This window comes from Cupressus sempervirens, chromosome 8, assembly GCF_028749045.1.
Source record: "Cupressus sempervirens isolate cs-2001-9-10 chromosome 8, ASM2874904v1, whole genome shotgun sequence".
Lineage (NCBI taxonomy): Eukaryota > Viridiplantae > Streptophyta > Pinopsida > Cupressales > Cupressaceae > Cupressus > Cupressus sempervirens.
The window spans coordinates 85,539,776-85,611,864 of record NC_143125.1 but is presented as its reverse complement, the minus strand read 5'-3'; the positions used below and the strand labels follow the sequence as shown (position 1 = coordinate 85,611,864).

Below are 72,089 nucleotides of genomic sequence, written 5' to 3'. Positions count from 1 at the left end.
ATTGGTTCCGAAGTTGATGACATAGAGACCAATTGATAAGCTTTTAAGGACTATCTCTAGAACAAAGCTTAATCTCAAGGAATCCAAGTAGAGCACCTAGATACCTAAGATTGGTAGCATTTAAAAGACTATCTCCAGAACAGAGCGTAATCTTTAAGGATCCAAATAGAACGTCTAGATACCTAAAATTGATAAGCATTTAAAAGGTTTCTTCAGAACAAAGTTTAACCTTTAAGGATCCAGATAGAACATCTAGATACCCAAGATTGAAAGCATTTAGAAGACTACCTCTAGAATAGAGCTTAACCTTCAAGAATCCAGATAGAACACCTAGATACCTAAGATTGAAAGCATTTAGAAGACTATCTCCAAAACGGAGCTTAACCTTCAAGGATCCAAATAGAACACCTAGATACCCAAGATATTGAAAAAAAAGATAACAAGGTCCAATCATGAGTCATAGAATCATCCCCAGAATGAAGCTTGATCCTCAGGAGTCAGGGTTTAGACTATCCCAATACCCGTCTATCGAACTCTAAGAAGAGTTGTTATAAGGTTGATTAATTGATGAAAAGATAAGATAGATTGCAAAGATGCCAGATAGAAGGGAACAAAATGCCCCAAGTGATGAGATGCCCCAAGTGATAAGGACATAAGATGGGAACTAGATGCCCCAAGCAAGAGGTATTCAATGATGTAATCATCCTACCCCCTCGGGAGTGAATTTGAAAGATGACACACCAGAAATATGATTTGAAGCAGTATATCATGAGATGTAGAAGAAATTTGAGATTCAGTAGAATCTAGAAGAGATCATAGTGATCTAAAGAAGATTTAGTGTTGATTTGAAATGATAGCGAAGTCGCAAAGACCAAGTTTGACCATAAGTTGACCAGATTTAGCCACAGTTGACTTAAGTTGACTATTTTCAAAATGAATTTTTAAAATATGGAGAATGTAAAGTTGAAAGGATTCCAAGAATCACAAAGTATCAGACAGATTTGGGCTACACAAGCGTTTGATTGCGTCGGTCCCTAAAATTTTAAAATGCATTTTTGAAGCTCTTAAGTGTGTCAAATTTTGAATTTGATCCCGAAAATGGATCCAGAATGGTCCAATTAGTGAGGGGTGTGATTTTTGTGCAAATCTGAGCACTTTGAAAAATTTGGTCAACACCTATATAAGGGCTCAAAGGATCATTTTCAATTCATTTGTGCTTTTGTCTTATAGTGATTTTGAGCTCTGATAGAGACATGGCAATGAACGCGAGACATCATCATTTTGAGCTCTCCAGACGACACAGGGGGCCAGCAGACTGCGGACCACCAGTGAGTCGTCAATTTTTTAGCTTCGTATTTTTATTTTCACGCATTTTGAGGTCATTTATTGCATGTTTTAGGATTTTTTTTAGGGGTCAAATCTTTCTTCGCACGAGAAAGATCTCTTCTCGTGTGAAGATCTTCTTTCTTCGCACGAATAAACAAGATACGTTGTTTCTTCGTGCGCGGTCAGAGGATCTTCGCACGGGACAATTTTGGTTTCACACGAAGATGGAGTTTCTTTGCGCGAGACAATTCGTGTTTCGCGCGAGAATCTCTTTTCTCACGCGGGCAACTCTATCTTTGCGCAAGAAGCTCTTTTTTCGCATGAAGGCGAGATTCTTCGCGCGAAGAAATAATTATTTTGCACGAAACTAAATGTCTTTGCATGAGATTTCACGAATCTCGCGCAAAATTTCGTGATAGTTTTGTGATTTTTGCACTTAGAAATTGCATTTTATTTCATTTTGATGCTTTGATTTGACTTGATACTGATCATTTGTTTGTCATTTTTTGTTGTGCATGCAGGAGGTCTTTGGAGATGTTTCATTAAGATCACACTATCTGCCATATGGAGAGTTATTGCGGAGTCTGGATGACACAGATCGGGCACACATTGCCTGATTGGGTTTGTCTTCTCTTTGCCGAATTCTAGCCGTGATGGTGAATCATGGCTTACTCACAGCTTTGGTAGAGCATTTCCATTCGAAGACGAACACCTTTCACTTGCTGATGGGTGAGATGACTATCATACCAGAGGACATCTGGAGGATCTTGCGAATTCCTTTCCACGGTGCTCGGGTGGTTTATGATATAGTGCCTCGATTAGGGATAGAGGCACTATCCATTGTATTTGGGAGAGAGCTACCGAGAGGCAGGGCCATCATCTAGGATGAGTTGATGCATACTTATGGACCCACTCACAGGTTGGCATCCATGTTGGGTATATTCTTGAGCTACTTCCTATGTCCCGATAGGGGACAACATGGGTTGGAGTGTGGATGGGGTGTCATGCTGCGCAGGATGCTGGAGGCACCAGAGATCTTTGGGTGGGGTCAGTTCATGTTGACCCACATTTTCCATGAGATGCATGAGGTCGTCTTCCATGAGAAGAAGACCATGGTAGCGGATGTATATGTATTACAGATTTGGGCTTGGGAGCATCTCCCTTTATGTAGGCCAATTTTTGAGGATGCCCGGGAGCCTATGGAGCCCTACATATGCAGATATTGAGGGCATATTACCCAAGCCCACCTAGGTAAGACTGAGCACTAGCGGACTCATCTTGATGACCTAGTGTCCATTGTATGGTGACTGTGGAGAGAGACAAAGGACTGGGATGATGCCCCCATAGAGCTACCATGGATGTTTAGTTCTCGACCTCTGGCAGGTAGGACGACATCAGTGATTGAGAGATTTTTTATCTCATGAGTGTGGCAGCAGTATGGCCGACCACAAGATATTTCACCTGAGTACTATGTCTATGCTAGGGTACAGAAGGATATTGAGTGGGGATGGCCCCCATGGATGGATCCAGGGCGATCCATGATAGATATCCGCAGTTTAGCTACTATTTAGTGGGACTACCTGCCAGAGGTAGTAGATGCAGGGATGACGCCTGCATATCAGGCATTTTTGATCAGCCATCCATTCCCACATTTTACAGATCCAATGGAGATAGTAGGGCAGGTAGAGAGACAGGCACCTCAGCAGCAACAGGCATAACCACAGCCACAATAGCAGTCACAAGTTCGGCATTAGGTTCAACAGATGCAGATTCCCCCATGTCAGATGGGATCAGACCCAGGTGTCGGGGGTAGTGGGAGTGGACAGGGCTGACGCCGTAGGTAGAGGACAGAGGAGGAGGCCCCTCAGCAACAAGTGCCACCATAGCCATAGGTACCAACACAATAGCAAGCACCTGAGATGCTTGATGAGGATATACTAGATCAGCCAGCAAGTGGCATTTAGGATGTGATATGACGGTACCAAGAGCAGGTTTGTGTGGCCTCCCAATAGTTGTGAGAGTTGTAGATTGCAGTAGCAGTCCGGGATGCGTAGCTAGTGGAGAGACAGCGAGAGATTGATCATCAGAAAGAGCACACGAAGACTACAGAGTGAAGGCTAGAGCTAGTGCAGGATGAGATCCGCTTCCAGTCTACTTGGGCTGCATATTACTATGCTGCATACACCAGCGCCGTGCCAGGTGAGACATTGTAGGTGCAGCGATTTTCTCAGTACGGATGAGAGTCAGGAGGTAGACGACCTCCTGTCAGGCTAGATATGCCACCACCGCCTCCGCCACTTGCTGCCCCTACTCCTCCTGCTCCTCCTGAAGGTGAGGGTTCGGGACAAAGTTAGATGTTCTATGCTTGATTTTTGTTTTTGATCCCTAGCTATATATCGATTGGTGTGCCAACACCACATGTATCATTTTTGATCGATTGCACTCGAGTAGCGCCCATTTTTGTACTGACCCATTCTTTGATATATATATACGAGATTTTGAGCTGAGTATTCCTGTGTACATGTCATTGTCTATTTTGTTTTGCTTTGATGTACATGAGATGTATGTTGTACTTAGATAGAACGCATATGTATGAACTGACATCTTACGTAGTGTTGCATGTTTTTGTTTGAGAATCACAGATATTCCATTGAGGAGTGTGAATCGATGAACCAAACACTTGTGCAGTCATGGAGGAATCTGATGCATGTGGAGTATGGATAGAATTACCATCAAATTGCGTGCTAATGCAAATGAAGTATGTAATGAAAGACTATGTTAAATGCAACCCTAGGTCTGGTTACCAAGCCTCGACGATTTATCATCATTGGATATTAAATAAAGCTCATATGTTATACAATTCCCACTAACATTGAAATCATGAAAATATGAATATAACATATGTTGTTGGGATGTCGGGATTAAATGTAAGCATTCGAGGCACAAGAAGCCAGAATGATCAGAACATTTGTCCCTTTCAATGTAGCAAGTTAACATAAGCATCAGAGCATAAACACTAGGATCACTTGAATGTTGCTTGCATGACAGGCACACCAAACACACGGGAGATTCCTCTTATGCTAAGTATTCAGTATTCATTCTATCCGCAACGACCCTTGCATTCGTAACCTGAGACAAAAGTGTACTAGATATACTCGCAGTGACCTGTACATTCACTTAACAGGATGAGTATCAGTATGTACTATAGCATGAAGAGTTCACTCCAACAAACAAGGAGAAGAACCAATGTCATTGATGTATATGTATAAAAGGAGTTGAGGTACACACGACCATCCAATACGAGATGGAGGCTCTTATAGTGGACACCCCTCTTATAGGAATAGATCAACTTATTGGAACTAAACCGCAAATAGAAAGCAAAGAAAAAGATCATGCCCTGAGTCATTACTTCTCTAGTCGAAGATGACATCATTGAGTTGCTCAAGGAGATATGATAAAGCAAAACAAAGCAAACAAAGAAAATGCTCAACATATCCAAACAAGTATATCATTTTTGAGTTCAATGCTTTCGGGATTGATGTCAAGTGCTAATGTCCAGAACATGTAAGAAAGAAATCTCTTCAGTAGGGTGACAACAGTAGGCAGACACAGTCAGAATGATTGGTGACTGAGGTCAAAGAGAAATCTTCACGATGAAGAACCTAAGAAGGACTAAGCGATAGTAGATAGACACAGCCAGGACGACTGGTGACTGACGCAAAAGAGATCTTCCATAAAGGAATCTTGAGACATGACCCGAGCAACGGTAGGCAGACACAGCTGAAACAACTGGTGACCATTGCGAAAGAGATTCTATGAGGAGAATCTCGAAAAGAGTGACACTAGCAATAGTAGGCAGACGCAGTCAGAATGACTAGTGACTATTGCGGAGGAGATTCTATGAGGAGAATCTCAAAAAGAGTGACACTAGCGACAGTGGGCAGACGCAGTCAGAACGACTAGTGACTATAGTGATGGAGATTCTATGAGAATCTCGAAAAGAGTGACACTAGGGACAGTAGGCAGACGTAGTTAGAATGACTAGTGACTGTCGCGATGGAGATTCTATGAGGAGAATCTTGAAAAGAGTGACACTAGTGATAGTAGGCAGACACAGTTAGAATGACTGGTGACTGTCACGATGGAGATTCTATGAGAATCTCAAAAAATAGTGACACTAAGGGGGAATGCCCCCAAGTTGTGACAAGACTTAATCCATGGATACATGAGCAGGAAGCAGGGAAGCGAAAGCGACTGTACATAATAGCTAGAAGATGCATTGCAAGATGGAGCATTAGGATCAAAAGGCGCCTGTTTACTAGGTTTTCACCTTCTTGGCAAGATTCTCTTTTTTTTTTTGCTACCATGATGCCTATTTGTAGGTTTTCACCAATGGAACTTTTCTATTTTTCAATTTTATTTTAATTTTTTTTCTTTTTTCTTTTTTTTTTCTTTTTTTTTTATTGTTCAGGACTTTTTCTGAGTTTTAGATTTTTTTTTCCAGGACATTTAGATATGTACAGAGAGCTTGTTGAGATTAAATCAACTGTAAAATCACTTCAGGTGGAGAGTGTTCATAGGCTCTTTAAGCACTTCTCCTTCGGTTGTGGAAAGTTGATAGGTGCCAGATCTATATACTGCAGTAATGATGTAAGGACCTAGCCAGTTTGGTTCAAACTTTCCCTTTTGCATTCATTATTGTAAATTCTTAAGATTCTTTCTCAGGACGAGATCACCCAATTGGAAGTCACGTGGCCTAATTCTCCTATTGTAGCTTCGTGCCATTCTTTGTTGATATGCTCGTAGATGATCACAGGCCTCTTGTCATCGTTCATCCAGTAACACAAGCTCTTGAAGCTGAGCTATTCTGTAGTCATCATCAGTGATAAGGCCTTTCATGAAGATTCTAAAGGTAGGAATCTCAACCTCTATTGGAAGCACAACATCCGCCCCATACACCAATGCAAAAGGAGTCATGCCCGTTGGAGTTCTAATGCTTGTCCTATATGCCCACAGGGCTGGATTGATCCGGAGATGCCAATCTCTCCCTGACTTACTGACTGTGTGATGAAGAATTTTGAGGATCGCCTTATTGGATGCCTCAGCTTGGCCATTACCTGGGGGATAATAAATGGAAGACCAATGTTGTGTGACCTTGAATTTCTTGCACAGTTCCTTAAGGTCTTTATTTTTGAACTTTCCTCAATTGTTAGTAATGATTGAGGACAGTATACCATATCTATAGATGATGTAGTTTGTGATAAAAAGCGCTACAGTTTTGCCATCAGCAATTGTGAGAGGGACTACCTCTATCCATTTCGTGAAATAATCTGTAGCAATGATAATGAACTTATGTCCATTGGAAGAGGTTGGGTGAATCTGCCCCACCAAGTCAAAGGCCCATTGTTGAAATGGCCATGTTGTAGTAGAGGGAATCAGCTCTCTGGTTGGAGCATGAATGAGATTCCCGTGTAGCTGACACTGCTTGCAGGACCTAGCATATTTAACAGCTTCTTGCTCCATTTTAGGCCAATAGTAACCAGCACGAAGGAGTTTGCGAGCTAGTGTCAGGCCATTGGAATGAGATCCGCAAATGCCTTCGTGAACATAAATTAGTATGCGTTTGGACTCATCAGGTTCTAAACACCTAAGGAGTGTTCTGTCGAGACCTCTCCTATACAGATCATTAGCAATAATGAGATAATGTGAAGCGTTAAGAATTAGGTAACGTTTCTCATTTTGGGTTAGACCTTCTGGAATGGTTTGATTACGAAGGTAGGAATAGATGTGATGGTAGCAAGATGATTCTTGTCCTATAATAGAATAGATCATCCTGGAATCAGGTGTATCATAGGCTGGGTAGTGTAACGCTTCCACCAAGAACTCATGTCGGAGATCATTTTCTAGCATTTGTAGCAGGGAGGCCAGAGTGGCCATAGCATCAGCCGATTTATTATCGACATGTGGAACTTGTTGGAAGGTGATGTGTGCAAAATATTTCATCAAGTCATCAACCATGCATTTGTAAGGAATTAGTTTTTCATCCTTTGTTTGATACACATCATTTACTTGGTTGATGACAAGCTGAGAGTCACCGAAGACATCCAACTAATCTACTCTCCATTTAGCTGAAATTTTCATACCATTGATCAAAGCTTCATATTCAGCAATGTTATTTGTACAAGGAAATAGAATCTTGTATGCTTTAGGCAATGAGTATCTCTATGGTGTAATGAAAAGTAATCTAGCACCTGATCCTTGTTGTGAAGGACCCATCGAAGAACGTAACCCATGTATGGTGAGTGAGTGTTAGAATTAACTCATCTGGAAAATCAATGTTTATTGGTAGAAGACTCTGTATGGGTGCCTCGGCCAGCTGGTCTGCAATTGCCTGTCCCTTTATAGCTTTGCGTTCAACATATTGGATGTCAAACTCACTTTGTATCATGACCCATTTAGCCAATCTTCCTGTGAGAGTTGCCTTACTGAGAAAGCACTTTAATGGATTTATTTTAGCCACAAGCTGTGTAGTGTGGACAAGCATGTAGTGTCTCAACTTTTGAGAAGCAAAGACAACTGCCAAGCAAGCTTTCTCAATAATGCTATAGTTTTTCTCATAAGAGACTAATGTTCGGCTCAAGTAATAAATAGCTCTTTCTTTGTTATCATTGTCTTCCTGAGCCAATAGGATTCTCAAAGATGTTTCAGTGGCTGAAATGTATAAAAGCAAAGGCTTACCATGCATAGGAGGCATCAGGATTGGTGGATTGACAAGATATTGTTTGATCTGTGTTAAGCTTTGCTCACAGTCCTGGCTCCAATTGAATTTCACACCCTTATGTAAGGTCTTTGTGAAGGGTTGTGATTTATCAATCAATTGTGAAATAAACCTATGAATAGATTGAAGCCTTCCCTATAGTTCTCTCATCTAACTAATGTTTCAAGGTGGTGGCATGTCCATTATTGCTTGTACTTTCTTTGGATCTACTTCAATTACCTTTGCAGAAACAATATATCCTAACAGTTTTCTTGATGTAACACCAAATGCACATTTCTTAGGATTGAGCCGAAGACTAAATTTTTCCATGCGATCTAGGATGGGTCCCAAATCATGCAAATGAGTATTGCATTTAGCACTTTTGGCCAAGGTATCATCAACATAGTCCTCCATGGTTCTATGCATTATGTCATGGAAAATTGTAGTAACAACCTGCTGATATGTAGCTCCAGCATTCTTTAAACCAAATGGCATCACATTCCAACAAAAGGTTCCCCATGCACATGTGAAAGCTATTTTCTCTTGATCTTCTGGCACAATTTTTATCTGATTGTATCTAGAAAAATCATCCATAAGTGAGTACATCTCATAGCTAGATGTCATGTCCACGATCATATCTATATTAGGGAGCGGAAAGTCATCTTTAGGACATGCCAAGTTAAGATCACGGAAGTCTATACAAACTCTGATAGACTTATTGTGCTTGGACATAGGGACAATATTGGATATCCATTCAGCATAATCAATTGCACGAATGAAACCAGCTTTTAGAAGTTTCTCCAATTCGGCTTTGACTAGCAATGCAACATGAGGATGCATTTTTCGAAGCTTCTATTTAACTGGTTTGATGCCTGATGCTATGGACAAGTGATGCATGATAAGATCAAGATCCAATCCTAGCATGTTAGAATATGTCTAGGCAAAATTTATTTTCTTCTCCTTGAAAAAGGCAATGAATTGTTCCTTTTCTTCAGTTCACAATGACTGAGCTAGATGTATCACATGAGGATGTTCTTCTATGCCCAGGTTAATTGGTTGTGTCGGCTCTATTAACACTGATGATCTCTCTTGAAAGTGACTAGGAAGGACATCAAATATCTCATTTGTGGGTGCCTCAGAGAGGTTTTCACCCTTGGATACGTGTTTTGTTTTTACTTTTTTGGGATCTGATACTGCCACAATGTGGTTTTCACCATCGAACCTTTTGCATTTTTTCTTTTTAATTATGTGACTAAGATATTTGATGTCGGCCTCAGTCATGTTGATGCTCTACTCATTGGTGGAAGATGTTACAAGTTTGATAGCATTTAGGTAATAGGCAAGAGCATAGTCATTCTGGAACATGGGGACTTCTTTAGATGCATTGGGGTTCCAGTCTATAAGCTCGGGATGTGCGAGTGAGAGAGTAGTGACTGGTTCAATTGCGTTTATAGTATAGTCATTAAATGCGTGGACTAGCAATTTGAGACTTACGACAACCTCATCCATAGGTGTATTCAAATGCCTCAGAGTATGAATGTTAGTAATTGACAACTCTAGGACACTAGTTGGATCAGACCCCCGTGACCTAACCCTACACGTTTCACTCACTTCGATTTGATTTCCATAGACATGCATTTGGTCAATGTCTTTATTAGTAGTCGCTTCTGAAAGATTGTCAAATTCATATTCATGAGAATCGGTGCTACATGATGAAAGACTATAGAACTCCCCAACAATGATAGGGACATACTCTCCTTCAGCCTCTGGATTCTTACACAAATACTCAATATTGCATGACTAACTAGATTCTCCCTTTTCTGAATGATATTTGAGTTGCTCAGCATTGTCCTCAGAAGAATCACTAATATCATCCACAGTGCTAACATGTGGCACAAAGTCATCTGGCTCAGCAAATAATTTAGCAAGATCATAAGGAATAGGATGAGGGTAACAATCCTCATCATTAGATTCTTCCTCTTGAGTACCTGACTCAAATTGTGACTCATTTTCAGATGAACTTACAAGTACGAGTATGAATTTATTGGATCCCAAATGGAAAGGGACCTTCTTAAACCCTAGGCTAGTTGTGTCACTGTTGCTTCAAGCTGTTGCTTTGATAGGATCTATTAAACCATTGTTATTGCACCCAATAGGGCCAATTTCCTTGTAACCAAAATGCTTCATAAGCTTAAGACCAGGTCCATATTTCTTAGGAGTGATTTCTCAAGCTTGTTCTGTTAGGTCTACTAGAGCCTCTTCTTTGTAAAGCCATGCAGTAATGGCTCTATTTTCACTTTCATCTTCTAAGGGAGCTGTAGCTTTGACAAAAGAGCCATTAAACTTGGTCTGAGGTGTTAACACGAATGGCTTCTTTGCGTTTGAGGGTCTCCCAAAATGTCGAGGGGACTCTGGAATAGATGTTAATGATAGCACTGGTTCCATGTGGTACTCTCCCATACCAGTTTCTTTCAATTTAAATGATTGCTCAATTTGTTTTAGCTTATTGTTGTGACAATCAGAAGACTCATGGTTAGCAGGGATGAAAGAATCAGCAGCTTTGAGCATATTGCAAGTGTAGCTAGTAGTGGCAGGAATAGTAACTTTGGAGCCATGAAATAGGAATTTAATGCATTGGTGGTATGTGGATGGCACAGCATGCATCTTATGTATCCATGGCCATCCCAACATAATGTTGTAGGCTAAGGGAATGTCAAGCACCTGACAGGTGACATCACTTTCGACAGGACCAATGTGAATTGGTAAAGTCACAAGACCTAGTGACTTTTGTTCTACTTCATCATATGCTTTAATAGTGATCTTTCATCAAGGAACAACAGAGTCCTCAGAATAATCCAATTGTCTAAGCAGAGCAATAGAAACAATATTTAGGCCAGCACCATTATCAATGAGTACCCAATGAACATGTGCCTGGTGGATCATAACCTCAATGTGTAGAGGCTGATTGTGTGGGTGATTCAGTGAGTTGTCATCCTCCTCAGAGAAGGTCATATGATGAGGTGAGGTCAAGTGACCTACCATGGATTGAAATCACTCAAGATCAAGATCTTGAGGAACGTTTGCCTTAGTGAGCACTTTGTCCAAAATTTTCCTATGAGCAGGTGAGATTTTAAGCAACTCAAATATGGAAATGTGAGCATTAGTTTGTTTCAATTGATCTAGAACACTATAACTGGTTGCAGTCAAGTTCGTTGTGTGTTTTGCACCTTTACCAGATGGACCAGCAAGGTTTTTGTCCTTGTGTTGTTCAAGATTTGAAATAGGAGGTGTAGGGCCTTTGAGCACCAACTTCACATGAGAGCGAGTAACAACGTTAGCACAATGTTTCGAAGATGCATTATCCATGTTATTGGAAGTAGGGCCTCTTAAGAAAAATGGTGTCTTGGGTTTGTCGTTATCTTGCTTCCCCTTTATGGTAATAATGTCACAGTATTCAGAATCTATAGGTTCAACCATGTGAATGACATTGTCATCATTGGAATACGTATAGTTGACCTTATTGTAGGGTTCTGGTTTCGAAGTCTCTCCTTTTTCATAAGCTGGGAAAGGTTCTTTGAATGCCTTGTGGTTTGAGTTTTTGTTATGTCAGTCTACCACAAGTTCACCAGCATCAATCATGTCCTAGACTTTATGATGCAAGTTTATACAGTTGCTGGTTTTGTGTCCCTTGTTTTGGTGATACTCACAAAATGAGGTCTCATTCCACCATGGTGGACGTGGTTGTGGATCATAGGGACAAGGGTTATCCATTGGTGAGATAAGCTTGTGTTGTAGCAATGTTTTTTAAACCACATCCAAAGGTTCTCCCAAAGGTGTATACTCTCACTTGGGTCATGTTGCCCATGAGTTGTTTAGTTTTTTCCCAGACGTCTTATTGTTAGGGGGAGGCTTCTCAGCATTTTTCGACGCTTTGAGGCAGTCTATGAGATTAAATGCTGCTTTAGTAGGTTTTGGTGTGACATTATCAACAACCCCATCATGTACAATTTCTCAGTTCTTGTTGACATGTTTGGTTTTATTCCTGTTGGAAGTGGAACCTTGTTTTGAGTCTCTCTAAAGAGTGAGCTCAGCTTTCTTGACCATAAGTTCTTCGATACGGATAGCCTATGTAATCATATCTTCAAAGGTACATGGACCTTGTAGTTGGACTCTATACCTAAAATTAGGTAAGAGGTTATCAGTGAAAATGTCAAGCTTCTCCATTTTTGGGATTTTACAGGAATACTTAGTGTAAAGTTGTCTCTGCCGTTGGAAGAAAGTGAGAAAAGGCTCACCAACCTTCTGTTTAAGGTTGCATAGATCTTGAATATTTACAGGATGTTGAATGTTATGAGAATATTGTTGAACAAATGAATTAGCAAATTTTTCAAATGTCTTGATACCAGGAGGTAAATGTGAGAACCACTCCAAAGCCTGACCACCTAGGCTTCTAGGGAATAAACAAATGAGGTATGTTTGATTGTGTATAAACTCCATAGACAAAGCACCAAATTTGTGCAAGTGATCTTGGGGATCAGTAGTACCAAAGTACTTGTCATATCTGGGTAGTTCTATGCCTCATGGGAAAGGTGGCATGTTTATAATTTTGTCAAATGGGAATGAACAAAGAGCATCCAATGTGTATGTCTTTGTGGGTTTCTATTTCTCATGCATCATCTGAGCCAATTGGTCTTGCATAATTTTCAGTTGTTTTTGGAGTGTAGCAGTCTCAGTTTCTTCTTCACGTGTGATAATGGTCTCCACATTGAAATGTGTGGGCAGTTTAGCTCCCTCTTGGGCAAGTTTGAGAAAGTACTTTTCTTTCTCTTTGTTGAGTAGGATTCCCATGACCTTCTGAAAGTTTTTGTCTCTTCGACATTTTTCTATGTGTTCAGGAAGGATTTCCACCTTTTCCTATTCCTCATCAGTGTCATATTCTTTCTCTTTCTCCTTATCATCCTTAGGTTGTTCTTGATATTGACTATGACTACCCTATTTAGGTTCATGATTAGTCATTATAGGAACGTGTTCAGTTTCTGTACGTTGTGTTTCAAAAGGGTCTGTGGAGAAAGGATCATACATTGTATTTGGGAATGTAGGACCTCTACCTATTTCAGTATCCTCTTGGTAAAAAGGATTCCTAATTTGTTGCAAATTAGAAAATGTTCGTTGAACTTGAGATGACCTGGCAGGTGAGGAAGACTATGAAGATGCCTCACTAGCCAAACTGGATACAGATTGCGTAGTGAAAGGTAAGCTACCTTTGCCGTGATTACGACCCCTAACATGACCACGTCTAAGGTTATAAGGATAAAACATGTTTCTGCTTCTGGTTGTGATAGTCATAGGCAAGGACAAGAAGCTAGAACCTGGACAAGGACTACAGTAAGACTGAGTCTCAAAAAGGACAAGATAATAGCAAGAATGTTGTTCACTAAGGCACAAATGGTCTAATTTAAAGGCTAGAAGAGCCAAAGATTATGACCACTATGACACAAAGTATGACAAGCATTAAGACGAGGACCAAAATTACTTATGAGACGAGACTAGTCAAGGTATAAGACACAAGTCTTCAGCTAAGCGAAGTGTCGCTATTTTAGGGCTATTTGAAAATAGAGAGCGATAAATGGACACAGAAAAGGATAGCGTGTAGGCCACAAATAGCTAGAATAGACCCAAATTGGTAATGCTAATACAAAGTCTTGCACGAAAAACCTTTACGGGTCGCGCGAAGAAGTTTTATAGGCCGTGCGAAAATGTTTTTGTCTTGCACAAAGGTCAATAATAGTGGTTTAATTTTGTGCAAAAGTGTTCATGGATTGCGCGAAGATACACAACAGGAATTTAATTTTGTGCGAGGACAAAATGGCTTTGCACGAGTTCCAGATGATTTCGCGCGAGACCCAAATGATTTCGCGTGAAAGGGCAGAACAGTTTCACAACAATGACTGATTTTAACAAAAAAAATTATTGTTCCAATAACCAGGCAGAGAAACAGGCACATAGAATAGCAAGCAAGTGATTTCAAGCACGTCTAAAAATAACGAGCAAGGTTAAAAGCAACCTTGCACATGAACAATCAAGTGAATTAGTTTGTGCTAACCCCTAAGAGAGCTATTTGTGTACATTTTCAAAGAGTTTTGCAATCATGCATATATCCCTAGAAAATAAAAGTTGGCCTCTCTAAGGTATTTAGTAATGGTTTGACTCTGCAACTTTTATGACTCATAGGGGTGACCTCCAATCCCAGCGCATCGAGGTTTTGACACAGTCCGAGAACTTAATCTTCAAGAGCTGCTAGGGAGATCTGATAACCCACAATGAACCACACTAGTGGAGATTTCTTCCACAAGGACATTTATATAGCAGTTGTCACTACCATGGCGAAAATGGCTATTACCGCTTGAGGTTCTGTCAATGCAGTTTTCCCTGTAGAGGGATTGTCTGCTACGGTTAACCCTCTCTAAAGGTGACCGACTCACAACAGTGTACCACAAGGGGACTTAGCTTCCAGATTCAAGGTTTTGACACCTTTTCACCTTTAGCCCAATCAAAGCAGACAGATTAATCCGACATGCTAAACCAAGATTATCTCTTAAAGATCTATGATATCATCCCCTAGTAATCTATCAACCTCTCCAGAGAAAAGGATGCCTCAATCAACAAGTTGAAGATTCATCTATCTACAAGATGCTCAAAGTATCCTCCCCACCTACAAGGAATCTATCTTAGAGAGGAGCTTCACTAGGAACCCACTCCCTCAAGATCCAGGAATAGTGTTCATGGGGGCTTAATTACTATGTGTGTACAGATGTTAATTTTTGAAAGAAAATCTATCCAAAAGCAATCAAAGAGCACAAGGTGGTACACTTAATGCTTCAACTAATGTGAGGTGAGTCCAAATATGTGGAACATTTAACCCCTCACACAAGCTAACATGAGTCCACAACTCAGAAACCAATGAGTTCTAGAAAGCACAAAAGGTTTTCCTAGTGGAGCCTTTAACGCTTTTGTCCTATAGACCCCTCCCCTTTAACATTGTGCTAATCTTGCAACCACAGGGTGGAACGAGGGGCTGACAGATTAGCGAGTCCAATAACCCAAAATCGCTATCTAAATCTATCACTAGTACCTAAGCCTGCTAAATGAATACTAATGGAGATCACACCCTAGTATCAAATTATGCATGTGTTGTAAAATGAAAATACGGAAGGAAACACACATAAGCTCAACACGAGGGATGTTTGTTTTAGATCCAAATGAAGTGTTATCAACTGAGGAAGGTTACCTGATGATCCTCGCAATGCGCTTAGTAGATTTTACCTGTTTTTAGTGACTTTATCATGCTTTTCCCATCGTCTCGCAAACTGTTGTTATGCTATTCCAAAAAAAATCAAAAAACACAAAAACACTAGAAACCGCGAAGAGTCAATAGAAAAATTAGAAAACACAAAAATCAATGTAAAAAAAGCCTCTGTCAGCAGAGTTTCGTGCGAAATTCTTGATAGCCTGCGCAAAGAAGTTTTACGGCTTGCGCGAAATTATATTCAGCTCGCGCGAAGAAACAGGTTTCATGCGAAGTTTCACGCACCAAAGAACTTTCTCGCACGATGCGAAAAGAATCTTTGCGCGAAGATTCTGGATCCTCACGCGAAAATGAACAGTCTCGCGTGAAGATTATCAAATCTGTATGGAATAATATGGACAAAGAACAAAAAATGATTTAAAAAATACAGAAAGAGGCCAAAAAAATTGATTTTTGGGCCCCACGGTGGGCGCCAGAAATGTATGCATGAATATGTGGCCTCTACTAACACACACACTTCAACACGATCATTGTATGCAGATTCATCTTGGAATGAACATTGGATTGTTCATCCAAAAATTAGCCTGCAAAGCGACCTATTGCCTTCTATCTAAAGGGAGTTTGCTTGTCAGATATCCTCAGATTCGAGCTGTTTAAGCAACCAGACCCTGTAAGAATGAAGGATTTGAAAGAAAATTAATCTATATTAATGTGCAAGTAATCTAGATGAAGTGCAAGCAATTAATCTAAGAAATAAAAGACATTAAACTAAAAATGTATGCATTATTACGCTAGATGAATTTAAACTAAGAATGCAAGATGTATGTAAAAATATGACCAAATGTGAGTATGAATTCCAACAACGATTCAATGCAAATTCTCCAAATTCATCCTCTCAAAATGAAGAGATGAGGGTCTCTTAAATAGACTTTCTTGGAATCCATCAATGGTTGAGATCGATTTCAATCAATAGTCAAGATTAAAGGTGAAGTTCAGTCATAAAGGGAGATTCCCAAATTAAAGGGAGTTAACAGATTTAATTTGCGTAAAATAAGGAGTTAACTGATTCAATTTGAGTAAAAAAAGGAGTTAATTGGTTTAACTCATTTTTGATCAATAGTGAACTGGAAATTTCCCTTTTTTGAACTGAAGAGAGATTTTGGTGAAATATTTAATTTAATAAAATGAGATATGCTCTCATAATTACCTTTTATATTTAATTAAATAATCTATTAATTAATTAGAGATGCTTTTCTTATTTAATTAAATAACTTCATTTAATTAATTAGGAATAGCTTCCCATTTAATTAAATAACTTTGTTTAATTAATTAGAAGTACTCCATTTAATTAAATAATTTTGTTTAATTAACTAGAAATACCTTTCCCATTTAATTAATCAAGATAGGCGTATTTATTAAATTAAATAAATTTAATTCCATAGTACATTAGCCTTTAGGATATAATATAATTTAATTAAAGTATAAATACTTAGTAATTAAATTAAATTTTAATCAATAGGTTTAATGCGACTAACATGAGTACGTACTATAGGAATTAAATAAGAAATATGATGAATGCAGATTAGGGTCTTCTGCATCTAACAATTAAGCCAAGTAGTGAATAGCAAAATGAGAATTCCCTATTAGAATAGGACTTAGAAATTATCAAAAATAGACCAGAATTGGTATAATGGCAATGAGCCAATTTTGGGGTATTACACCTGCTTCCCAACAAATTATGGGATCTTTTTCAATCATGGCCAGAGCTATACTCCTCTTCCCTGTTTTCTAGATTATGGAAATGTATTCCAGCACATGTGGTATGGGCAATCTAGTGGGAACATAACAAGAGGATATTTCATCACAATCCATCAAATATTGACATGGTTCTTCAAAATCTAGAAAGATATATTTTTAAGGTTGTTAATGCTAGTCATTAGAAGGTTCAATGTAATCTAGTAATAGCTAATTGGGATAGCATAGTCATTCGTGAATGAAAAGGCTTACATATTCATATCAGCCAGTCTCATAGCTCTTCAAATCAAGGTGGTCATGATAGTGCTTTAGTACATTGGTATCCACCTAGCCCAGGTTTTGTAAAATTAAATTTTGATGGTTGCTCGCATCATAATCCTGATATATTTGGAATTGGGGTTTGTATTAGGGACAATCGGGTGATATACTAGCAGCTAAATCTTCTCCATTACAACATGATATTAATAATATGGAATAAGTGCATACATTATTTGTAGGATTAGTTGTTGCTAGAAAAGGTGGATTTCAACACATACAAGTGGAAGGTAACTCAATGGTTATTATCAATGCATGTACTAAGCAGGAATCACATAATTGGAGACTTGCATATATATTACAAAAAAATTGGCTACTATTAGATACTTTTCAAGAAATATGTATGTCACACACTCTTTGTGAAGGGAATATGGTAGTAGACTACATGGCCAACCGGGAGTGTGAAGGTTTGGATGTTGAAATAAATAAATCAATGGGCTTGTTTCAGCATGATAATGATCAGAAAAAACTCATCGCAATCAACAACCAATTTATTCAACATATGTAAAGAGTTGTGTTAGCATTGTAATGATTAGGGCAGTTCAGCCTTTAATGTTAAAGCATTCTATCTGATTTGTTCCTAGGAGTGAGCATGTTGATTAGATGGTTGAGATCATAGTGTCTGATAGAGTGATGTAGATATAGATGATGTGCAGATTGGTTTTCTTGTCCCTAATTGAACTAGAAGTCATTAGTGAAGACGAAGATGGTGCATTCTAGATGCCACAATATTTAGTTGATTTTGTTGGTTGTTGATGAGTTACAACAATTGTCGAGTGCCAATAATTTTTACAGTTTAAGCCAAGTTGAAGTTATCCCATGTCCTGTTAACACTCGAGTTAGCATGTTATCCCACCTCACTCTATAGTGTGTGTCAAGTTTCATAGTGTGTGCCGAGCTACTCTTTATGTGCCGAGTGATTCTTTAGGTGCTGATTATTCCTTCATGTGCCAAGTTTTCCTATTGATGTCAAGTGTCAAAATTTTGGATGCATTCTTTGGAACTTTCGTGGGTCTCTCAAGATGGTAGCTACACTATCTTTTTGACCTCATTATCTAGATTATATATCATTTTTATTAAACAATGATGTCAGGTTTTATTTATGGTTCTTTCTTGATTCATTTTTTGAACCATTTTATTATATAATAATATATATAGTGGCATGCCCACTTTTCTTTAAAAAAACCATTGGCATTAGAAATGATATTGAATATTATCCAAGAAGGGGGACTCAAACCTTTTTAAAACATCTCACAATGTTGTAGGAATCACCATCAAGACAAATTTTAGTGAAATGAAGGTTCATAGCTAATGTAAGGACCTAAAGTTCTATCATTTCCTTTGTAAAGTGGTTGGTCTAGGACCCCGAGAGGAGTACCACCATAGTAATGCAATGACCCATATAATTTCTTAATACTCCCTCACACCCAATCAACCTAGGATTACATTTGGTTTCCTCATCAAAGTTATCATTTATCCCATCCTTAGGAGGAAACTTTCATTTGTAATCCACTTTGACATTAGCTTTAGGAAAAGGTGAATTAAATATTTTCCAAAAAGAGTCTAGATGTTGAAGGCGAGAGGACCTAGTAACCACGAAATTATAAAAAATGGGTCTGTCAATTTTATTGAAAACCACCTTTAGGCTAACAATTTTATTTCTAAAATTATGTTATTGTGCTCTTTCTAGATACCTTAGAGGAAATGAGGAAGAGAGAATGACAATAATCTATTAGCTTCCTTCCCCAAAGAGGGAGATGTCCACTAAGAGAAGCACAATTGAATAGAGCTAGGGAAGATCCAAATAATCTTGTATATAGATATAATGTTGTGTCATCTTGTATTTCGTTCTTTGTTAAGAATAAGATTCTTTTGTGAATTTTTGAATGAGTTTTAACCCATATGATTGTGGTATATGGTGTGATTATTTTCATTGAGCCCTATAGCCCTATATTAATGATTGCATAACTAATAAACATTTGAAATTATTAAAACTAAATTATTCCTTGGGATATTTTTTTTTTTTAGGGAGTAATTCATGGTTGAAATATATCTAATTTTTAAAGGAATTATCTTTGCATGTATGTCCAGTTAAATTTGGTGAAAGGAGATACATTCTCACAACTTGAATAGTTTGAGTTTAGAAATTGTGGGTAACACTTTCATAATTGTTCAATTATATTTAGATTAGTTTTGATTCAATATATAGTTGGCATAGCATTAAATATTAGTTTATTAAAAGATTTTGCCAATTTCTACTTCGATTTCAGTTGTTCAATTTTTCAATGGAATTATTCTCGTAGATAGGGATCTCATGAGGGAGGTTTAAGCTCTAATTCTAAAGTAGGAGATCCATGAAAATTATTTTTCGAGCTACATGATTATTTAGAATCTTTTACAAGAAAATAAGAGCTCCTTTTTAAATTTAGAAATTTAGGTAAAATGGGTCGGAGTTGGAAGTTATCCTACTAGCCTAAGAGTAATTTAGGTCATGTGTCAATCAATTTTTTTTTAACAAAACTAAATTACTTCCATCAATCTTTTTACAAAGAAACACAAGAAAACAAAAATTATAGAGAAATGAATCTTATTATTCTATTTTCACATCTTGTATCATAAAAAAAACTTGAACTATCTTTTAAGCTGAAATGCAACCAAAAAAATCACAAATATGATAATCTTCAAATACTCTTAAAAAATTCTCAACAAAAAGCCCTAAAAAATCTCAACTATACTCTTTCAAATATCAACATAACACAACACGTGACCTCCCTCTCTCACATGGTATTACAGCACTGATAAAGGCTTCTATCTATGCATCTGTAGACGTAGTTAAATGGCGATTCTTATATGTTGGTCCCAGGTGAAAGTTAGAGTCTCGTATAGGATCACAATTACAGTGGCATACGATGATACCCAGCGTAGGCTCTCTCCATCAAATGCCACTATGTTCTCCCATATCCTCTTGGCTTATGTGCCTATAATGGGAACAATCATTCCTTTATAATTAGATAAATAAATTTGAAAGAGATGTCCAAAGATTTAAAATTTGTGATAAAATCTGTTAGAAGGTGCCTTTTAATAGAATTTGTAAAAGGAGTACAATTTGTCAATATCTTAGAATTGTAAGGCAGTAATGCTACTGCAATCAGAGTGATCGTTGTTTATAAAGTGAAGTGTGCACAAAGAATAGGTGAGTTTGTTAAAAGATAAAAAATAAAATGGTATTGTAATTTTTCTCTTTTCCTACTCCATTGAATATTTCCAGAGCTTTTATACCAGCAATGAGGTGTCACATTTTCAATCATATAGAGAAGACACGGCACTACAATCTTTTTAGAGGTGTTTCCTAGGTTCCTATGAACAATGATATACAAAGTAGTATATACAAAGAGATACACTGACACTCTGTGAAATTCTTTGCTCCAAGAATGATAGGTGAAAGCATAAGTTATTTGCAAGTGGTGGCACGTCCCTACCAAATTAGAGTACAAAAGTAATTAAGGATGGGGGGTACTATTTGAAAGGTGGGTGTGGATTTTGTCTCTCTCATGTGTTGAAATCAAAATACTTAGTAAAAAGATTATGGTGGCGATAATACAGATCTTTTTAATGAAAAGATTAGAAAATGCAATTCAGAATGATTATTGAAGGAATATATCTTCTTACTAAGAGTATTCAAGAAAGTGAATTAATGAGATTTGAATTAGATTTACACATAGTTTTAGCTTATGTGGTTGAAGGTTTGTGTCCATCAACATCTTATGTGTTCATAATTTCACATCCACTGCTAAGAATGTGCACTAATGGTGATAGAAGAAAACTATTATGTTAAAAATTTAAATTAATTATGTTATGAAAATATAAAGTTTAAAATATATTTTCTCTAGAATTGAAGTTAGTACCATTATTATGGGGATTCGATTTAATGTTGATATTGTCTATTGTTATTGTGATAAAGAAGTTGATTAGAAGTGTGTAATAGTTATTTTTTATTGTGCTTCTAAAACCATCTTTTCTAAATCTAATATGACTTTCAAAACACATTTAAGATATCAAAAAAATAAATTTAATAATATCATTTTGTAGGCTAGTAGCATTAAATGATAGAAGAATCTCCATTATCTCGAACAATTTCTCACTTTGAAATGGTAGTTTTTCTAAGAAGGGTATTTTGGGTTAAGTTGTTTGTTTTCCATTAGATGCAATTTTAAATGTTGATACAATATAAAGAATGTCCATATTGTGAATATTGATTCTATAGACAAGTTCAAGAGTTTTGTTGAGATCAATATGGAGTAATGTCCAATAAGCTTCAAAGTATATGATGGGAAATTACAGTCTTTTGTGTTCATCAAACAATAATAGAGCTTTATTATATTTCTTGGGGATAATTGTAGAATAAGTTAAAATTGTGTGATTTGAGTTTGATTCTTAGAGATTAAGAACACAACTTGAAGCTACACCTCACCAAGGGTCATGAGATAGCTTGATGGAGCATTGATTGGTTCGAGATTTGCTTCTTTTAGAGAAATCATCTAAAAGCATATATTCATATTATGTAATGGAAAAAAATATTATGTAAGACTTAAGGTGGGTCCTTTCCATACTTTTGCAAGAAAAATGTAATAAGGGGTGGAATGTTGGCACAAATGTCATTATTGATTATATTACCTTGTTCTCGCTTACCAATTTTTGCTTCAGCTTTGGTTGGGCGATTTCTCAATGGTTCTTTCCTTATATATTCTTGTAATCTCTCAAATATCAATATAAACAAGAGTTGTGTACAATTTGAGTCCCGCCTAATGTAAAAAAGAGAAAAATGAAATGTGCTTATAACTTTGAGAAATTGTGGTATAACTTTAAGAAAATATATAGTTTATACAATTTTTATCAATAATTTAATAGATATACAATAGTCATATAACTTGGTTTACCAATGGTTGTTTAGGGCAGCTATTTAATGTAAAAATAAATGAAGTATATAAGATTTTTTTTCATTTTTTCAATCTTAGTTCTTTATTATTGACTTTAGATACAAATAATATGGTAGTGTTTCTAGGTTTATGGAGTTATATTAATGTTTAAAAACTAAAATATGTATAAGATATTTTTTAGAATTGTAGAAATATTTATTTTGGAAATTTTTAAAGAAATGTAAAAAATATTTCATTTCCTTATTTTTTTTATTGGTGGCATAAGAAACATTTTGGATTTTTTAAATGAAAAATTTAAAAATACTAAAAAAAATGAGGAACCAATTAGAAAAAAGAAATAGATCTTAAAAAATAAAAATAAAAATAGGATAATTGTGAAACATTACAAATGTAATCAACATTTAAATTAGAGGCAAATCAATAGTAGAAAATGAGTAGCACAAGAAATCTTTTCAATTTTTGAAATGAAAAATTAAAAAACCACTAGCAAAAATAGGAACCAATGAGAAAAAAGAATAATCTATAAAAAATATATATATAAATACGAGAAATGTAAAATATTACAAATGTAATTTAATATTTTACAATAGAGGCAAATTAATAGTACAAAATGAGCCAAAAACATAAATCTCTACCTATATGACTAAAAATATCATAGTTACTTTAGTGGCTTAAAAATCAAATTATTTTAAAAGTGGACTACTTAAAATAGTGATTGAAACACTTCTTTGACTAGATCATCATTAAGATTCAACATCTTACATCTATATTATATCATTGAACTCTTGCATTTAAAATAGTAATATTTGATACTTCAAAATTACCATTTATCAATTTAAAAAACAATATTATAACAATATTATAACAGTAAATAATTATATATTATATTACAAACACTACTAAGAGTCAAGTTCAAACCTATATCAATTCTAAATTATAAAAAGTAATATTTAATAAAAGTCTAATAATACTTCAAATAGATCCAACAGTAAACAGTAGCTTCTTACAACTATGGTCCTTGAATGCTCCCAACATAGAAATTGATACATTCTTTTTAGGTGCAAAGGATGTCTTGGATGGGTCCAACACTGGAAATGGAATCTTACATAATAGGTTCTTATATAGAGCCAGCACATAAATTGGTAAAGAATGCTAAGATTGCCATTCAACAAGAATATAGGAAGAAATAGAAGATGGCATTCAAAAGCCTAAGAAACACTTAAATTTCAAATTGCTTAAAAGCTTGGAGGGGAAGTGAGGAGAAATGACAAAGATGTGAAAGGACAAAAGAGGGCCTTAATGAAAAGGTGATGTTACAGTAGTAGAAAAGTACTAATGATATCCGAAAATAGTCATATAAACTAACTAGAATAAAATCTTAGACACTTTTGTGTGTGCAGTGAATATCTTGACAGACAGCAGTTAAGTACATATCTTCAACCTTTACCAACAATGTAGCCTTGCATCGATTACTTAGAGATGAGACACATGAGTATTTTATAGAAAGGACATCCTTGGTAAAGACCCCCTACCTAGCTGCCTCTTCTGACCCTAAAATAATGGACCACTGATAAATTGGCACACTTTCTAAATTGGGACCTCTTAAATAATTGCAATGTGAGTGGTCCCTAAGAGCATCCCATTTGCTTCTTTTCAAGAGTGTAAATGTTCTTTTTGCCTTTTTATAGAAATCTACTTGAGCTTTAGCCCCACTAAATGTTTTGAGTATTACTTACGGTAAGCTTTGCTAATCAAAACATTTTGGGCCCCATGTCTGTGAGTAGCCTTTCTTCCATGGTCCTTGTCACAATTTTGGAAAATTATAGAGAAAGATACTCTCTCATAACACTCTTACTTATTGGTAAAGAAATCTAATGGTAATTAAATGTAACAAGACACAGCTTTATATATTTCACATGGGTCCAAGTAGTCTTCTGAAGAAACAAAATGAGAGGAAGAGTGGAGCACAATTGCTGCAGAAAGCAGGCAATCAAGAGAGGGTTTTGGTCACCTGAGGAAGATAGAAAACTCATGAGATATATCAGTGTTCATGGCCATGGCTGCTGGTCATCTCTTCCTGATAGAGCTGGTAATTTACTCATCATTTTCCTCTTTCATTGTTTAGTCTACAAAAATGATAATTACTTAGGTGGTGGATTGAAAAATTGCAGGGCTTCAGCGTTGTGGCAAGAGTTGTAGGCTAAGATGGATGAATTATTTAAGGCCAGGGATTAAAAGAGGCAATTTTAGTATGGGAGAAGAAAGCACCATCATTTTTCTTCACAAAATCATGAACAATAGGTACTTAATTTAACTTCATTCTCACCTTGCTAAGAAAAATGGTGGATCTGGAGAATTTAATTGCGAATGTATGAATAGAATGTTTTTTGAGCATTAGTTTTTCTTTTTCAGTTCATCTTTAATTTTAAAGATATATTTCCATTGTACATGTACATTTTTATTCAATTCAATGTAATGTTTCAGCTGTCACTCAATGATTCATGGTGTATTTATTGGTGGAACATTTTAATTCAAAGTGTTTGAATGTATCTAAGATTTCTATATAATAAGTCAAATATAATTCAATCATTGTCAATTATCTTTGATCATTTCATTAGAAACACCCAGTAAACCGTTGAATGAATAAAATAATTTATTTATATACATTTTTAGTTCATCTTTTACTTAAAAAGATAGATTTTATGTATGAACTGCCCATGCTTTTATTCATTATTTCAAATGACATTCAGTGATTCCTATTGTATTCAAATGACAGTTTCTGATATCAACTTTGTATACTTTTAAATTGTTTAAGGAGAAATTCCATGATATTAACTATAACTTATTACTTTTCAGATTAATTGTATATTTTTGAATTGTTTAAATCTGTGATTTAAAGTAAATACAGATCATCACTATGAAAAACTATCCTTTGGTAGGTTTTTAAAAAAAAATTAATTAAAGAATCTCAATTTTATATAACTTCTTGATTGAATACGATTCATCTTAGAAAGCAACATAGACAAATTATCATTCAATTTTTTTTAGATTCAAAATAGTTCTTATAATACTTCTCTTTCATATTTTTTTCTCAATTGATTAAGTAGCAAATTTTCATCAATATTTAAGATCACACTCCATAATCTATGATCACTTTCTCTTCAGTAATATCATTTAGTGATATCATTATTTTGGGTTGTTTCGTGTATACAGATGGGCACAGATAGCTAAATATTTACCAGGAAGAACAGACAGTGAAATAAAGAACTACTGGAACACTTGTCTGAAGAAGAAAGTTGCCAATAACCATGATAATCAGAGTTTAAGCGAGCTCTCTACTAATTTCGATAATCTCCAAAGGGAAATTATTTCAGAGGAGGTGATAATCAACGATAATCTTCCCAAAGATATGGATTTCAGTAATGCATTTCTTCAATGCCCAGCTTCTCTAGAATACAGCTATAACTCACTTGTGCATGAAAGGGTCATTCCATATCCACCAATCGAACTCAACTTCACTGATTCAGCAGTTGAAAGTAGCAAGACAGATAGTAGTCAAGATCCAAGTCAATCATCAATACAAAACAATCAAGTTCAGAATACAGAGATATCTCTTCAGGAAGATATCATTTTCATGAAATCTTATCCAGATGAACATAACGGCTATAATGTGGCACCATGCATATTATCAAGTGATGGATCAGATTCAAGTAGCAACATTAATGCAATGTGGGCATCATCATTCAATATGTTTTCAGCAGATTTACCAGGACCAAATCTTCTACAGTAGCATGTGCAGACTATGCAACGATAAAAGGTAATTGTATTATTGTTAGGCGTCTGTTTCTTACCAATGTTTTAGTAAAATGTTGATGTTCATAGCAAGAAAATGTATGTTTATAGTTAGGGGCACAAGTTAGCACATTTTATTCTTTTATGGTTGCTGTGATAATACAGCTGTATTGTCTACAACAACTTACCTAAAAGTCTAAAGTTGTATTCACATTTTATCTACTTTTTATGAGGCAAGTGCAAATTGGTTTTGCTTAGTCCTTATATGGAATGTAAGAATACGGTGTTTATTTGGGTGAGAAATAACTTTAGACAAGATTCTCTATCGGTGGACTCATAAGACAATGATATTAACCAAATGTTCTTCTCCTGCTGGACTGTTAGGGTTAACGTCATAAGCTTTCAGTCATGGAAGATGTCTTAACAACACATGTTTGTGCAGTTTAAATGGTCCATTCAAATTGGCCCAGTGTTTCATTTTCTCTTACTCGTTTATGCAGTGCCTTATCAATAAGATGTAAACCGCATTTCTTCATGGCAATGGTTTTTCTTAACTGTATTACACAACTTAGCTATTACTAAATATTACAATATAACAATATCAGAAGGAAGGAAAGACATATATGTCCATTATAATAAGTTACCCTCAATTAAGTCTGGACATTATATTTAAGCTAGTCTTTTTGTGAGATAGTTTTCTCTGATAGTATTATTTGCCAAAACATTTCAGTTATTTTCTCTGAATTTTTAACAAAGAAATATTTTCTCTGATTTTGATTTTTTTAAAAAGAAATTAGCAAATAATTCTAAAACTCAAATAGTAAATTAATGTCTTTTTGAAAAAAAATTGTTTTTAAATATATTATGATTTTGTTATTAATTGTAGTTCAATTGATTTAATTTTTAGTTTTTAAAATTATTTTAGTTTTTTTTAAGGTGAAAGGGTAGAGTGGGATGGGGTGATTGTGTTAATTTGACTTTTATCTTTCTACATCAGAATTTAAAATTTGAAGTATAAATATAAGTTAATTTTAAAAATCATTTAATAAACATTAGTTTTTATAATTATTTTATTTTATTCTTTTTCTTTTTTAATGACAATTTCATTCATATATGATAAATTGAATATAAATAAATAACATTTCTTAGACTATTTAATTTTTATCATTTTATTTATTAAAATATTTAAAATCGAATATATTTTAATTTTAAAATATATATCGACTAATCACTGCAAACACAAAAACATATATAATTTTACATTTAACTATGATTAAAATAAAGAATGTTAAAAAAAATTAAAATACATATTTTAATTATATTTAATTGTTCTAATCATAATAAGAGTTACTAAGTGTCTACAAATGATAAACTTTTTTTAATAAGTTTATTTTTGAATCTTTAAGATAAGGAAGTTTACTAGCTCTATGCCTACTTAGTGGAAGGGAATTTCAGCCTTCAAACTAATATTTTTTACATAAATTTTGAAGTTTCTAAAATTAAAAAAATGCAATTAAACCATATTACTCTCATATCAAGGTCTCTTAATAAATGATTTGGAAAAATGCAATTCACCATATTACTCTTGTATCAAGGTCTCTTAATAAATGATTTGGAAAAATGTAATTCACCATATTACTCTTGTATCAAGCTCTCTTAATAAATTATCTTCCAAATCATTTGTAAATTAGTTTACATTGGTGAATTTTCTACATTGGCCTTTCTAATATTGTCAAGTCTTATTTGTCTACAATACATAATATTTCAAACCCTTTGTAATATGTAGAGACACTAATCCTATGAGTACTTAATTAGTTCTAATTCTTAGATAATAAAAACAATGATGGTCATACAATGTTAATGTAGTTTTAATGTAGTTGTACAAAAGTTTCTTAAAACTATGGAGAAAAAATGTTAAATTGTGTTTAATATATCAAAATCTAAATATTTAAGTAAAAAAATTAAAATTTAACACCAAAAAAATGTCTAACATATTTAAAAAAAATCTATAGATAAAAAATCAATTTATTTATATTGAGTCATTTCATAGAATTATTTTCAAGATGCATCACTTGTTAATATAATTTTTCAGTCTATTTAATTAGATATATAAGATGAAAAGCCTAAATAAATTCTAACATACTTATATGGTTATGAAATTTTAGAGATCTTAATTTTGATAAGTTTCTTACTAGGGGAAAACTAGGTTTTTAAGGAACCTTAAACACTTTTATAAACAAATTTTGAGGAGGATCTAGAACACAATATCAATAAACAACTATATGAGATACAATTTAGAATAGTAGCAAACCATTAGCCAAGAAACACTAGTTGAGAAATATAACATTATATAAAGAAAAGGTAAAAGAAAAAATAAACTAATGTCTCAAGCATCAAGGAGTGGGGTTTTTACAGGGTCCCTAAATCTTAAAATAGAAAACTTTGGTTTTTTCTAGACCTTACCCAAAACATGGAACTACACTAGTTTTATTAAGACTCTCATAACCTTTTAACAACAAACAAGGGTTTTTTGTAGGTGCCAAAACCTTGAAGTGTGGGGTTATATCAAGGCCTTTAAAAACTTTAAAATTCATAGACAAAAAGATTGACCCTAAAAATATGTTTGAAAATAGCTAAACCTCCCATGAAAGTAAAGCTACAAAAAGGATCAAGAGTGTTTTGAAAATTCCCCAAACCTCAAACTTGGCTTTGGAACTCAACCCCAAAACCAACTTGTGATTATAAATACCTCCTAATACTATTCAACAACATTATGAGAAAATATCTCAACTAGAAATCAGCACCTCAAATATAGCACTCATTTTCCCCTTAAAAGAAAAGGATCCCATCTCATTAGGGTTAGTAAAGGAAAAGTGATCTAGCTAGAGCTTCAACACTTGATCCATTCTCGCTTCCTTACAACCTATAGTTGGGATCATCCACATATGAAAACACTCACCCTCTTCCTTCTAGAGAATATTCTCCTCCTTCATAGGAGACACCATCACATCAATAGAAAAGAAGAGAGAGGAGGAAGGAAACAATAAGAGCCAAATTGATAGACTAGCTAAATAAGAAAGCCCCACCTCTTTAAGGGTAATCTCCACCTATATATGGGGAATCTCCTTCTCTAAATCAGCTTCATGGGAACAAAATCAAATAAGAAAATTAAGATCCCAAACTAGAAAAGAAGACAAGAAGAGGAAGAACTCCAACAATGGACAACATAGTCTTAAGAAATCTAGGATCCCCCAACCAAAACACACAGAGATTAAAATGGGACCCTAAAAACTAATAGCACTAAAATGACCACAACCTATAACAAAGCTACCAATAAAATGGAAGAAAAGGTCATCTTCAAACAACACAAGCCAACTCAAAATCATATAAAAATACCACCCACCAGAAAAAGAAAGCATCATCAATCTTGAAAAAAACCTAACTCCTACCATTAAAGAAGAACTAGACAAAAGGGAAGATGATGAGATAAAAAAATTTCCAAATACAAGCCAAATGGGAGGAAAGACACACACATAAGGACCACAATTCTAGGCAAAAGGAACCCAACATCAACCTCAAAATGACCCTCCATGACAACCTTAAAGGGAACAACAACATGACACATTGTTTGCAAAAAAGAAACCCCACCTACACAAAGACCAACAACATAAAAGCATACCACAAAAGATGAGAAAGTTCTATAACCTCATGGTAAGTATTTTTTAATAGATATTTGAAGTTCACAATTCTTTGTAGGATCTCAAGGGCATAGCAGATTCAACTCTAAACTTATACATTTTAATCATATATGTAGATTGAAGCTTTTTTTATTAAAAAAATTAACCAAGGATATTACTCTAGTATTAAGGTATGTTTAAAATGGTCTTCATATTTTTTTATAAACTAGTTTTCACAATTATGTATAATAATGTGATGTCATTTTCTATAGTATATAAGCTTGTAATATGTTAGAGCCTCCTAATCCTATGGGTTCTTTGTTATTTCTAACTTTAATTATAATAGGTAAAAGTGCAATGTTGTCATACTTTTATAAAGGAAGGAAATTGTCATTTTGTATTCTAAGTTTTCTAATTGAATTACTAAAAAGTTATATATATATATATATATATATATATATATATATATATAAATATAATATTAATTCATTTTTTATATGTTTGTAATTTTTGAGAATATTGTCAGTTCTAAAATTCTTGGATGGCTCTTGTGGGTCTGAACTGCATCACGAGCTAGGGCACCCATGCCCTAGCTCTGTTTTGTGTTTTCTTTGTAAGCTGCGCAGGTGGGTGATTGGGGGTTTGCAGGGTGTAGAGTTGGGTGGCTCTTCCTGCTGGGCTATGGGCTAGGTCATGCTCCAGAGGAGGAGTTTCTTGTTGTGCGTGAGGAAAGTGTGAAGCTTTCCTATTGGACTGTGCTATTCATGCGCAGTGGACAGTGTCATTTGGAGTTTGATTACCCATGGCTTTGGTCTGTTTTCTATTGTGAAGGAAGGGGGAGGGAAAGTGTAGTGTTGAAGTTGGTAGGGATTGGATTAAGGAGGGAGGCAACAATGTTGAGCCCTCATATGGATTTTCGGGCAGCTTTAGGCCCTAGGTTTTCAAATCAAGGGATGAAGACTTTTGACAAAAATCTGTTCACTCCAAACTCTAGGAATGCCAATTTGGGATCATCTAATGGCTAAAGGATTACGAAGACCAATGGTTGTCTCAAGAGGTGCAAGGAGAGGCCAAAACTGGTGGTCCCAGTTGAAATGATTCTGGATGATGTTGAATATTATTCGTATCATTCCCTATATTGTAAGTTCTTAGGGATGAGGGTGTCCTTGCAATTCTTGGAGGTTTGGGCTCGGAGGACCTGGGAGCCAGAAGGGGAAATGGAGATAATGTTGTTGGTGAATAGCTATTTCATGGTTACTTTCAATTGTACTGCTGATTACAATAGGGTGTTTGAGGGAGGCCCTTATTTCCACAATAAGGTTAGGTTGTTTATCAAGCCATGGCATGATGGATTCAACCCTTGAGAGGAGTTACCTAATCATGTCCTAGTATGGGTTTGCTTACCAAGATTCCCAATAGAATGCTGTCGAGAGGATGTGTTGCATCTTTTGGCCTCAATGCTTGGAAAACCTGTAGGGACTTCATCGCAAACCTTGGGAAAAAAGGTAATAACTTTTGCTTGCATTTGTGTTGAAATTGATCTAAGTAGACCTTTACCAGATGCAATAGAGATGTGTGCAGGTTCTTATTCTTGGGTGCAGCCATTAGACTATGAAACTCTACCTTTTTGTTGTTGCCTTTGTCTAGAATATGGTCATTTGCAACGAAGATGCCTAAGGAATAAACCTCTAGAATCCCCTCCATCATAGCCTGTGAACAATCCTCCTAAGACAGATAAAGGGAAGGGCATTTCTCCTGGTGAGGTAGGTGTTTCTGATGGTTTTGTTCTAGTCAAGGCTCAAAATCCTAACAAGGGTCAAAAGAGGTCTTTTAAAGAAAGGTAAGATGATACCTTTAACAGGTTTGAGGTGTTGGATGAGTTTAGCCAATAGGAGGTGAACTCGAGTTTGATCAATTTGGATCATGGGCTTGTGGACTTAGCTCAAGAGGATCCTGCCATTGATTCTACTATGGATCACCTATGAGATACGTGTAGGCAATTGATTGCTGACCAGCAAAAGGGGAATTTTGAGGTGTAGTAACCCTTGGCCATTTTTGCAACAACAGGTATGGATTCTCCAGCTATTGATCAACACATTGGTTCAAGTTCGGCAATAAAGATTTTGCCTCCTCCAAAATTGGGCATTCTACAGAAAGATATCAAAAAGGGTGGGGTAGAGAAACTTGTTAAATCTGTCTGAAAAAAGGATGTGGAAAAGATTAAATTAGCTAGCAAAAATTTAGTGGAGTCAAGGGTAGTTAGGGCTCTGGATTCTATTTTTTCATGCCCCTAGAAATGATTGTTTTGTCATGGAATATGTGGGGCTTGAACAAAAACCCTAGACAAAAAGAGGTTCATGAGTTAGTCAGAAAACAAGGTCCTAATGTTCTCTTTTTGCAGGAAACTAAGCTATCTGTGGAGAGTATGCAAGGTCTGAAGCCCAGGTTGTGGAGTAGTGGGGAATGCCAATGCATTGGAGCTTAGGGTGCTTCTGAGGGTTTGGCTTGTTTATAGAATCCTCAAAAAATCCAGCTTCTTTGGTGGATTTCCTCTAAATCCTCTCTGTCCATGATTGCTACTTGCCCTGTGACAAGGGAGGTCATTTTGTTGTCCAATATTTATGCTCCTACTGATTTCCAAGGTAAACAAGTTTTGTGGTCCCACATTAGGATGATTTGTAGCATGTTACCCTTTCATCCTTAGATTTTAGCTGGAGATTTCAATGTTATTTGTGATTTGGCTAAGAAGTGGGGTGGTATAGGAAGATTGGAGCCTTTTGCGCTATTGCTTCAAGATAATATTAATTCCCTAAACCTTGTGGATATTAAAACTAAAAATGTATAGTTCACCTGGAACAACCATTGGAGTGGAGAGTTTTGTATTGCAAAAAGGTTAGATCGGTTCTTGGTTTCTTATTACTAGATTGGAGGGATGTGGTCATGTTGCTCTGAGATCTTGGATTGGACAGGATCAGACCATTGACCTATTAAACTATCTATAGAGTCAACTTGGGTTCTTCAGAAGCCTTCCTTTCAGATTCCAACTTATGTGGCTTCAGGATTCATCCTTGTATGATTTGGTCTCTGACTAGTGGAAGAAAGGTAGACCAGCCTATGGCACTTCAATGTATATTTTTTCTAAGCTTCTTCAATATGTTAAATTTGAGCTCAAATGATGGAATCGTCTCCACTATGGTAATGTCTTCCTTGCAAAAGTAGGAGCCCATGCTAATTTGGATGATATCACAAGAAGGATAAGAGAGGAGGGAGTAACAAATGTTTTGCTTTAGGATGAGGCTTGGGCTATAAAATTTATTGAAGAATGGGAAATGCGAGAGGAAATGTATTGGAAACAAAAGACACGAATTGAGTTGCTTCAGGAAGGGGACAAAAATTATAGATTTTTTCTTCAACTCTGTAAAAGCTAGGAGATATGGTAACTCTATCTCGGGGTTGGTGAATGATAGGGTAGAGCATCTTTCTTCCTTTCCAAAAATTTTTAGGGAGGCAGTACAATACTTTGAATCTCTCTTTAGAGAGGACTCACAAGGGGGGTCTCCTAAGGAAGCGCAAGTTCTTTCATGTATCCCCTCTCTTGTGACCAAAGATATGAATCAGCAGCTCATGAGGGATATCTCACTTGAGGAGCTTGAAGGGGTTATTTTTAATATGAAGAAAGGGAAGGCACCAGGTCCTGATGGTTTCCCAATTGAGTTTCTTCAAGAGTTTTGGGATATCTTTAAATTTGACCTCCTGGTTGTGGTTCATGAGTCTCAACACAATAAGAAGATGTTAAGGGCTCTAAATGCTACTTTTCTAGCTCTTATCTCTAAGAATGAGGGGGCTGATAGGTTGAGCCAATTTTGACCCATCTCTTTATGAAATTTTATTTACAAAATTATTTCCAAGCTTATTATAGACAGGTTGAAGAAGGGGCTTGCTGATTTGAAATCTGAGGAGCAAAGTGGCTTTGTTGCGAGTAGGAAAATTTTGGATGGGATTGTTATTACAATTGAGGTCATCTACTCTCTGGCTAGATCAAAAGAAAAAGTGACGTTTATCAAATTGGATATGGCCAAGGCATATGACAGAGTAAGGTGGTCTTTCTTGTGGTAGGTTCTTAGTGCCTTTGGCTTTGCGAAGGATTGGATTCAATGGGTTTGGAGCTATGTTACTTTAGTCTCTTTCTCAGTGCTTATTAATGGGAGCCATTCTGAGCTTCTTGGGGCTTCAAGGGGGCTTCGTCAAGGAGATCCTCTCTCCCCCTATTTGTTTATTCTTTTTGTGGAAGGCTTGGGGAAATGGATTAAATAGAATGTGGAGTCTGGTTCTATTCAAGGTTGGAGGAGGGGTGGAGCCTTACCCTCGCAAACCCACTTGCAATTTGTAGATGATACTACTTTGATGGGGATGGCTACACTAAGGGAGGCATCCAATCTTCGTAGGGTCTTGGATGTGTACCTAGCTACCTCAAGACAATAGATTAATGAGGGAAAATCATCCATTTACTTCTTCAATACTCTAAGCTCTATCCAACAAAGGATTGCTCACACCTTGAGATTTTAGATTAGGAATCTTCCTTTGAAGTATCTTGGTATTCCCATCTCGATGAGTAGGCTTCCCAAGGAGTCATGAAAGGTTATTTTGGACAAATTTTGGGTGAAAGTTAATCAATGGACTCACCATTGGCTATCCTTTGCTAGTCGTGTTCAATTGATTAAGTCTACTGTGCAGGGTTTGCCCATTTATAGATGCATGCTCCAGGTTGCTCCTATGGGCTTTCTTAAGGATCTAGACTCTATGATATGCCAAATTTTATGGGCAGGCTTCTTAGAGACCTCCAAATGGAGTTTGGTTAGAAGGGAAGTGGTGTGTAGTCCGAAACAGTATGGGGTACTAGGCTTGAGGTAATTAGCTTTGACAGGAGAGGCATTGGCTGCTAAACTTTATTGGCGATGGTGTAATGAGCAGGATAAAATATGGGCGATGGTTATATCTCATAAATATCTTCTAGGGATTCCTCATTTCGATATTTCTAGGTATCCACTTGGGGGGAAGGGATCTATGATTTGGGATACTCTAAAGAAAGGGGCTAAGCTTATTAAGGATGGATTATTTTGGATTTGCAAGAGGGGTGGAGGCCCAATTCTGGTTGGTCTCTTGGGATGGATATCCCTCAATCTTATCTCAATTTCCTAACCTTGCGTTTCTTTTCCAGTGATTTCTAGAGGTGGGATGGTCACGGGTGAGTGATTTTAAGTCTTTTTTCCCCTGTGGTCAGATGGAAATGGCTAAATGGCAGTTCCCAAATGATTGACCGATTGCTGATTTATAGGAGGAATGTGCTATGCTACAAAATATCCTTTCTAGTAGAAGGTTTTGGTCCCTCTGGGAGGACAATGTGCTTTCCTAGTCTCCCAATTCTAAAGGGTCTTACATGGTTGCCTCCGGGTACAGTAGATTGATGTCTCAAAAGCTAGTTCTACCTAAAGTACAGTGGTGGAAGATGGTATGGAACAAGCTATCTTGGCCAAAATGTAATTTTTTTATCTAGATATTAGCTTGGAAAAAGTGTCTGACCTGGGATAATATATGAAAGAGAGGATTCCACGGCCCTTCTATCTATGTTATGTGTGGGGCTAATGAGAAAGATTCTTCCCATTTGTTCTTTTGTTGCTCTTTCACCCTGCAGCTTTTGCATTTTTGGTGGGGAATTTGGATAGCTCCTTGTGTTCATGCTTCCTCCTTGATTGAGTTTTGGTAGGAGATGGGGCATCCCCCCTCTATGGCCCTTTTTCTACAGGAGGTGTGGTTTGTGGGGCCTATCTTCTTATTATGACAGATTTGGCTGGAGCACAATTGAAGGATTTTTCGTGGAGAGCAGAGGCTAGTGCAACAAATTTGCCAAAGGTTATTGACCATGATTCAAGAGATAGTGGAGGCTAAGTGTGAAGTGGAATTACCTTTGGGTAAACGAGATATAGAGTTGGTGGAGAGATTGGAGACTTTGGGGTCTTCTTTGGCAATAACCAAGGCTAAGAGAAGGCATCATGAGAAGTACAAAATTGACAGGGTTGGTAAATGGCAACCTCCCTTCTATGGGGTCTTGAAGATCAATATTGATGGATCTTCAAGGGGTAATCTGGCTCCGTTTGGGATTAGTAGGATTGGTAGAGATGTTATGGGCTTAGTGATTTTTATCTTTTCGATTTATGAAGGGATTCAAGCCATTAACCTGGTGGAAGGGTTGGCTATTCTTGTTGCTCATGAGAAAGCTCACGCTCTAGGATGGAGAAGAATAGTTTGTGAATCTGATTCCTAGGTTTTGATCAACATTCTTATTGAACAGAAAGTGGCTAATGTTAATTGGCAATTGGCTAGGATTGTGCAACAAATTTTGCAAATTAGTTCTTTGATGGAAATGGCGACTTTTGCCCATATTCCAAGGGAGTGGAATAGGGCAGTGGATTTTTTGGCAAAATGGGCTTCTAAACATGCTGAGGGATGGAGAATTGAGGAATGGGAGTTGGTTCCTCAAGAGCTCCGTTTGGACTTAAGGAGCATTCTTGATGAGGATAGGGTTGAGAATGATGTCAAATGATGGTGCTGGTTGTTTTATCTCTGGTTGGGGCTATAATTTTGTTTCTTCTCGGGACTTTATGTTCTTGGTTTCTTTGTACTAGTGTTTTCTAATATTTAATAAATTTTTTACCCCTTTATTTATTAAAAAAATATATATATTTAAAAATTAATTGAATATAGCTTTTAATAAAATAAAAACTAAAATTAAGTCATAAAATATTGAAACTAGAATTGCATCTCCCACCACTAATTATTTAGTGAATTTTTCCTTTTTCTTATTCATTATTTTTGTATCTATAGATAAAGTTAAAACTTTAGTACAGAGGTATATTCTTTCACTAGTTTTGAAAATATAAAGTTAAAATTTTATGTGTACTAAAATATATCTCTTACTATTTCTCTCCATTATTTCTCTTAACTATTCATTTAAAATATAAATATATTATATCATCTTGGCATAGGTTCTTTCCTCTATTGCATCCTATTTTTTCAAAATAAATTTAACAAATTTTACTATTTGTCCATGACAAGATAATTGACCTTATATTTATGTGTTGGTGACTACTTTCAATGAAAATAAAATAGAAAGTATACAATTAAAATAAAAATATTTAAAGATATATTTTTATTAAACTTCACATCACTTTCCTTCATTTGCTTTTTGGTGATTAGCCTTAAATTTAAACATGACACGTTTGATAGATTTTTGGGTGTAATCATTTTCACAGAAGACTTTTCTTGACTACATAAGGCAAATAGAAATTCCAGCAATGATGGATGGAGAACCGTGTTGTTTTATAGAATTCAAAGGTAAATAGAATCACTTAAATTAGTTTTGAGATCTTGTAGTTGTCATATCTTGTAGCAGAGAGCTTTTGCAATGTTTGAGATATCCTAGAGGGACACCTTTAAACATCACACACTAAGGAAGAAATTAAGCTTGGAAAAATAAGTCAACTTCAACTATTTAACACTTTTAGCCTAGGAATTAAGCCTTAGTATATGATGTTTAAACCATCTGATCCTAAAGAAGTCACTTGCGTAGAGTTAACACTAGAATTTGGAGGTTTCTAGATGTTACATGTTTCAGTGCTTTTATAATATGAAGCAATAACTTTGATCATGGGTCCAAATTAGTTGTGTGCTCGATGTTCTGATATAGTTAATAGTAATACCATCACATTTTTCTCAACACTAGTGTGAAGTTTTTTGTTCACTTATTTGAAAGTGTGTCAAAGCAAGTTTACAAATATCAAGGGCCTGTTTGTTTGTCAACAGAGGAATAGAAAATTAGAATAGGAATGGAAATATGGAATGGGAATGGAAAAAAGCAATCTCGTTCTTGTTTGGTTAACCTAGTATTTGATTGGGAATATGTTGCACTTTTGTTTGGTTGTACAAAAATGCAATAGGAATAAGGTAAAGTTTTGATTTTAAAAAAATATAATAATAATATTTTTTAAAAGAATTAATTTTATTTTTTTTTAAATTGGAATTTAACCATTTTTATTTTTTAAATATTCAAATTGGGAATAGGAATGGCCCATTCCAATAACAATTAATTTTTGGAATGGACATATGCTCATTTTAGGGGCAAAAATGGAATATGTTTGCTTATTCCCTATTTTGATTTGGGGTACCAAATAGAGAATATTTCCTATTCCTATTTTCATATTCCTATTCCAGCAAACAAACGGGCCCTAAACAATTTAAATGGGGACGTGGCTATCCTCCTACAAACTATATAGTTGACCAATTTTTTTAAAAATCTAAAATATAATGGATTTTTTTGAAAATTTCAGCATTTGATCTTCATGATCTGCATAGTTTGTAGTCAAAAACAACAAAAAATTTAGAAAAAAATCACTACATTTTTGTGAATCTAGAAACAAAAATTTGACTTTGTTTTGTCTTTAGTGCATTTTATCTGGAGAATAGTTTGTCCCTTTAAATAGGGCCTCATGGTTAAGCTTCTCTACCATATTTTGTCTTTATTATGTGCAAAGTTCTTCTTCACTAGCAGATGAAGTGTGCTTGTTTGATGAGCCCTTAGTTTTGTTTAGTAGCCAGAAATATTTGCAAAGCTATTGAAATTGGTGTTTAGCATTATAAAAGATAAAAAGAGTATAAAAATGGTGGTCTTCCATTGATGAAGATATATATTGATCTCTATTTTATTAACAATTGAACCAAGACTTTTTGTTCCATTACATCACAGAGAAGAAAATAAGACAGTCTCAATATTCCTTTAGCAACTCAAGGTTCTACACATAGTTGTGTCTTAGCTACGTTTTACCAGAATGAGATTTCAAAAATTACAAACAATTTGAGTCAAGTTTGGATTGCCTATAGATTGGACAAGCATGAATCCAACAAAGATACAAGAAAATACCTTTCAATGACTTATGCTAATGCTACTATGGGTTTTAAAATATCCCATTATATTAAAAAAAAAATAGTATATATAATCTTGAAAGAATCAAGGTAGTTGGGGAATTATTCATGTATCTCTTTTATTAAGTTCAACAACCAAGATAAAAGAAATATCAGGAGGTTGGAGACTTTTCATCATCTCGAGCTAGCTTATCTCATAGAGATGATACTTGTATGAGAAGAACCTACATGTATCCCTATAAAGTTGAGGCTTCACGGATTTCCCCTTGAAAAGAAGAGGGGACTTGACATTATTGTACCCTTGAAGAAAAGAGGGGGCTTGGTAGTGTGATTTTCCTATCACTGGGTGGGGGGTGAGGGAGGGAAAGGAGGTGGGGTGGGGGGTGGGGGTGGGGGTGGGTTAAGGACTTGAATCTAGTTTATTGAGCACTTGCAGAGGCGTTAGAGACACTGAATAGAGATGTTGACTTTAAAAGGAAAGGCATCTATGTGCAGACATATCAGTGATGATTGTTTCTACAACACTTGAGGAGGCATTAGATACATTCAAAGGAGATTTGGACTTCCAAAGAAAAGGTGTCTCATTTGTAGCAGAAGAGGAGGTATTAGACACACTTAGAGGAGATGTAAAATTTTGGAGGAAATGTGTCTCTTTGTGCAGGGGAGGTGGAAACACTCACATTGTGAAGAGAGCTTCACATTTTAGGGTCAAGAGATCCATTGATGGGATTAGTTTGGTGTTTCTTGAGCTGGCAAAGAGGATTGGTGACGACGCTTCATTAAAGTCTCTAGAGGGTTGGGTTAAAACCCTTGCAACTTTCACACTTGTTCAAATTAATGTAATAAGCAAAGGAATGTTCCAAAGTCACATTAGTTTAGGTTATGTTTTAGTTAATGAGTTAGTTGTAAGAAGTTATTCTTATAAGAGATTTATAGGTGGTTACTCAAGGTAAAGAAATGTTGTATAAACATTTTCATCTGGTATTGTAAATCATTCAATTATATCCAATATATCAAATATACTATTTTTTTTTAATCGCTCTTACAATTTAGCTAAACCATATAATTTTACTTTCATTTATTTTGATGGATAATGAGCCAAATCTAGAATTAATTATTATTATTTATTTTAAAGCTTGATTAGAATTGATGACCCTAAGATCTCCTAGATGAGAGACTCACATTTTATTGATACATAGTGTAGGTTATTGTCTCGCTAGACCATATATCTGACCAAAATAAAAATATAGATAGATATACTCAAATTTAGTTGTGCTGCTAAGTTATCTTGAAATATAACATAGCTTTGTAGTTTTGCAAACTAAAAAATATTATGATCATACCAAAGTCATGTAGGTTTACTATAATTCAACACAAGTTTCTTAAAATAAATAAAATTTGAAAAAAAAATGTTCTTGTGACCCTTCCTAGAATATGTATGTGTGAATGTGGTATTCAATATTATATTTAGTGTGACATTGTTTAGGATTTAAACATATAAAAAATCTCAATCAAATATTTATATACGATGACAATAAGATTCATAGTTAATTATGGTTTTCATTTTGATACATTAATGAATGATATGGAAATCAACAAGGATAGTGTCCTTAAACTTATGAATGATAGAAATGTTTAGGTTTAATGGAATATTGAAGAAATTAAAATTATTAACTATATAATAAACTTTGTATTAGGAAAGACAACACCATCATTTACCTTCATAAAATTAAAAACAATTAGTTAATTGGGTCATATGCTCAAGTAGCTAAGAAGGATAGTGGATTTGAAAACATTAAACAAAAATGTGTACCCTAGGAATGTCATGGATGAATTTCTCTTGGTTTATCTTTTATCTAGAAGATAAATTTCCAATATTAAATATGAAGCTTTTTATACATTATTTTAGATGATATTTAACAATTCATGTTGTTTTTAAATGGTTCTTTGCAATATCAATTATTTACATGTTTTTAGTACTTCAAATAACAGTCATGAGAGAGAATAGAGTGAATAGATTTTTTTGTGCATGAGGAGAAACTTTAAATAAAATGACCAATTGCAATTTTAGTAATTTTATTAACTACAATATATTTATCATTGAATAACCACCTACACTAGTAATATGCTAGAATCCTTAACCTTATTATATTAATTCTATAAATATAAAATTTGTATTTCTCTAGATACCTCTTAAGGCTTATACAACAATTTTTTTTTATTATATAAAATATAATATATTTCAAGATAATCTTTTCATTAAGAAACAAATCTTGAACCAAGTCAGACACAATCAAGGTGGCTTTTGACTCTTGAAAAGTTGTAGTTTCAAGCTATGTTCTTTAAGTTTCGATAGTGAAATCTCAAATCATATAACCTCAAATTATTTAAAAGTGGGCTCAAGATACTCTAAAGCTCATGAGAAGAAATCCATATTGAACTTAACACAAAATTCCTAATCTATCTCTAAACCATAACCTTCATAATACATACACTCTTTAGGTTTGTTAGCATAAAAAGGAAAATACAACAAACAATATAAATGAAAAAATAATTCTCATACGAAATTCCATCGCAAAGTAAGAAACTAACTTGAAATTATGGAAATTATTTTATCCTCTAGTGTACCCAACCTCCAATGTGACCTTGTTATATTTTACTCATCACAATTGGTACAAAATAATTAATAAAGGCATTGATAACTTAACCAATAGAATAATACCTTATATCCCACATATTTCTCATTTAACAAAAATATTTGAAAGATAGTTCTAGAATAAGTTATTTTGCATATTCACCATAACCAACTTCAAGAAGTATTCTATATCTTTTATTCACAATAATGAAAATAAATTTATTTTGTACTTTTTTTGTGTCAAAAAAAATTGAATGAATTGAATCACCTCTGGTTGATAGTTTGAATCTCTCAACCATAAAGCACAAAAAAATTCTCAAGACCAATATATACAAACTCTTCATCATATACTAGTCAACCATGGGAACATTCAAATTAGCAATAAGGTAGACTATTTTTGACAATGATGACAATGACTCTTAATAATTCTAGTGGGCTTTATAAAAGGTTATTATATCCTTCATATGATAGAAAAGATCCTATAAAGAAAATTGGAAAATGTTTACTAATAAGCGCAAATTCTCCAAAATCATTAGGCTTTTGAATTCTATAAAATATTTAATTTTCTCAAAATAGTGGCCCTTCAAAATATAAATTATACGAATTATGTCTTCCAAAATGAATTGTTGATTGGTTAATAATTGACTTGGGAAACAATCAGTTTATAGGGACCTCATAATGGTTATAGAGTGACTATATAAATGTACAAGAAGAATGGTGATATTTAATTAATAATTACAATACATATGTTGATGGTCTTCTTATTATTATATCAAGATCTTAAACACATCAAATTCACTTTTTTCTAGGGAGCTCCCTTAAGACTTTTGTAACATGATATTTTGATCACATAAATGAATAAATATTTGGAAAAAAAATTGAAGAAACAAATCCTAGACCAGGTGGAGCTCCATCAAGTTATCCCTTGACCTTCATAAAGATGTATCTTTGGGCCATGTTCTTGAGCTCTTAGTCCTAAACTCCCGAATCATATATTCTTATATTATTCAACAATGATCTCTAAGGATACAAGAGATCTCTATCATTATCTAGTAGCAACAAAATCATATAACCTTGATCATATACTCTAGATCTTGTTGAACAACAATCCATATTTTTCTTAATGCCAAATTCCAAACCTATTGTCAAAACATAACCTTCAAAATTATTTACTCTTTGAATTTGTCAACATTAACTAAGAAAGCAATATGAAAACATGAACCAAAAATATCGAAAATATTTTTCAATAAAAATACCATCTCAAATCTAGAGGCTTACTTTAGATGATGAAAATCGCTCCATCCTCTGATGACTCTACAATTACTTATGACAATTTATCGAATTGATGTCTTAGATGTCTATAAAGACCTTACTATGTATATAAACATAGCTTTAAAGAACAATAAAGGATAATGATATTACATTTTTTAATAATTTCTTTATCAAACTCACCACAAATAACATTAGTGATAAATTGGGTCCCTTTAGCAAGAATATTAGCATCAACCATGAATACAATCATTCTTAAAACTTATATTTCTTTAACACATTTGAATCAAACTTCGACATAATATATCATGTATATCACCATTATTGTGCATTCCTAGTTGTGGGTATGAGTACGTAGACCCTAAGCCTTCAATAAAACAAACTATAGCTTGAAAGGTATGTAAGGCATAGAATTTGTAGTGCTAACGATTGACATCATGCATGAGAGAAATATCTTATAGGCTGCAATTTATGTTCATGCACATATTATCGATTCAATAGCATGAGATTAACACATATAAGCATATCATTTTTCATGCCAACATCAGTTCAACAGAGAGAAAAAAAAAAATTAACAATTCTTATAATATTTCACTTTCATCTTATGAATACTTGATTATTGCCAGAAAGAACAGGTTGTGAAAGAAATTACCACTAGAACAATTGTCTCTAGAAGAAACTTGCCAATAACCATGATAATCAGATTCTACAAGCAACATTAATGAAAGGTGGTTATTATCATTCAATATGTTTTCAGTAGATTTACCTGGACAAAATCTTAATCAACAATAGCAAGTGGAAACTAGGCAACAATAAAGGTAATGGTAATAATATTAGGTGTCTACCTTTTACCACTTTTTCAGTAAAAGACTGATATTCATAGCAAGAAAATGTATGTTTATTGTTGGGGCTACAAGTTAGCACATTTGATTCTTTTATGATTGCTGTGGTGACATAGCCGTGCTGTCCACGACAACTTACCTAAAAGTCTAAAGTTATATTTACATCTTTTTTGATGTGAAATACAGTCTGGATAGTAGTGATTTTGTTTCCATACGTGGCAAAGTGCAATTTGCTTTTTCTTATTCCTTGTATCTTATGCAAGAATACACAGTATCTTATTTGGGTTGAAAATAATATTAGACAAGATTCTCTCTGTCGATAGACTATGACAATGATGTTAACCAAATTTTCTTCTCTTCCTGGACTGTTAGGATTAACGTAATACGTTTTCATTCTTGCAAAACACATGCATCTGCAGGTAAATGGTCCATTCATATTGACCTCGTAATTCATTTTCTTTAGTCAGTATGCAGTGCTTATCAATAAGATGTAAATCATGTTTGCTCATGAAATTATCTCCTACTTATCAATAGTTTTCCTTCTTGTTTTCTTTTTCATTGTATTACAAAACTAATTTATTCGTATCTGAAAGTTGTGCTCATCGGTTATTTTATATTAGAATTTAGTTACTGCAGTATATTCGACAATATCAAAGAGAGACTTTGGTTGGCTCAGGATGTTAGGAAGCTGTCCATGGCCACTGTTGGTCATATTGAGTAGTTCCGTATAATTATTCACATCGTACATTAATAATAATAATAATATATTCTGGATTAAATCTTCGATATGGATTGTTCAAAAAATATACTTTTGAAAAAATAAAAAGATTAAATTAAAATATTCTTATGACTATGGATCTTGAATATTGTTAATTCATTTAAGTTGTTGTTTCTGCAATCAATTGTGTCAGAATTTTTTTCATCAACGTTTCAGATCACACTTTGCGGTCCATCATCACGATAAAAGAGAGAAAACAAAAGGAGGAAAAAAATTGTGATTGCAATCAATTCCAGAAACAACAACTGGAAATTCATATGAATTGTGGAAACTTACTCACTATTAATCTTATTTCTATTTTGTTTTTTTAATCATAATAAGAGTTAGAAAGGTCTACAATCTTGTGTTGGGTATTTTCATAAGCTCATTATTAAATCTTCAAAATTTATTATTCCTTGTAGTATCTCACCATAGACATAAAAAAATGGTCATTCAAATCATCTCCAATTATTTTACATAAGCCAATTTCCTATATTAGTTTTGCCAATATTTTGAACCTAAAATTTTCTACACTATATAATATATTAGATTATCTATGATATGTTAGAGCCTTTATGATATCTAGAGCCACTTGATCCTAGAGTTGCTTAGTTCTAATTAATAGTTAAAACAATGATAGTCATGCAAAGCTCGTGTAGTTTTCACACAATTCTACCTAGCTTCATAAAATTGTGGAAAAACAATGTCGAGTTGAGCTCAATGCATTGAAATTTAATTCAGTAATAAATAGGTTTTATATTTTCAAAAACCAAATATTTTGGACCAAAAGAATTGCCTATTACATTTAAAATGAATCCATATCTTGAATTCCAATTTATTTATATTGGGTTGTTCCATATAATTATTTACAAGATGCATTATCCATAATTAAAATAACATAGTCTTGATTATATAGTTGGTGTTGTATTTATTAGTGTATATGGTGAGATGTGAAGCAATCAAAAAAGGTCCTAGTTATTTCATATTTTTGGGGTTTGACAACCTTATATCTCAAAGAGAATGTAAAGAGATCAATCCTTTCAATTCCAACTCTAAGGTAATTAGATCTAAGAAGATTAATGCCAAACCAAATGATGAATAGGCACTAATGCAAACAAAGATCTCATGATTATAGGATTAGAGAACGAATGCAAGAGCCTTGAAACCCTAACATAGAAAGAGCTATGAAAATTAATTAAGATATAGAAAGTAGAAGTTCTGAAATGAAGAAAGCAATTAAGTGACTTCTCTTGAAAAGCGAAGTGGAATTTTTGGATCTAGTTTTGTGATTTTTGTTCAACTCCAAACAATGAGAAAAGATGAAACCAAGAACCAGTGAGATTTCTATAATCCAAAAATCTTTAGGTTCTCGATCATGATAGATCTCAACTTGTAGGGTTGCACTACATCCTTGATCAACAATGTCTGATTGTAAAATAGTTTCTAAATCTCTAAAGTAATGTGAAAAGGGTAGCCAAATTTGTACTTTGGTTTTCCTGTCAATATTTGCAACCTGCAAGAAACATGATTTTTCTATATTTATGGGGTTTCTTTCTTGGTCAAACCCTGGTTTAGAAATTAATATTAAAATTGAAATAATTAAAATATTGGAAATGTAAGGTAAATGTACAATTTTACTAATTAGATATTTCCTGATTAACTCTAGTTGCTTAAGCTAAACTTTAGGCATCTAATAATTAATGCTTTTATTAATTATTTTGATGCAACCTAGGTTAGACCTTTTTAGGTTTCAATCTCCTTTATAAGGATGATCTCTCATTGTAAACATTCATTGAGATTAATTCATTGTTGATAATAGAAATCTTGTTTTTTCTCATCAAGAATGTCTCATCTATGGATATGGGAATTCCAGTCTCCATAGCTTTTTCTTCTTTTTCTGTGATAGGTGTTTACATGTAGGTGATTCTTGGGAGCTATAGGGTTGATCTTTCATCAACTTTGACATGGTATCAAAGCTCCAGATCTTCATGCCCCTGTTTTGTTCTTGAGAGATTTGGCATCGGTTTTTAGATCTGAGCATTCAACATTTTTTTATTGAACCTAGGGGGTCACTCATTTTGGAGGCACTTTGAGCAAAAATAAATATCACCATTGAGCTCAGAGCATTTAAAACCCCATATTTCCATATAAAATACGTCTAATTTGGACACTATTGAAATCTGAGGCAAAATTCTTTTGTACCCATGTAGTTTTGACCTTGGCACACAAATCAAGGCAATAAATTTTTTTTTTCAATCAAAAAATTAAGAGGGGTGCTTCATTGAGTGTTTTTTCTCATTTCTTGAGCAGCAATCTAACTAGAAGGCTTGATTGTTTGAGTTTTGTATCTCTTTCTTGATGGATTTTGTGTTTTTTTATGACACATTGTTTTTTGGAGTGCGCCAAAGACCCCTACTCAACGGTTTGGAGTGTGCCAAAGAAATAGAAGTTCAATCCATACTGATCACTTCGAATTAGTCTTGAACTTGGTTTGCACTGGTGACTCGGTAGATACTATGAAACTCATCATATAAACTAAATCACTTATTTACCATGGCAAGACTTGGTAAACACTGCCACTTCCATTTTGGAGAGAACATTTTTTATGAGGTGGATCCTTGGAATGATCGAAGTCCTCTCTTGGAGGTCAACTAAGGGTCATGGGAACCCCATGTGCTTGGTGCTTTTTGAGAGGCGTGCCATTTTTTTTGGGTGTTTGGGCTGCCTTTTTAATTATGCGGAGATACATTTTTGGAGGTGATGTAACCTGCAGTACACATTCCCCAAATTTTGTGCACTATTTGCGCTTGGTGGCTGTGCTCACATACCTCCTCTACTCCTGCTGGCTTACAACTTTTACTTTGGCAGCAGCTATCTTTGGCAAATTCTTTGGCATTAAGGCAGGGGTCCTATGAGTGGGGCGCTACAGGCCTATTTTTAAGGTACAGGTGGTCCCATAAGAATTTTTTTGAGGGGCTACAGGTTTAATTAGAATTTTTTCCTTCATAATAGGAGCCTCGCTTTTTTAGGAAGTGGATGAAAATGGGGTGGCACTAGAAATAGCCCCACCAACTTAGGGAAAAATCTTGCCATTTGTCCAAAATTGAGACTTTAAAACTAAAAAAGTCTTTTATGATAAAATAAATTTTAGAAATTTTTTTCTTAAATTTGGGAGTTGAAACTCAAATTACAAAATCTATAGGACCTCTCAGGTTACAAATTTCCTTAAAAATCTAAGCAGGTGCAACTCTATTTTTGAGGAACCTGGCTTCCATCGGACCCCAGCCTAAGGAGGTCTAACATTGCCCTACACGTTGATTATGGGAGTGATTTTTTACCCCACAATCATTGGCACTCCACGTGTTTTGGAGTATGTGGTTTCTATTGGAAAAGTATGAGTTAGCGAGCCCTACTTCCTGTGATTGAAGGAACATGGCATGATTTTTGAGTTTTTCCCCACTGTCAGCTTATGAATTTGTGGATTGGGAAAAAGGTGCAGGCGTATGTTTATGGGCACCTTATATTGCTTGTAATGCGTTGATCTTTGTGCCACGAACAAGAATTTTCCCTGCACTTTATGGACTCCTTTTTTGAGATGCATGGCAGCTACTATGCATTTGGGAGTGAGATGAAGGATATCATTACATGCTTTAGATATGTCCGGACTTCATAATCATCTTTTTCAGCATGTAGGTAGGGAAGTTGTTTTGGGTTTACAGATGCATCATGTTCAGGCCACCTAAACAGCACTGGCTAAATAGCCACAAAAATGCACTGGCTAATAAGCCAGTGTTGTTACTATTTCCGTCTTTGTCTAGCAAGTTTGAAATTATGGTGCTCGTGCAACTTATTTGTACTGTAGAATGGATGCATTTAGAACCTCTCTTTTTTTGGTTAAAAACTGCCACATACCCGAAGCGTACCTTCTGACACACTGTGCATGCAGGCATACTACACTGTGCATGCGTACGCTTTTGATGCAGGAGGACAAGCATCAGGGTACCCTCTGACGCAAGGTACTAGTGTCAAATCAACTTTTTCAAAGTTGATTTAAATTTTTATTTTTTTAAAATGCATTAACAACTTTTTAAAAAGTTGTATAAGATATGCATTTCAACTTTTTTCTGAAAAAAAAAAACATTGAAATTTAAAAAAAAATTATGCAATTTTTTTAAATGATAAAAAATGTGTGCACGTTTTCTAAGAAATTTACATTGGATTGCGTCTTAATGATTGAATTTTTTTATAGATTAAGGACAAATTTTATATCAAAATTCTCTGAATCGATCCTCTAAATCCATTGGCGAGGTCTATTTTGGTTCAAGAGGCCTCCAACAAAAGTGTATCCCCAGATCCAACCAAAAGAACTTTTGAAAGATCAAACCCTTGAAGCTGTAGTAAATTCTTCAAATCAAGAACAAGCAACCACATAATTAGGTATTACCTAATTCTTTGTTAGCATTCCTATTTTTATAGAAAATGTAATCAAAATATAAATTGCAATTGAAATGGATTTTGAAATGATTTTAGAATCATCTTACTAAAATTGGATTTGATCAAAGGATTTAACCTGATTCTATTAGTTTAGGAATTTGATCTATCTTGAAATTGAGAATTAGTTACCTATTTTATAAATTATTTTGTGTACTTTTAAATATTTAGGCTATAAGTATTCATGATAAAAGCCTAAAAATAGATGATCCATACATTGAACATTTCAATTCAAATATTAAAAACACTAGATTTAATATAATATGATGGATTATACTCATATTAATTATATAAATATCTCTTGTATTAATATATATCTTGATCAGAGTATCAAATCCAATCTATGAACACTATACAAAACTTATAGATTGGTATTAAAGCTTACTTTTAAATATACAATTTTGAAACATTGTTCCCAAAAAGAGAAAGCTTGTGAATGACTAGACTTATTTAAAACTAGAACACTATTGATTAAATTCTACCTTATTCATGAAGATATTCTCATATGGTCTTATATTAGATACCCTTCTCAATCTTACTGATTATATAGCACAAATTTAAAAGATCCAATCTATAGATCATTTATTGATATACTCCAAAAAATAAGATTCAAACTATAATAAACTAAGAAAGACTTGTTAAAAATCTAACCCTACAAACTAATAACAAAATAGCATATTTTTAAAAATCCTTCGCATATATGGATGTCGACAAACAAGAATTTCTTCATCAGTTTCTTCACCATCCACCATGGTTCTAAGGACATTTTTTGTGGCTTCCTTAACCTTCTTTGGATTACTGGATTTTTTCAATCTTGGGAGAATGAAACTAAATGAATTGTGGCCCTCTTCATTAGATATTGGAGGTGGGTCAATTTTTCTTTCTTGAATATTGAAAGGCATCATTGCTTGTTTCTTCCTTTAACTATATTGCACCAACACAGGAGGAAGTGAATGTTGGCTTCCATTTTAGGCCATGCTTGATCTCTGATTGTTCAAGTTGAACATTTAGGAATTTTGTCCCATTTGAGCTTATTTATATTCCAATCCATAGTCTCCTTTGCAAATGGAATTTCCATCCTATGATTGATGTTAAAAACTACTTGGTGAAGGCCTTTCATCTAGGTCAGGTCAAAGATAAATTCACAAAGCTTTATCGTGTCCCAATGAGTAATTCCATCCCTGAGAAAAAATAGATATAAAGCAACCAATAATCTCATTGTTTATCCTCCGAGAGTTTCTATAGTCAATTTTTCCCTCTAACACTCTTCCTACTACAAACCAAACCATATTATTTGGGACTTGAAGACTTCTTCCCTATATTTATAGTTTCACCAAACCTAGAAAGGTCATGGCTCTATTTTTTGTGTTGATGAAAAGGAGCAACAACAATGTCCATTATCCAACTTGATAGTTACAAGCTAGATTACATAATACATGGATAGACAAAGTTGAAACAACTAGACACAAGCGTAGAGGGATGGGTTTAGGGAAAATGAAAATAGACTTAGAGCATATTAAATAGAATTCTTAAAATTTAGATAATATTGAAAAACTAAAAAGAAGGTTAATAAATGTCAGGCATTGATAATGTCATAGAATCATACAAGATCTAGCTTAATAGTCTAGGATTGTGTATAATTAGGACATGTGTGCAAAACAATCATGATGAAGGATACATTATAGAGGCGAGGGAATACAAATGAGTTATAACTTAATTATGAATAAGGGATGGAAAAACTACTCCATACTCTCTAATAAAAAAAGTCCTTAATTAACGAGCTAACTTTGTTGGGAATTGATGGAAAAACCTTCTCGACTTGATAATGAATCACATGACTTAAATTTGAGATCTCTCGAATTAAATAAAGGGAGAAACATGAGGGAAACAATTGAGAATAATAATGAGGCTTGAATGATATCTTGATATGTTGAAATGAAAAAACTATGATATAGTATGTTGATATAAAATATGATATTTTCAGTTCATTTAATAATAATAACTTATCCAATGCAAGCTGAAAACTTTCAAATGTTTGCTAGGGAATAATAATACTAGTATATTAGTATACTTTAAACAAGAATTATATCCATATGGGTGCAATAATTTTGAAAATTCATTACATTTTTGGTTAAGAAGAATTTGGATTAAATCCTCTGTTATTTTATAATTAATAAATACCATCCTATGTCTAATCTTGTTTTCTCATATATCTTTATGTGTTTGAAATTAGTCAGGGGCACCTCTTAAATATAAGATATAGACTATGTCTTTGACATCAATTTTCTATTTTATAAAATGATATATTTAGGTGAGACTGTCTACTTAGTGTATATTGTGGTTAACTTATTAGATATCCTTTTATGAATGAGAATGTTTAAAGGATGCAAAATTCCTATTGTGGGGTATTAATTAGATATAATAATCGAATTTAATATACTAATATCTAAGAATGTGATATGAGTATATAAGTCTTTTTTATTCCTAAAGATATTTTGTCCAAAATAAACAAGTAAAAGTTCTAACCAAAATCTCTCTTGGGACATGATAAGAGTAAATCCCTAACTCATGCTTATCATATTAGCTTTTATTATAAGAATCTCTTTTCCATCTACTCTTTTATTAGAAGAATTACTTTCTTCTCTATTAGCTTCCCTAGAAATATGTCTTATGACAATTTCTTCAAATTTATCAATTATGGCTAGAGCATATTCAAGTATAGAATTAGGGATCCAATTTGGGATTTCTCTTTTTCTTAACACATTTAGGATAATTTGTGAATCATCTTCAATAAATAATTTGGTAATTCCTATCTCTTAACTTAAAATTAAACTTTCTATCAGGGCCTCTAATTCTATTAAGTTATTAGGCATTACTCCCAAGGGTTTGCCATGTTTAGTTAGGCATACTCCATTATCTAAACATATAATATATCCTAAACTTGTCAAACCTAGATTAACCCTTAAAGTCTTGTCAAAATTAAAGTTTGACCCTAGTGGAGGAAGTTCCTTTTTACATTCTTTTCTAGCTATCTTATTGGGTTTAGTGTAAGTCATTGGTGGATTGATTAGGTTAAACCATTTTTTACACATTTTTGCATTCTATTATTAAAATGGTCCTTCCTTTTTATAAGAATTTCTAAGATTATTGTTAGATACCTCAATAATAAATGCCTCCAATTTATTTAATGTTAGATACATCCTTTCATTACAAAAAATTCTTATATTCCTTTCTTTCCATAAAAGTATAGAAGGGGATATTTTCTGCAGATTACTATAGACCTTATTACTGCAATGTTTTGACCAACTTAAAAAATTAAAAGATTCTTAGGGAGTGAAATTTGTCGATTTAATTTCTTACATAACTAATACCAATAGTTCTTAGCAAAAGGACAGACATAAAGAAAGTGTTTAGATGTTTCAAATTATTTTTTGTAGAGCGGTCATTTGAAAGGTCTTTCAAAACCCATCTTAGTAAACCTATCTACTATAAGTTCTTCATCTTCAACAAAATCATCCTAACCATTAAGATCTAGTGGTTTTTTTCTAGGCCTCGTTTCCTTGATATATTTCTCCCTAACATGCATAATTTAATAGGAAGGTGACTCTAATACCATATTAGAAAAATAGAACAATAGAAACAAAGAAACTAAGCTTAAACTTTGTGCTTGTTATTATTGAACAATAGATGCATTTTTATTCAATATATTGACCCACCAACATTCCTAAATGGATGCTAATAAGATTGACAAAAAGATACTTCATAATTGATAACACACACATGAACTTGACAACTAACTGGAACTTATTGGCACCTAATTCAAATACATCAACAACTAGCTATTGTTTCAAATAAAAACTCTATGACTCATACACCATAAGTGAACTTATGTTGCCAACAAATTAAACACACGTTTCAACATGTGCAACAACTAGTTATGATTTATTTACTATTGTTAGAACATAAACTCTAACAACATGCCCGCCATGGATTTTTTTTGCACCATGATTAAAGCCAAAGCTTTTGTATAATTTATCCTTATGAATCTTGACCATTTATCATTAGGTCATAGATCTAATGGTGGATATTTTGTTTTGTTTTTTTAAATCATAAGGGAACTCTATTTTATGAAGGTTTTAATATTATGATTTTTTATTACAATATATTTGAAGAGTGTGATTATTGTTGAGTTTTCTCTAGATCTTGGTGAACTTATTTTTATTTTTTGTAGAAAAGGGATCTTTGAAAGCCAAATATTTCAATGAGATAAAAAAAAGCCATGGTCCCTTGTTAAATGTTGCACAAGTATAAGATAATGTAGGTACAAATAGGCCACAACTTGGTGATCCAAAATCAGACTGACCCCTACATAGGCACACCAATATTATCAATAAAAATATGTTTCTTGTACAATATGTGAGGTGTGAAATTGGAATGTGTTGGAGATCAAGCATATGTTCTGACATTCCTCGAGAATGATGGGGGAATGAGAATGACATAACTATTGACGATAAAGAAAATCATAGTATTGTCACCTAGTAAAAAGCACATAGCCATTTACTAGGAAATGTTGGTTAGTCATCACTATGACTAAGCTATTATATATAATGAGCTATGAAAATAAGAAGTGAATAATTTTAGTATATGACGAGGCAATTATAGTTGTTGAATGCACATAAGCATCGCCAAGCATTTCAGTGGTTTCTGAGTAATTCACGAGGCAACTTGCTCCAAGAAATTCAAAAGGAAGATTTAGTTATGACTGAGTCAAGTTCACGATGAGGGAAAACAAAAAGAACAAGCAGAGCTGAGTACCAGAAACTATATGAGTTGAGTAACAAAAGTTTTGTATTTTTGTTTGGAATGACACAAACTCTTAGGGAAACAATTTTTCCAAGTTGTAAGTGCATGTTTATGATCAAGGATTCAATCACAGAGGTGCTTACACCTATAATTGCAGATCATATAAGAGCACAAAGAAGACCTCATGAAACTATTGGATTAGGTTATACCGAGTTCATATCATCTACCAAAAAAGGAGATTCATCAAAGCATGGAGAACAAAGGAATGCAAAATTGAAGAACAAAAAGCCTACATGCCATCAATATGGGAAACTAGGTCATATATAAAATATGTGTAGAATAAAAATTGGTAAGTTGAATTCAAAGCTTAAATTCAATGGTAATTGTTACAATTGCAACAAACATGGACATTAAGAACATGAATGTATATCAGAGACTAATAGGACACAACCTACATCTAGATTTGAAGGTTAATGTTACACATGTCAGAAGTATGGTCACAAGGCACAAGATTGCAAATCTAATGCAAAACACAGTTGGACACCTAAAGTTCAAGGAAATACTATAAATTGGGATTACAATGCTTGGGTCAATTATCAATTATGTGGAAAATATGGACACTATTAGAGTATTTTTTCATTTATACTTATTAATTAAATCATATTGATTTAATTAATTAAGTTTCTTTTACTCTAGTTACTTAAGCTTCATTTAGGTACATTATTAATTAATTAGTAATTAATAATGTGCAACCTAGCTTTTTCGTTTAGGGTTTCTATCTCACCTTTATAAGGTTGAGCCTTGTACTTTTCTCATTATCTTTTATGCATTTTTCACATTTGAGAGCAACTTTATTTTTGTCTTCATTATTCTTCTCTTGTGATAGGTTATTGGCTAATAGGTTATTCTTGGGTTGTGTAGAATTGATGTCAATCAATTATTTCATGGTATCAGAGCTTAGATTTGTGGTTGCTTGTTCTTGATTTGAAGAATTTTCTAGAGCTTCAAGGGTTTGATCTTTCAAAAGTTCTTTTGGTTGGATTTGGGGATACACTTTTGTTGGAGGCCTCTTGAGCCAAAATAGACCTCGCCAATGGATTCAGAGGGCACTAGCTAAATAGCAACGAAAATGAACCCAGCTAATAGTCAGTGTCGTTAACTCCGTCTACAACCAGATTGCAATGCACACGAAACGTACTTTGCATGTCTGAACGTACTTTGCAACTCTGTGCATGGAAGCGGTTGCAGTCAATAGCCCATACAATTAAAGTTTTACTTTCTCATATAATTTCACACTACTTTTTCTTACCAAACTTTTCTTCTTACTGGCCCTCAAACACTTCGTTTTTCTCTTTTACATATTTAACTAAATTTTAATGAGAATGACTTGCTTTTTTTTAATAATATTTTAATAAATTTTGGTTTTAAACAATTTTTTATATTTTATTTAAAATGTGGAAATATAAAATATTATTCTATAATCATAAAATGTAGATTAATATTTTTTTAAAAAAAATAGGTTAAGTAAAAGAAATATTAAAATAAGTTTTAAATAAAATTTTCAACTTAAATTCTTAATTCTTACATAAATTTATTATTATATAATATTAAAGGTTTATAATATCTTTAAAAAATAATTAAATATATGGTAAAATTTTGAATATTATATCATTCAATTTTAACTAAAAAATTATAAATATTTTACAAATTTTTTCGCTCATTTTTATTATATTATTTTAATATTAATTATGTATTAAGTATTTCAATTATGCATAATCACCAATTAGATACTTAGTAAAATTTTGAGAATAATATTTTTTTAAAATATTAAAATGATATTATAATGTAATTAATTTTGAAACATAAAAGATAATAACTATTATAACAAGGTTGCATAGCAACGCAATTCATACCTTGATAAAATTAAAGTAATTAATGTTAAACACAAAGAATAAAGAATAATGTTAAAGAGGTACAAAAATATAGATCTAATGATGAGGATATTAAAAAAAATATTAATTTTAATTTATTAAAAAATAAAAAATAAAAATATTTAGTCATTTGTATTATAAAACATTTTATTCTTATATGAATTTATAAAATAGAAAATCGAATACAAGTATATTTAATAAGATATATGATACTTTACTCTAATACAATAACAAAATAATAGGTTAAGTAAAAAAATTACGTAATGTAATATATTAATTGCATAAAATAAGCCATATAGTACAGATGTGTCTAATCTAATTTATAAAAATAAATAAAAATATCTTCTTTCTAACAAATTATTATATTATTAAATTTATTAGTTTTTAATCTAAGTTCTTATAGTTTTCTAATAAATATAATATAAAATCTTTACTCTAAATAAAAAAAGGGCTCATATGGGTAATTTGTTTAGCCAATTACAATTTAAAAAATTAATTTCTAAAACTTGTTTTGTTATTAAGTGTGCAATTTGATTTTATAGATATGCTATTATGAGAAATATAACATAATCTGGTTGATTTAAATTGTGTATTTTAATCACTAGTTAAACAACATCAGAAAATTTAATATAATAACTTAGATTTATATTTTAATTTCAACATTTCAAAAATAATTATTTAATAATTATCTATAAACCATTTTAAGATAGACAAATATTAATCTAGTTATATATTAATCTATCTATATATTATATATAGTTATTAATCTAGTTATAATCTAATATATATAACTAGATTATATATATTAAGATAGACTATATTTAGATAATATTAGATTATAACTAGATTAATAACTATCTTATTAAATATACTTATATTAGATTTTCTATTTTATAAATTCATATAAGAACAAAATATTTTATAATACAAATGATTAAACATCTTTATTTTTTATTTTTTAATAAATTAAAATTAATAAATATTTATTATTAGGATACTAAAAAAATATTAATTTCAATTTGTTAAAAAATAAAAAATAAAGATGTTTAATCATTTGTATTATAAAATATTTTGTTCTTATATGAATTTATAAAATAGAAAATCTAATATAAGTATATTTAATAAGATATAGGATAATTCACTCTAATACAATAATAAAATAATAGGTTAAGTAAAAAAATTATGTAATGTAATATATTAATTGCATAAAATAAACCATATAGTATAGATGTGTCTAATCTAATATATATATAAAAATAAAAATATCTTTCTAAAAAATTATTATATTATTAAATTTATTAGTTTTTAATGTAAGTTCTTATAGTTTTCTAATAAATATAATATAAAATCTTCACTCTAAATCAAAAAAGGGCTCATATGGGTAATTTGTTTAGCCAATTACAATTTAGAAAATTAATTTCTAAAATTTGTTTTGTTATTAAGAGTGCAATTTGACTGTATAGATATGCTATTATGAGAAAAATAACATAATTTGGTTGATTTAAATTGCGTATTTTGAAAATCTAATGTAATAACTTAGATTTATATTTTAATTTCAACATTTCAAATTTAATTATTTAATAATTATCTATAAACCATTTTAAGATAGACAAATATTAATCTAGTTATATATTAATCTATCTATATATTATATATAGTTATTAATCTAGTTATAATCTAATATATATAACTAGATTATACATATTAAGATAGACTATATTTAGATAATATTAGATTATAACTAGATTAATAACTATCTTATTAAATATACTTATATTAGATTTGCTATTTTATAAATTAATATAAGAATAAAATGTTTTATAATAAAAATGATTAAACATTTTTTTTTGTTTTTTCATAAATTGAAATTAATATATTTTTTAATATCCTCATCATTAGATCTATATTTTTGTACCTCTTTAACATTATTCTTTATGCTTTGTGTTTAACATTAATTACTTTAATTTTATCAAGGCATGAATTGTGTTGCTATGCAACCTTGTTATAATAGTTATTATCTAGGATTATTATTTTTATGTTTCAAAATTAATTACATTATAATATCATTTTAAGATTAAAAAAAATATTATTCTCAAAATTTTACTAAGTATCTAACTGGTGATTATGCATAATTGAAATACTTAATACATAATTAATATTAAAATAATATAATAAAAATGAGCAAAAAAAATTGTAAAATATTTATAATTTTTTAGTTAAAAGTGAAAAATATAATATAATATCTACATTTTATGATTATAGAATAATATTTTATATTTCTACATTTTAAATAAAATATAAAAAATTGTTTAAAACAAAAATTTATTAAAATATTATTTTTAAAAAGCAAGTCATTCTCATTAAAATTTAGTTGAATATGTGAAAGAGAAAAACTAAGTGTTTGAGGGCAGTAAGAAGAAAAGGTTGGTAAGAAAAAACAATTGTGAAATTAGATGAGAAACTAAAACTTTAATTGTATCAGCTATTGATTGCAACCGCTTTCGTGCACAGAGTTGCAAAGTATGTTTAGACATACAAAGTACATTCTGCATACACTGCGATCTAGTTGTAGATGGAGTTAACGGCACTGGCTATTAGCTGGGTGCATTTTCATGGCTATTTAGCCAATGCCGATTTGGAGGATTGATTCGGAGAATTTTGATATAAAATTTGTCCTATTTTGGTTACCGGAGCAATCTGTAAAAAAATTCAATCGTTGACATGCAATTCGAGGTAAATTTCTTAGAAAACGTGCAAACATTTTTTATCATTTTAAAAAAATTGCATAATTTTTTTTTTTCAAAATAAAGTTGAAATGCATATCTTATACACCTTTTTAAAAAGTTGTTAATGCATTTTTAAAAAATAAAAAATTAAATCAACTTTGAAAAAGTTGATCTGACGCTAGTACCCTACGTCAAAGGGTACACTAATGCTTGTCCTCCTACGTCAGAAGCGTACGCATGCACAATGCAGTATGCCTGCATGCACAATGCGTTAGAAGGTACGCTGCGGGTATGTGACAATTTTTAACCAAAAAAAAGGGTTCTAAATGCATCTGTTCTACAATACAAATAAATTGCAAAGGCACCATAATTTCAAGCTTGCTAGACAGAAACAGAGACAATAACGACACTGGCTGATTAGCCAGTGCATTTTCATGGCTATTTAGCCAGTGCCCACCTAAACCCTCCAAACTGGTTGTCTGATGGGCAGATTTGGCTTTGTACAATGATTTCTTCATGTCGTTTCATGTCAGCATTGGGATAGAGGTTTTTGGGCCATGTTTGACCATTTATGTGTCTTTCATTGTTGAGAGCTTATTTGGTTTGGATTGGCAAAGTCTTGAGCCTTCTGTCCTTTGATCCCAAGCGGGCCCTCTTTCATGGTTCCCAAGCTTTGTGATTTCCAAGCTTTGTGATTGACAATGATTGGGTGTGGGTGCACCTTGTTGGCAACGGCTACCCAGCCAGTTATTTTGACTGGCTGGGTATGCCACCCAAGCACATACCACATACATAGAAATCATACTTCCATATTCCTCCTTCTGTATTCTGCAATAGTATTTTGTTTTATGTGCCTTCAGAAGACTGTCTATTTGAATGACAAGGTTTAAACTTTTTTCCTTGAAATGTTGAAACCAAAGTAGTAATTGATTTTTTAATAATTGATTTTTTTTAAAACAACATCTGAACATTTTTTTGTTTTTAGAGTTTTAATTTTATAATAATAAGTACAAATATGTAAGTTGATAATTTTATATATATATATAAATTTTTTAAGAGGGGTAAATGCTTTGACCTGGAGCTATGAACTAGTGAGGCCACAAACGGGGGACCTCATCCCCATGAGATTGGAACCTTGATGGCAAGGATAACAACACAACAACTTAACCATCACAACATGCCACTATTGGCTAATTTTAAAAATATATTATATATATATTGATTTTAATTTAAAATTTATATATGCTTTTACAATATAAAATTATTTTAAAACTAAAAATTCATTTAGTTATGTTTTATGTAGTAATTTTTAACATTATAATATCTTTTTAACACATTTAAATAGAATAGTTTAAGTTAAAATTATTTTTTTCAAAATTGAGAAAATAATATTTATAGTTAAAATAATTGTAAGTGTTACCTAATAATATCAAATTTAAATATTAAATCAAATGAAATATTTTTAATATCAAGTTAATACATATTATAAATTTGATTGAAAGATATAATTTTAAATAATATTACTATTAAAATATAATGATTATTTCTATATTAAATTTTTTCACAAATTAAAAACAATATATAAGTTTATATCAAATTAGAAAATCTCTTTAATTTATGTTTTTATTTTAGAACATTTATCACAATGTTTATAAATTTATTATACACGAAATTAGAAATACATATCAAATTAAAACTTGATAAAAATTATAATTAGTTATTAAATGCAAAAAATGAAATCTTTATTTTTAGAAAATTTTAAATAATTGGTAGTGATTTTGTTAACATCAAATGGTAATTTGTTTGTCCAGTATTACACATTGTTAGCCACCATGCAAATATAGGGTAGATGAGGCTAATATTAAGATATTAATGAACAATGATCGAATCGATTAGGCTGTTTTTGTGTAGAAAGAAAGAGGTAATTACAAATAGTAGTTCATATATTTACCAGAAAATAGTTACAAATATGAGTTAACTAAATTATATTTTTTAAACTTTCAACCGTTTTCAATTTTGATTACTTTCACATTGATTTGTATGATTATAAATTAAATATATTATTATTTAAATGTTAAGATATTCAAACAACTTTGACATAATATTATTGATTTTTTTTCTTGATGTGTATTTTGACATAATAAGTTGTATAATAGACAATTTTTATATTAAAGAAAAATTTGGTGATAAATTTGACATAATAATATCCCTATAGAATACATAACTAACTCATGTTGATTTTTTCAAAATATAACATTTCTAATCTTTTGTACCAAATAAAATAAAAGTTGCTTTAAAATTTTCAATATTTTGCACTAAAGTCTAATTTAATTATAAAATAGATAATAAGAATAATGTCATAAATAAGTATTGAAAAATTTCTAAAATAAATAAATAATAAAAATAATGTAATCTATAAGTATTTTAAAAATATTTATCAAATCTAAATGATAATAATAGTAAAACTAATTTTATAAATATTTAGATTTTATAAATATTTTTAAAATACTTATAGATTACATTATTTTTTAGAAATATTAAAAAAATACTTATAAGATTACATTATTTTTTAAATATTTATAAAATCTATAAGTATTTTTAAAATATTTTAAAATCTAAATATTTATAAATAAGTATTGAAAAATTTCAAGATTACATTATAGTTATAAATATTTTTTATAAATATTTAAAAATACTTATAGATTGTACATTATATTTATAAAATCTAAATGATAATAATAGTAAACTAATCTTATTATTTAAATTAATTATTATCATTTAGATTTTATAAATATTTTAAAAATACTTAAAAAATACTTATAGATTACATTATTTTTATTATTTATTTATTTTAGAAATTATTTATTGATTTGATGTTTTCATTTTTTGCAATTATTTGAAATTTTCTAAAAATAAAGATTTCATTTTTTGCATTTAATAACTAATTATAATTTTTTATCAAGTTTTAATTTGATATGTATTTCTAATTTCGTATATAATAAATTTATAAACATTGTGATAAATGTTCTAAAATGAAAACATAAATTAAAGAAATTCTCTAATTTGATATAAACTTATATATTGTTTGTAATTTGTGGAACAATTTAATATAGAATTAATTATTATATTTTAATAGTAATATTATTTAAAATTATATCTTTCAATCAAATTTATAATATGTATTAACTTGATATTAAAAATATTTCATTTGATTTAATATTTAAATTTGATATTATTAGGTTACACTTATCATTATTTTAACTATAAATATTATTTTTTCAATTTTGAAAAAAATGATTTTAACTTAAACTATTCTATTTAAATGTGTTAAAAAAGATATTATAATGTTAAAAATTACTACATAAAACATAACTAAATGAATTTTTAGTTTTAAAATAATTTTATATTGTAAAAGCATAAATAAATTTTAAATTAAAATCAATGTATATAATATATTTTAAAAATTATCAACTTACATATTTGCACTTATTATTATAAAATTAAAACTCTAAAAACAAAAAAATGTTCAGATATTGTTTTTAAAAAATCAATTATTAAAAAATCAATTACTACTTTTGCTTCAACACTTAAAGAAAAAAAAGTTTTAACCTTGTCATTCTAATAGACAGTCTTCTGATAGCACGGAAAACAAAAAACTATTGCAGAATAGGGAAGGAAGAATATGGAAGTACGATTTCTATGTATGTGGTATGTGCTTGGGCAGCATGGCATACCCAGCCAGTCGAAATAACTGGCTGAGTAGCCGTTGCCCGCCTTGTTATCCCTGTTGACTGCCTCTTTTGCAAGCCTATGTGGCATTTTATTGGCCACATCCTTTGGTGATGATGTGTCATTATTTGCCTATACTGTTAAATTGTTTAAGGAGAAATTCCATGACATTAATTATTACTTATTACTTTTCAGATATTAATTGTATATTTTTGAATTGTTTAAATCTGCACTATGAAAAACTATCCTTTGGTAGGTTTTAAAAAAAAAAAAAAACTAATTAAAGAATTTTAATTTTAGATAACTTATTGATTGAATACGATTCATCTTAGAAAGCAATGTAGACAAATATTATATTTTTTTATAGATTCAAAATAGTTCTTATAATGCTTCTCTTTCATCGGTAAATTAAGTAGAAAATTTTCATCAATATTTAAGATCACACTCCATAATCTATCATCACTTTCTCTTTAGTAATATCATTTAGTGATATCATTATTTTGGGTTGTTTTGTGTTTACAGATAGGAACAGATAGCTAAATATTTCCCAGGAAGAACAGACAGTGAAATAAAGAACTACTGGAACACTTGTCTGAAGAAGAAAGTTGCCAATAACCATGATAATCAGAGTTTAAGCGAGCTGTCTACTAATTTTGATAGTCTTCAAAGGGAAATTATTTCAAGGGAGGTGATAATCAACGATAATCTTCCCAAAGATATGGATTTCAGTAATGCATTTCTTCAATGCCCAGCTTCTCTAGAATACAGCTATAACTCACTTGGGCATGAAAAGATCATTCCATATCCACCAATCGAACTCAACTTCACTGATTCAGCAGGTGAAAGTAGCAAGACAGATAGTAGTCAAGATCCAAGTCAATCATCAATACAAAATAACCAAGTTCAGAATACAGAGATATCTCTTCAGGAAGATATCATTCTCATGAAATCTTATCCAGATGAACATAACGGCTATAAAGTGGCACCATGCATATTATCAAGTGATGGATCAGATTCAAGTAGCAACAGTAATGCAATGTGGGTATCATCATTCAATATGTTTTCAGCAGATTTACCAGGGCCAAATCTTCTACAGTAGTATGTGGAGACTATGCAACAATAAAAGGTAATTGTATTATTGCTAGGCGTCTGTTTCTTAACAATGTTTTAGTAAAATGTTGATGTTCATAGCAAGAAAATGTATGTTTATAGTTAGGGGCACAAGTTAGCACATTTTATTCTTTTATGATTGCTGTGATAATACAGCTGTATTGTCTACAACAACTTACCTAAAAGTCTAAAGTTGTATTCACATTTTATCTACTTTTTATGAGGCAAGTGCAAATTGGTTTTGCTTAGTCCTTATATGGAATGTCAGAATACGGTGTTTATTTGGATGAGAAATAACTTCAGACAAGATTCTCAATCGGTGGACTTATAAGACAATGATGTTAACCAAGTGTTCTTCTCCTGCTGGACTGGTAGGATTAACATCTCAAGCTTTCAGTCATGGAAGATGTCTTACACAACACATGTTTGTGCAGTTTAAATTGTCCATTCAAATTGGCCCAGTGTTTCATTTTCTTTTACTCGTTTGTGCAGTGCCTTTTCCATAAGATGTAAATCACATTTGTTCATGGCAATGCCTTTTGTTCTTGTTCTTAACCGTATTACACAACCTAGCTATTATTAAATATTACAATATGTTTAGTACAATGTATTCGACAATATCCAGAAGGGAAGAAAGACATATATGTGTTCATTATAATACGTTACTCTCAATTAATTCTGGAGATTATATTTAAGCTAGTCTTTGTGTGAGATAGTTTTCTCTGATAGTTTTCTTTCTCAAAACATTTCGGTTATTTTCTCTATTTTTTAGAAAAGAAATTAGCAAATGATTCTAAAACTCAAATAGTAAATTAATATGTATTTTTTAAACAAAATATGTTTTTAAATATATTATGATTTTGTTTTTAATTTTAGTTCACTTGATTTAATTTTTTTAAAATTATTTTAGTTTATTTTTTAAAATATCATTTTAAGGTGAAAGGGTGGAGTGAGATGGTGTGATTGTGTTAATGTTAAATTTTATCTTTCTACGTTAAATTTGAAACATCTCAAAATTTAAAATTTAATTATAAATATAATACCACATAAGATATTTGTTAAATTTATAATGTTGAGAAATATAAATATCATTTTTTTAGAAATTAATATAAGTAGTTTTGGGTGTAGTAAATTAAATTTTAATGTAGTAGATATCTATAATTTCTTTACATCAATTTATTTTAGATATTTATAGTAATTTTTATAATTATTTTAGTTTTTTTAATGATCATTTTAAATTGAATATAAATAAATAATATTTCTTAGTCTATTTAATTTTTATCATTTTATTTATTAAAATATAAAATTAAATCTAAAAGATAATTTTGTTATCACTCAAACACAAAAATATATATAATTTTACATTTAATTATGATTAAAACAATTACATATATAAGATAAAAAAAAGTTAAGAGAATTTTAAAATACATATTTTAATTATATTTAATTGTTGTAATCATAATAAGAGTTACTAAGTGTCTACAAATGACAGATTTCTTTTAATAAGTTTATTTTTGAATCTTTAAGATAAAGGAAGTTTACTAGCTCTATGCCTAATTGGTGGAAGGGAATTTCAGCCTTTAAACTAATATTTTTTACATGCATACATTTTGAAGTTTCTTAAATAACAAAAATGCAATTCACTATATTACTCTCGGATCAAGGTCTCTTAATAAATGATCTTCCAAATCATTTGCAAATTAGTTTGCCTTTGTTAATTTTGTACGTTGGCATATCTAGTATTGTCAAATTGTGCATTTGTCTACATTGTATAATATTTCAAACCCTTTGTAATATGTAGAGACACTAATCCTATAGGTACTTAATTACTTTTAATTTTAAGATAGTAAAAACAATGATGGTCATACAATGTTCACGTAGTTTTAATGTAGTTATACCAAAGTTTCATAAAACCATGGAGAGGAACAATGTTCAATTGTGTTCAATATATTAAAATTTAATTCAAAAATAAATAAGTATTATATTTAAGTTAAAAAATAAAAATTTAGCATAAAAAAATTGTCTAACATATATATAACAAATTTATAAATAAAAATTCACTTTATTCATATTGAGTGATTTAATAGAATTATTTTCATGATGTATTACTTGTTAATATAATTTTTCATTGTATTTAATCACATATATAAGATGGAAAGGCTAAATAAATTCTAAAATGTTTATATGGCTATGAACTTTAAGAGATCTTAATTTTGTTAAGTTTCTTACTAGGGAAAATTTAGGTTTTTAAGGAACCCTAAACACTAAATTAAAAATAAATTTTGAGAAGGATTGAGAACACAATATCAATAAGAAACTACATAAGATATTACAGTTTAGAATAGCAAAAAAAACGTCAACCAAGAAACACTAGCTGAGGAATATAAAATTATATAAAAAATACATGTTAGAAACAACAAACCTAAGTCTTGAGCATCAAGGAGTGGGGTTTTCATAGGGTCCCTATCTTAAAATATAAAACTGTGGATTTTTCTAGGTACCCAATACATGAAATTGCACTAGTTATATTAAGGCTCTCATAACTTTTAACAAGAAACAAGGCTTTTTTATGGGTGCCAAAAACTTGAAGCATGGGGTTAAATATCAAGGACCTTAAAAACTCTAAAATTCATAGACACAAAGATTGACCTTGAAAACATGTTTGATCGTAGCAAAACTTCCCATGAAAGTAAAGCTATGAAAAGGATCAAGGGTGTTTTGAAAGTTCTCCAAACCTTAAACTTGGCTTTGTAACTCAACCCCAAAACCAACTTGGGATTAGAAATACCTCCCAATACTAATCAACAACGTTCTAAGAAAAAAATCCAATTAGAAATCAACTCCTCAAATATAGCACTCATTATTCTCTTAAAAGAAAAGGATCCCACCTAAGTAGGGTTAGCAAAGGAAAAGTGATCTAGCTAGAGCTCCAACACTTGATCCATTCTTGCTTCCTTGCAACCCATATTTGGGATTGTCCACATATGAAAACACTCACCCTCTTCCTTCTAGAAATTTTGGTCCACCTTCATAGGAGACACCATCATGTCAAATAGAAAAGAAGAGAGAGGAGGAATGAAGCAATAAGAACCAAATTGATAGTCTAGCTGCAAAAGAGCCCCCCCCCCCCCCTCCACCCCCCACCCTCTATAAGGGTAATCTCCACCTCTAAATGAACTTCACGGGAAAAAGATGAAATAAGAAAAGTAAGATCCCGAAATGAAAAAGAAGACAGGAAGAGAAAGAGCTCCAATAATGGACAACATAATCCTAAGAAATCTAGAATCCCCCAACCAAAACACAGTGAGGTTAAAATGGGACCTTAAAAACTAATAGCACTAAAATGACCACAACCTATAAAAAAGCTACCAATAAAAAGGGAAGAAAAAATCATTTTCAAGCAACATAGGTGATTTGAATTGATGAAGTGGGTTGCAAGCATGATATTGGGTGAATCAATTACCTATGATACTAATGTTCAAGTTCTCAAAAATCTTGCAAAAACTCAAAAGAGTTGTATGCAAACCAAAAACCATATTATTCATTGAGATTGAAAGAATATATACAATGATGGAATATCAATAGCTACCATAACCATGAATTCAAAATATTTATGTGGCTAAAATAAAATAAACAACAAATTAAACTAAACTAATTAAAACTAGGTGTCTAATTACCCCAACTTGTCGATGTCATAATTTTTGACCCATAGCTCAGAATTCAAAACTGCTTACATCGTTGGAAAGAACAACTAAAAATCTAGTTTAGTCCCTAAAACAACGAGCCTATGGCTGCCCAATTTTAGGGACCGATTATAGTTTCGGCTTGAAATTTTGAGGAGAAGACCTCTGAAAAGGCCAAACAACAAGATATAGAAAAACTATTAAAAAAAAAATGAAAAATACTTTCAAAAAGATTAGATCTTTTATATAATATGGATAAATAGGCCAACCCAAAACCATATAAAAATACCACCTACTAGAAAAAGAAAGCACCATCAAACTTGACAAAAACCCAACCCCCACCACTAAAGAAGAACTAGACAAAAGGGAAGATGACAAGATCTAAAAAAATCCTAATACAAGCTGAAAAGGAGGAAAGACTCACACACAAGAACCACAATAAGCTCTAGGCGAAAAAGAACCCAACATCAACCTCAAAATGACCCTCCACAATAACCCTAAAGGGAATAACAACATGACACATTGTTTGAAAAAAAGAAACACCACCTACACAAAGACTGACAACATAAAAACATACCACAAAAGATGAGAAAGGTCTATAACCTCATGGTAAGTATTCTTTAATAAATATTAATAGATATTTAAAGTTTACAATTCTTTGTAGTATCTCAAGGGCATAGGGAGATTCAACTCTAAACTTATACATTTTAATCATATATGCAAATTGACTAGGATATTACTCTAGTATTAAGGTATATTTAAAATGGCCTTTAGATTTTTTTATAAATTATTTTACATAGATATTTCTAATAATGTGTTGTCATTTTCCACACTATGTAACCTTGTAATATGTTAGAGCCTTCTAATCCTATGGGTTCTTTGTTAGTTCTAACTTTAATTATAATAGGTAAAAGTACAATGTTGTGTCATACTTTTATAAAGGAAATGATCATTTTGTATTCAAGTTTTTAAATTGAATTATATATATATATATATATATATATATATATATATATATATATATATAATTTTAAAATGATATATTAATAAAAAATTAATTCATTAATTTATTATATATTTGTAATTTTTGAAAATATTAGAAAATTAATTGAATATAGCTTTTTATGAAATGTTAAAACTAGAATTGCATCTCCCGCCACCCATAATATAGTGAATTTTTCCTTTTCCTTATTCATTATTTTTATGTCTATTGATAAAGTTGAAACTTTAGTACATAGATATATTCTTTCACTAGTTTTGAAAATACATACTTAAATATATAAATTTTAAATTTATGTGTACTAAAATATATCTCTTATTATTTCTAGCCATTAGTTCTCTTAACTATTTATTCAAAATAGAAATAAATTATATAATCTTGGCATAGGTTCTTTTCTGTATTGCATCCTTTTTTTTAAAAAAAATTAAACAAGTGTTTCTATTTGTCCATGACAAGATAATCAACCTTATATTTATGTGGTGGTCACTACTTTCAATAAAAGTAAAATATAAAGTGTACAATTAAAATTAAAATATTTAAAGATGTATTTTTATTAAATTTCACATCACTTTTCTTCAATAATTTTCTTGGGGTAATTAGCCTTAAATTTAAACATGATGCACTTAATAGATTTTTTGGTGTAATCAATTTTACGATGACATAAGACAAATATAAATGCCAGCAATGATGGATGGAGAACAACCTTGTTTTATAGCTCATTTAACGGTAAATTGAATTACTTAAATTGGTATGGAGATCTTCTAGTTGCCATATCTTCTAGCAAGAGCTTTTGCCACATTTGAGATATTCTAGTGGGCCACCCTTAAACATCACACACTAAGGAAAAAATTAAGATTGGAAAAATAAGTCAACTTTGACTATTTAACACTTTTAGCCTAGGAATGAAGTCTTAGTGTGTGATGGTTAAGCTGTCCGAACCTAGAACAACCACTTGCATAGAATTAAGACTAGAATTTGAAGGTTTCTAGATGTTAGATGTTTCCATCCTTTAACAATATGTAGCAACAACTTTGATCATCATCCCAAATCAGTTGTGTGCTAGATGTTTCGATATAATTAACAATACCATCACATTTTTCTCAATAGTAAGAGGGTGTGAAGTTTTTTATTCACTTATTTGAAAATGTGTTAAAGCCATTTTACAAACATTAAGGGTCAATTTGGTTTGTTGAAGATGACAGGAATTGGCTTTTTCAAAATTTGGATTTGAAATTTTTTTTTGTTTGTTTCAAAATTGGAAAAATAAAATTAGAATACCAAACTTCTAATTTTATCTCAAAACAAGGTTTTCCAACTTCCTACTAGCAAGTAGGAATTGAAAATCAAATCTTGCTTATATGCTTTTTGAGGAGTGTAAAAACAATAGATTGGCCTAGTTTTTTGGGTTTGCTTGCAACTCCAAGTTTACCTATAAAAATGTGTCTTCCCACCCATCTTCTGAATAAAAAAAATGGTTAAGTAAAATCCCAAAAATAAGAATGAAGATTTGCAAAACCTTGATTTGGCTAAATTGAGATTTGTAAAAATCTTGATTTCTACAATCCCACAAACCAAATGGACCTTGTGATTTAAATGGGGTCTCATGTTTAAGTTTCTCTACCATATTTTGTCTTTATTATGCACAAAGTTTTTCTTCACTAGCAAATGAAGTATGCTTTTTTGATGAGCCCTTAGTTATTTTTTTAGTAGCCAAGAATATTCATGAAGCTATTGAACTTGGTGTCTAGCATTGTAAAAGATGAAAAGAGTATAAAAATGGTGGTCTTCCATTAGTGAAGAGATATATTGATCTCTATTTTATTAATGATTCAACCAAGACTTTCTATTCCATTATGTCACAGGGAGGAAAAGAAGACAGTCTCAATATTCCTTTTGCAACTCAAGGTTCTACACATAGTTGTGTTTTACTAGGATGAGATTTTGAAAATTACAAGCAATTTGAGTCAATTTTGGATTGTCAATAGATTGGATAAGCATGAATCCAACAAAGATGCAAGAAAATACCTTTCAATGAATTATGCTAATACTGCTATAGGTTTTAAAATATCCCATTATATTAAAAAAAAATGGTATATATAATCTTGTTAGAAACAAGGTGGTTGGGAAAATATTCATGTATCTCTTTTATTAAATTCAAAAACCAAAAAAAGAATTATCAGGACGATGGAAGCAATGGAGGTAGGAGGTTTGTCATCATCTTGAGCTAGCTTATCACCTAGAGATTATGCTTGTATGAGAAGAAACTACATGTATCCCTATAAAGTTGAGGCTTAGCAAATTTGCACCTAAAAAGAAGAGGGGACTTGAAATACTTGTGCCCTGAAGAAAAGAGGGGACTTGGTAGTGAAATATTCCTTGGGGACTTGACATTCATCCCCAAGGAATATTAAACAAGTATGTCAAGTCCCCAAGGAATATTTAAATAAACCTTGACTTAATATAATCTTGTTAGAAAAGAGAAATTCATCCCTAAGGAATATTAAAATACTAAGTGAAATTAAACAAAAATGTGTGCCCGAGGAATGTCACAGATGAATTTCTTTTGGTTTATCTTCTATTTAAAAGATGGATTTCCAATATCAAATATGAAGGTTTTTATACACTATTTCAAATGATATTTAACAATTCATGTTGTTTTTAAATAGTGCTTTGTGATATCAATTATTTACAATTTTTTAGTACTTGAAATAACATTCATGAGAGAGAAGAAAGTGAGTACATAAATTTTTATTTGTGCACGAGGAGAAACTTTAAATAAAATGACCAATTCTAGTTTTAGTAATTTTATTAACTACAATATTTATCATTGAATAACCATATACACTAGTAATATTCTAGAATTCCTAAGCTTGTTATATTAATTCTATAAATATCAAATTCATATATCTCTAGAGACCCCCCTTAAGGCTTATACAACAAAATTTGCACATTATACAAAATAGAATATATTTCAAGCAAATATTTTCTTAAAGAAACAAATCTTGAACCAAGTCAAACACAATCAAGGTGGCTTTTGACTCTTGAAAAGTTGTAGCTTCAAGCTATGTTCTTGAGATTTCAATATTGAAATCTCAAATCATATAGCCTCAAATTATTTTAAAGTTGTCTCAATATACTCTAAATTTTGCTAGAAGAAATCCATATTGAACTTAACACCAAATTCCTAATCTATCTCTAAAACATAACCTTCATAATACATACACTCTTTAGGTTTTTTAGCATAAAAAGGAAAACAAAACAAAAAATATAAATGAAAAAATAATTCTCATACAAAATTCCATCTCAAAGTAAGAAATTGACTTGAAACCATGGAAATTATTCTATCCTCTAGTGTACACAACCTCCTATGTAACCTTGTTACATTTTACTCATCACAAATAGCACAAAAATAAGTAATAAACCCATTGATAACTCAACCAATAGACCAATATCTTATATCCCACATATTTCTCGTTTATCAAAAATATTTGAAAGATAGTTGTAAAATAAATTATTTTGCATATTCACCATAATCAACTTCAAGAAGTATTCTATATCTTTCATTCACAATTTCAACAAGTAAGAAACACCTCTTCAATAATGAAAATAAATTTATTTTGTACTTGTTTTGTGTCATACAAAATTGAATGAATTGAATCACCTCTTGTTGATGGTTTGAATCTCTAAACCATAAAGCACAAAAAAATTCTCAACACCAATAAATACAATCCCTTCATCATATATTAGTCAATCATGGGAACATTCATTGGCAATAGGATAAACTATTTTTGACAATGACTCAAACTAATTCTATTGGGGCTCTATAAAAGGTTATTATATCCTTCACAAGATAGAAAAGATTCTATAAAGAAAATTGAAAAATGTTTACTAATAAGTATAAATTTTCCAAAATCACGAGGGTTTTGAATTCTATAAAATATTTAATTTTCTCAAAATAGTGGCCCTTCAAAATATAAATTATACTAATCATGGACCTTCCAAAATGAATTGTTGATTGATTGATAGTTGACTTCGGAAATAATTTATTTATAAGGACCTCAAAATGGTTATAGAGTGACTATATAAATGTACAAGAAGAATGATGATATTTAATTAATAATTATAATACTAATGTTGATAGTCTTCTTCTTATTATATCAAGATCTTGAAGACATCAAATTCACTTTTCTCTAGGGAGCCCTCAAGACTTCTACGAAAAAATATTTTGATCACATAAATGAATAAATATTTGGAAAAAATAAAATGAAGAAA

At 32.1% G+C, this 72,089-nt stretch overlaps 2 protein-coding genes across 2 annotated transcripts; both read left to right on the top strand.

The window, feature by feature from the left end:
* The first annotated feature begins 24,285 nt into the window (after positions 1-24,285).
* LOC149541752 (transcription factor MYB7-like) lies at positions 24,286-26,513 on the top strand. The gene is made up of 3 exons (XM_089796119.1): positions 24,286-24,485; positions 24,568-24,697; positions 25,610-26,513. The coding sequence occupies exons 1-3, from the start codon at positions 24,344-24,346 to the stop codon at positions 26,184-26,186; spliced, it is 849 nt and encodes a 282-aa protein (XP_089652245.1). The 5' UTR covers positions 24,286-24,343; the 3' UTR covers positions 26,187-26,513.
* Positions 26,514-36,286: 9,773 nt separating this feature from the next.
* LOC149541751 (uncharacterized) lies at positions 36,287-63,123 on the top strand. The gene is made up of 2 exons (XM_089795661.1): positions 36,287-36,445; positions 62,551-63,123. Exons 1-2 carry the CDS (start codon positions 36,287-36,289, stop codon positions 63,121-63,123), a joined length of 732 nt encoding a protein of 243 aa, XP_089651787.1.
* The last annotated feature ends 8,966 nt before the right edge of the window (positions 63,124-72,089 follow it).

Coding starts and splice junctions, on each gene's coding strand:
- LOC149541752 (XM_089796119.1), top strand. CDS start 24,344: ATGAGAGGAAGAGTGGAGCACAATTGCTGCAGAAAGCAGGCAATCAAG. Junction 24,486..24,567: donor ATCTCTTCCTGATAGAGCTG/GTAATTTACTCA, acceptor GAAAAATTGCAG/GGCTTCAGCGTTGTGGCAAG. Junction 24,698..25,609: donor CACAAAATCATGAACAATAG/GTACTTAATTTA, acceptor TCGTGTATACAG/ATGGGCACAGATAGCTAAAT.
- LOC149541751 (XM_089795661.1), top strand. CDS start 36,287: ATGGCGACTTTTGCCCATATTCCAAGGGAGTGGAATAGGGCAGTGGAT. Junction 36,446..62,550: donor GCATTCTTGATGAGGATAGG/GTTGAGAATGAT, acceptor GTTTACAGATAG/GAACAGATAGCTAAATATTT.